General features: G+C 50.6%; 1 protein-coding gene across 4 annotated transcripts; it reads left to right on the plus strand.

Moving 5' to 3' along the window:
- Positions 1–16745: 16745 nt before the first annotated feature.
- Positions 16746–60486, plus strand: FLT4 (fms related receptor tyrosine kinase 4). Of its 4 annotated transcripts, none has more exons than XM_042981820.1 (31): positions 16746–16848; positions 31648–31744; positions 32361–32605; positions 32802–32914; positions 33033–33195; positions 33412–33551; positions 33861–34029; positions 34308–34425; positions 37011–37165; positions 37332–37494; positions 38916–39042; positions 40147–40255; positions 41238–41600; positions 41882–42028; positions 42131–42262; positions 42425–42531; positions 42827–42962; positions 43411–43515; positions 43873–43986; positions 44163–44251; positions 44385–44532; positions 45039–45133; positions 45716–45838; positions 46956–47067; positions 48864–48963; positions 49272–49377; positions 49886–50031; positions 51288–51408; positions 52520–52605; positions 58154–58253; positions 59486–60486. In XM_042981820.1, exons 1-31 carry the CDS (start codon positions 16782–16784, stop codon positions 59618–59620), a joined length of 4131 nt encoding a protein of 1376 aa, XP_042837754.1. In that variant the 5' UTR covers positions 16746–16781; the 3' UTR covers positions 59621–60486. The 4 variants fall into 4 exon arrangements, with proteins under 4 accessions (XP_042837754.1, XP_042837759.1, XP_042837767.1 ...); XM_042981825.1 differs by having other exon boundaries at positions 58157–58253; XM_042981833.1 differs by having other exon boundaries at positions 58154–59575.
- Positions 60487–70919: the final 10433 nt, after the last annotated feature.

The following is a 70919-nucleotide window of genomic DNA, read 5'->3' on the forward strand; positions in this document are numbered from 1 at the left end:
ATGGGACAGGTTGAGCTTAGCGTTCTCCTACTCTGCCATCTTCCCCAACACTTACCTCTGTTCTGAGCTTTAAAACATTTAATTTCAAAGTCAGACCAGAGTTATTATTTGGTGATTCCTCTGCTTTCTATAATCCAGCAGACTATCCTTAACATGTACATGCCACAGTGGTGGTAGGTTCTAAGAGTGTAAAGAGAAATTCTCTTGGCTAAAATCAAGGAGATAAGAAATCAACGTCAACTTTTGATGGAAGGAGCTTCAAAGTCACATAGCAAAAGTGCATGGACATAGGAACAAGTAAGAGATGGTGGCCATCTTTGCAATCTACCTGCCACATTAATAGAAGAGAAAATATGTAATAATAAAAAACACTTAACCCAACTTGAGCTACGACTCAATGCAATCCAATTCAAACTCCCAACAAGTTATTTTGTGGATATGGATAAGCTGGTGTTAAAGTTTAAGTGGAGAGGCAAAAGACCCAGAATAGCCAACTGGATTTTGAAGAAGAACAAAGCCAGACATCTGACATTACCTAACTTCAAGACTTATTATAAAGCTACAGTAATCCAGACAGTGTGTATTAGCAAAAGAATAGATAAATAGAGCCATGGAACCTAAATTGAGTCAACTGATCTTTGACAAAGGAGCCAAGGCAGTACAATGGAAAAGAGTCTTTTCAACAAAAGGCGTTGGAACAATTAGGCATCCACATGCATAAAAATAAATCCAAACATAGACCTTACACTCTTCACAAAAATTAACTCAAAATGGAGCATTGGCCTAAATGTAAAATGCAAAACTATAAAACTACTAGAAGATAACATACGAGAAAACCTAGATGGCCCCAGGAATAGTGGTTACTTTTTAGATGCAACACCAAAAGCATGGTCCATAAAGGAAAAAACCAGATTTCATTAAACCTAAAATTTTCTGCTTTGTGAAAGGCAATTGTGAAGAGAACAGTAAGACAAGTCACAGACTGGCAGAAAATATTTGCAAAAGACACATCTGATAAAGAACTGTCAACCAAAATATAAAAAGAACACTTAAAACTCAATAATAAAAACAACCAAATTTAAAAAGGAGCCAAAAACTTGAACAGATATATGGATGGCAAGTAAACACATGAAAAGATGATCCACATTGTATGTCATCAAGGAATTGCAAATTAAAACAACAATGAAATACCACTACACACCTATCAGAATGGTCAAAATTCAGAATACTGATAACACCAAATGCTGGGGATGACATGGAACAATAGGAACTCTCATTGATTGTTGATGGGAATGCAAGATAGTATAGCCAATTTTGAAAGGAAGTTTGGTGGGTTTTTTCAAACTAAACATACACTTACCACATGATTCAACAAGGAGTTGAAAACTTATGCCCACACAAAAACTTGCACACATATGTTTATAGCAGTTTTATTCATCATTGCCCAAACCCAAAAGCAACCAAGATGTCCTTCAGCAGGTGAATGGATAAATAAACTGTGGTACTTTCAGACAATGGAATATTATTCAGCACTAAAAAGAAATGAGCTATCAAGCCATTAAAAGATACAGAGAAATCTGAAATGCATATCACTAAGTGAAAGAAGCCAATCTGAAAAGGCTACACACTGTATGATTCTAACTATGTGGCATTCTGGAAAAGGTAAAACTATTGAGACAATGCAAAGATCAGTTGTTGCCAGGGGTTAGGGGGTAGGGAAGGTTGAACAGGCAGACCACAGAGGATTTGTAGAGCAAACTAATCTGTCATAGTGGATATTTGTCTAAACCCATAGAATGTACAAATCGTTAAACCCTAGTAACAACTATTGTCACTTTGGGTGACAATGTGTCAATGTATGTTCACCAATTGTAACAAATGTACTGACCTGGTGAAGGATGTTGATAATGGGAAAGGCTACACATGTGTGGAAGCAGGAAGTATATGGGAAATCTCTAGAGCTTCTGCTCAATTTTGCTATGAACCTAAAATTACTCTAAAAAATAAAATCTATTTAAAGCGTTCAATTGGTCCATAAAAAATAAGAAAGAAGAAATAAATTAACAACAAAAAGATAGGACAAATAGGAAATGAATGACAAGATGATAGACATAAACCCAAATATCTTAGTCATTACATTAAATGTAAAGGCACTAATGTCAGGTTGTCAGCCTAGTTTCTTTTTTAAGTCAACTGAATGGTGTTTATCAAATATTTTAAACATAAGGGAATAGTTACAGTCAGTTATGCTATAAAAGACTTATTTTGAATATTTGAATTTTATTCAACACAATTGACATATTAGGAAACAATTTGACCATAGCACACATTTTGCATTTGCTCTTGTGTGATTTCATTTTCAAGAAATATTAGTAAATGTAGAAAATGTACCCACTCCCAACTGACTCAGCCATATAGAAGTGCAGAAAAGCACAAAGAAACATACCTCCAACACCTAGCATCCACCTTACCTCACCATGTGTTTTATGAGCCATATCCATTCATATGTGGTGTAACAACTTCCAATTCCATCTGATTTCAGATAATCTCCCTTCCATCACTTCACACCGACTCATAAACTGCAACGCTTCCAACAACCATTTCCACAAGCAACCTTGAATTTTATTCAGGGTAAAATGCCATATTTACTGAAGTATTTATCTACTCCTTAACCATTTAATGTGTATAAAACTGTGCTACTAATTCACATGCTATACAATTCATCCATTTAAAGTATATAATTCAATGTCTCTTTGCATATTCAGACAGTTGTGCATCCAACACCAGAATCAATTTTAGGTTTTATAACATTAAAAAGAAACCTAGTAGGGAATACAGGTATGCTGTTTCAAAGGGGCACATGCACCCCAATGTTTATAGTAGCACTATCAACAATAGCCAAAGTATGGAAAGAGCCCAAATGTCCATCGATGGACGAATTGATAAAGAAGATGTAAAAAAGATAAAGAAGATATATATATATATATATATATATATATATTATATACATATATATATAACTATAGATAGATAGATAGATAGATAGATAGATAGATATAGATATATACAATGGAGTATTGCTTGGCAACCAAAAAGAATGAAATCTGGCCATTTGCAATTATGTGGATGGAACTAGAGGGTATTAGGTTAAGTGAAATTAGTCAGTCAGAGAAAGACAAATATCATATCACTTCACTCATATGAAGACTTTAAGATACACAACAGATGCACCTAAGGGAAGGGAAGCAAATTTAATATAAAAACAGGGAGGGGGACAAAACTTAAGAGACTTTTAAATATAGAGAACAAACAGAGGGTTGCTGGAGGGGGAATAGGCCAAATGGGTAAGGGGCATTAAGGAATCTACTCCTGAAATCATTGTTGCACTATACACTAACTAACTTGGATGTAAATTAAAAAATAAATAAATTATTAAAAAAAGAAAAAAAGAAACCTAGTAGGGAGTGCCTGGGTGGCCCAGTTAGTTAAGCATCCAACTTCAGCTCAGGTCATGATCTCACGGTTCATTGGTTCAAGTCCCAGGTCAGGTTCTGTGTTGACAGGCTCAAAGCCTGGAGCCTGCTTTAGATTCTGTGTCCCCCTCTCTCTCTGACCCCTCCCCCACTCGTGCTCTATCTCTCTCTCTAAAAAATCAATAAACATTAAAAAAACAAGAAAACTAGTACTCTTTCACTATCATTCTCCTATGCTCCCTTGCACCAGCCTTAAGCAACTACTATCATATTGTAGTATGTATCATTACTTCATTCCTTTTCATAGCAGAACAATATTCCACCGTATGGATATAACCCCATTTAACTTCCCCATTCATCAGTTGGTAGAAATGAGTTGTTTCACCTTTGGGTTATTCTGAATAATGCTGCTATGAACATTTGTTTACATATTTTTGTGGACATATATTTTCATTTCTCTTGAATATATACACACCAGTGAAATTCTTGGGTCATATGGTAACTCTGTTTAACTTTTTGAGGAACTGCTGAATAGTTTCCAAAGTAGTTCCCACCAGAAGTATGTGGGAATTCCAGTTTCTTCCCTTCCTCACCAAAACTTGTTATTGTTCATTATTTTGATCATGGCCATCCTAGTAGGTGTGAAGTAGCTTCTCATGGTGGTTTTGATTTGCATTACCTTGATGACTAATGACGTTGAGCATCTTTCGTGTTATTATTGGCCACTTGTAGCTCTTCTTTGGAGAAGTGTCTATTTAGATCTTTTGCCCACGTTTAATTGAATTGTCTTGTTATTACTGAGCTGTAAGAATTATTTTTTGAGAGAGAGAGAGAGCATGAGTGGGGGTGGGCGGGATGGAGAGAGAGAGGGAGGCAGAGAATCCCAAGCAGGCTCCACACTGTAAGCACAGAGCTCAATACGGGGCTCAAACCAATGAACCCATGAGAGTATGACCTGAGCCAAAATCAAGATTGGATGTTTAACTGAATGAGCCACTCAGATGCCCCAAAGAGTTCTTTATAGATTCTAGATACAAGTGCTTTATCAGGTATATGATTTGAAAATATTTTCTCCCATTCTATAATCTGTTTTTTCATGCTTTTGCTCATGCCTTTTGGTGTACAAAATTTCTTAATTTTAATAAATCCCAGTTTATCCATGTTTTTCTTCTGTTGCTTGTGCATTTGGTGTCAGATCTAAGAATCATTTACCAAATCAAAAGTCACAAAGATTTACCCCTAAGTTTTCTTTCAAGAATTTTACAGTTCTGGTTCTCAGTTAATTTTTGAGTTAATTTTTGTATATGGTGTAAGGAAAAGGTCCAACTTCATTCTTTTGCATGTAGCTGTCCAATTGTCTGAGCACTGTTTGCTGAAGAGACTATTCCTTTCCCATGGAATGATCTTGGCACCCATGCCAAAAATCAGTGGGTCCCTCTCAAAAATCAATTGACCATATACAAATAAGTTTATTGCTAAACTTTTAATTCTACCCTATTGATCTTTATGTCTACATTATGCCACTGCTATGCTGTCTGGATTATTGTTGCTTTATGGAAAATTTTGAAGACAAAAAGTCGTGAGTCCTCCATCTTTTTTTTTCTTTTTCAAGATTGTTTGCAATTCTGGGTACCTTGGGTTTTAGAACCAGCCTGTCAACATCTGTAAAAAGGAATTTTATGGGAATTACCTTGAATCTATAGGTCAGTCCGGGAAGTATTGTTATTTTCACAATATTAATTAATATTAATGTCATCGTCACAATTCCAATCCTAAAACATGAACTATCATTCCATTTATTTAAATCTTAAAAGTTTCAGTAATATCTTGTAGTTTTCAGGGTATAATTTTTTAACTTCTTTTGTTAAATTTATTCCTAAGCATTTTGTTTATATGTACATACAATTGTTTTCTTAATTTCATTTTCAAATGGTCACATGTGTGGTTCAGGTGAACCTATTGCTATTCTTTTAGTGCTTTTATCACAAAAAGGTACTGAATTTTGTCAAATGCATTTTCTGCATCAATTGATATAATGTTGTGGATTATTTTTTTTAGCCTCTTGAAATGTGCACTACACTAATTGATTGTCAAATGTTAAACTAACCTTGCAATACTGGAATGAATCCCTCTTGGTCATAATGTATAGTTACTTTTACATGTTGATAGATATTAGTTGTTAGTATTTTGTTGAGGATTATTGCATCTATATTCATAGAAAATATTAAGGTGTGGTTTTCTTTCCTTATGATGTTTTTGTTTTGTTTTGTTTTGGTATCAAGGTAATAATGGCTTCATAGAATGAGTTAGGATGTGTCTTAGGAGGGTTTGTGAACAATTGGTATTAATTCTTTAAATGTTTCATTGAATATACCACTGAAGCTATCTGGGCCTAGGCATTTTCCTTGTGGGTAGTTTATTTGGTTCCTAATTCAATCTCTTTACTTACTCCAGGTATATTCAGATTATCTATTCTTTCTTGAAGTCAATTTTGGTAGTTTGTATATTTCTAGGAATTTGTACATTTCACTTCAGTTATGTAATTTACTGGCATACAATTGTTCATACTATTCCTTCATACTCCTTTTTCTTCTTGTAAGGTCACTGGTAATGTCTCATATTTCATTTTTTTATTCTACTAATTTGCATTGTCTCCTTTTAGTCTAGCTAAAGGTTTGTCAGTATTGTCAATTTTCCTCATAAAATTAACTTTTTGCTTCATTAATTTTCTATATTGTTTTTCTATTCTCAATTTCATTAATTTCCCCCTGGATCTTATTATTTCCTTTCATCTTCTTTCATAAGGCTTAGTGTATTCTTCTTTTTCTAGGGTCTTAGGGCAGAAGGTTAGGTTACTAGTGAGATCTTTGTTCTTTTCTAATATAGGCATTTACAGCTATTACCTTAGCTGCATCCCATACGTTTTGTATGTTGTGTCTTTATGTCATTGACCTCAAAGTATTTGCTAATTTCCTTTTTGATTTCTTCTTGGACCATTGGGTATTTAGAAATGTGTTGTTTAATTTCCACATGTGTGTGAGTTTCCCAAATTTCTCTCTGTGGTTGATTTTTCATTTCAATCTATTATAGTTAGCATGCTTTGTCTAATTTCAATTCTTTTACATTTATTGAAATTTCCTTTATAGCCTAGCATATGGCTTCCTCGGGGACTCTCACTTGTGCACTTGAGAAGAATGTATGTTTCTGCTATTGAAAGTTTGAGTGTTCTATAGATCCTATGGATCCAACTGGTTTTAGTGTCATTCAAGTCTTCGATTTCCTTGTCGATCTTGTGTCTAGTTGTTCTATCCATTATTAAAAGTAGGGTTTAAAGTATCCAACCCTGCAGTTAATAGACTATTTCTTCCTTTATTGTGTCAGGTTTTGATTCATATATTTTAATGCTCTGTTGTTAGGTGCATATTTTTTTATAATTACTATATCTTCATGATGGATTGACCCTTTTATCATAATAAAATGTTCCTGTTTATCTCTAGTAACATCATTTGTTTTAAAGATTATTTTGACTGATATTAGCCCAGCCACACCAGGTTTTGTATGGCTGCTGTTTGCATGATGTATCTTTTTCTAGCCTTTTACATTCAATCCATTTGTATCTTTTAATCTAAAGTGTGTATCCTATAGACAGCATATTGTTGGGTCTTATTTTTGTACAGTCTGATCATCTCTATCTTTTGAATAGATTATTCAATCCATTCACATTTATTATTATTGATATAGATGGGTTTGTTTACCATCTCATTTTTCCTGTTTTCTATATGTCTCATGTATTTTTTGTTCTTCTATTTTCTTCTTCTATTGCTATTCTATTCTCTTTTGCAATAATATCTTCTTATGTAACTTTAATTTATTTAATGATTTTTTTAAACTTTTTTTGTTGTTATTTCCTTAGTGATTGCTCTTGGGCTTACACATACATCTTAACCAATCACAATCTACTCATATTTGTACTGACTCAATCCCAGTAAGATATAGGATATACCCTTTTTTTGTGGTATTATAGTTGGACATATTCCATCCCTGTTACAAATAGAATACACTGTTAAAAATTTAAGGTTTTAATTAGAACTTTACATAATTTTATGTCTTTAATTTAATTTTTTAATTAAATGTCTATTTTAATTCCAGTATGGCTAACATACAACTAACATATTATGTTAGTTTCAGGTGGACAATCTAGCGATTCAACAACTCTATACATTACTCAGTGCTCATTATGATAAGTGTATTCTTTAATCCCCATCACCTATTTCACTCATCCCCCCACCCACATCCCCTCTCATAACTATCAGTTTGCTCTGTAAGAGTCTGTCTCTTGGTTTGTCTCTCTCCTTTTTTGTCCTTTGTTCATTTGTTTTCTTTCTTAAATTCCACATATGAGTGAAATCATATGGTATTTGTCTTTCTCTGCCTGGCATATTTCACTTAGCATTTTGCCCTCTGGCTCTATCCATGTTGTTTCAAAAGGCAAGATTTCATTCTTTTTTGATTCTTTTTTATGGTTGAATATATTCCATTGTGTATATATGCCACATCTTCTTGTTAATTTTATCTTTTATTTTTATTTTTATTTTTTTTAATATATGAAATTTACTGTCAAATTGGTTTCCATACAACACCCAGTGCTCATCCCAAAAGGTGCCCTCCTCAATACCCATCACCCACCCTGCCCTCCCTCCCACCCTGCCCTCCCTCCCACCCCCCATCAACCCTCAGTTTGTTCTCAGTTTTTAACAGTCTCTAATGCTTTGGCTCTCTCCCACTCTAACCTCTTTTTTTTTTTTTTTTTCCTTCCCCTCCCCCAAAGCTATCTACACATTCAATGCAATCCCAATCAAAATTGCACCAGCATTCTTCTCGAAACTAGAACAAGCAATCCTAAAATTCATATGGAACCACAAAAGGCCCCGAATAGCCAAAGTAATTTTGAAGAAGAAGACCAAAGCAGGAGGCATCACAATCCCAGACTTTAGCCTCTACTACAAAGCTGTCATCATCAAGACAGCATGGTATTGGCATAAAAACAGACACATAGACCAATGGAATAGAATAGAAACCCCAGAACTAGACCCACAAACGTATGGCCAACTCATCTTTGACAAAGCAGGAAAGAACATCCAATGGAAAAAAGACAGTCTCTTTAACAAATGGTGCTGGGAGAACTGGACAGCAACATGCAGAAGGCTGAAACTAGACCACTTTCTCACACCATTCACAAAAATAAACTCAAAATGGATAAAGGACCTGAATGTGAGACAGGAAACCATCAAAACCTTAGAGGAGAAAGCAGGAAAAGACCTCTCTGACCTCAGCCGTAGCAATCTCTTACTCGGCACATCCCCAAAGGCAAGGGAATTAAAAGCAAAAGTGAATTACTGGGACCTTATGAAGATAAAAAGCTTCTGCACAGCAAAGGAAACAACCAACAAAACTAAAAGGCAACCAACGGAATGGGAAAAGATATTTGCAAATGACACATCGGACAAAGGGCTAGTATCCAAAATCTATAAAGAGCTAATTTTATCTTTTAAAGAAGCTGAGAGGCACCTGGGTGGCTTAGTCAGTTAAGCATCCAACTCTTGATTTCTGCTTAGGTTGTGATTTCATAGTTCATGGGACCAAGCCCACATCAGGTTCTTCACTGACAGCATAGAGTCTGCTTGGGATTCTCTCTTCCCCTCTCTCTATGCCCCTTCCCCACCACTGCTTGCTCACATGTGCTCTCTCCCTCTCTCTCTCAAAATAAACTTTTAAAAAATATAAAGAAGCTGAGATAAGAAAGGGGATCAAGTATACAGTTATAGCTTCTGTCACTTTAGCCTTTTCATTTACCATTTCTGGATTTCTTTATATGTTACTGTGGCTTCAAGTTACTACCCAGAGTTATGTCTTCAACTCAGTACAGCTTTGCTCACACTCTCCTCCCTTATGTTATTATTGCAAATATGTTACATTTCTATATTTTAAAGGATCAACAAGATATTACATACATATTATTTTATATAATTGTTTTTAAATCTGTTAGGAGTAGAAAGGAAAGGAAATATTCATTTGAACTGTCTTTTATAATTACTGTTATTGGTGTTCTTTGTTTTTTCACATGAAATTGAATTATTATCTGTGATCACTTACTTCCAGCCTGGAGAAATTCTGCAGTATTTTTTGTAAGGTGAATTTTCTGGCAGCAAATTCTCTCAGATTTTATTTATCAGGAATGTCTTTATTATGTCTTCATTTTGAAAGGGAGTTATATTATCTATGGGATTCTTGGTTGACAGGGTTTTTTTTTCTTTGAACACTTTGAATATGTCATCCGAGTGTCTTCTGGCATCCATTGTTTCTGCTGAGAAGTCAACTGTTAATCTTACAGGGAATTCCTATAGGTGATGATTCATTTTTCTCTGGCTGCTTTAAAGATTTTTCTCTTTGGGGCGCCTGGGTGGCTCAGTTGGTTGAGTGTCTGACTTTGCCTCAGGTCATGATCTCACGGTTCATGGGTTCGAGCCCTGCATCAAGCTCTGTGCTGACAGCTCAGAACCTGAAGCCTGTTTCAGATTCTGTGTCTCCCTCTCTCTCTGCCCCTCCCCAGCTTGCACTCTGTCTCTCTCTGTCTCAAAATAAATAAACATTAAAAAAATTTTTTTTCAAGATTGCTTTGGCTATTCAGGAGGCATCACAACCCCAGACTTCAAGCTATACTACAAAGCTGTAATCATCAAGACAGTATGGTACTGGCACAAGAACAGACACTCAGATCAATGGAACAGAATAGAGAACCCAGAAATGGACCCACAAACGTATGGCCAACTAATCTTTGACAAAGCAGGAAAGAATATCCAATGGAATAAAGACAGTCTCTTCAGCAAGTGGTGCTGGGAAAACTGGACAGCAACCTGCAGAAAAATGAACCTGGACCACTTTCTTACACCATACACAAAAATAAACTCAAAATGGATGAAAGACCTCAATGTAAGACAGGAAGCCATCAAATCCTCAAGGAGAAAGCAGGCAAAAGCCTCTTTGACCTTGGCCACAGCAACTTCTTAGTCAACACGTCTCTGGAAGCAAGGGAAACAAAAGCAAAAATGAACTACTGGGACCTCATAAAAATAAAATCTTCTGCACAGCGAAAGAAACAATCAGCAAAACTAAAAGGCAACCAACAGAATGGGATAAGATATTTGCAAACGACGTATCAGATAAAGGGTTAGTATCCAAAATCTATAAAGAACTTATCAAACTCAACACCCAAAAAACAAATAATCCAGTGAAGAAATGGGCAAAAGACATGAATAGACACTTCTCCAAGGAAGACATCCAGATGGCCAACCGACACATGAAAAAGTGTTCAACATCACTCATCATCAAGGAAATACAAATCAAAAACCACAATGAGATACCGCCTTACACCTGTCAGAATGGCTAACATTAACAACTCAGCCAACAACAGATATTGGTGAGGATGAGGAAAAAGAGGATCTCTTTTGCATTTTTGGTGGGAATGCAAGCTGGTGCAGCCACTCTGGAAAACAGTATGGAGGTTCCTCAAAAAACTAAAAATAGAACTACCCTACGACCCAGCAATTGCACTACTAGGCATTTATCTATGGGATACAGGTGTGCTGTTTCGAAGGGACACATGCATCCCCATGTTTATAGCAACACTATCAACAATAGCCAAAGTATGGAAAGAGCCCAAATGTCCATTGATGGATGAATGGATAAAGATTGGTATATATATATAATGGAGTATTTCTCAGCAATCAAAAAGAATGAAATCTTGCCATTTGCAACTACGTGGATGGAACTGGAGGGTATTACGCTAAGTGAAATTAGTCAGAGAAAGACAAAAATCATATGACTTCACTCATGAGGACTTTAAGAGACAAAACAGATGAACATAAGGGAAGGGAATCAAAAATAATATAAAAACAGGGAGGGGGACAAAACAGAAGAGACTCATAAATATGGAGAACAAACTGAGGGTTACTGGCGGGGGGAGGGGGGTTGTGGGAGGGGGATGGGCTAAATGGGTAAGGGGCAGTAAGGAATCTACTCCTGAAATCATTGTTGCACTATATGCTAACTAATTTGGATGTAAATTTAAAAAAATAAAAAATAAAACAAGTTAATATATATAAAAAAAAAAGAAATGAAAATACCTAATAGAAGATTAGCAGAAAAAAGAAACCAGGGAACTTGAAAAATCAGTAAAAACCATCAAACTGAAATACACTAGAAAAATAGGCTAAAAGAAAAAAATTTTTAATGGCAAAGGACTTAAATAGACATTCCTCCAAAGAAGATGTACAAATGGCCAATAAAGACATGAAAAGATGCTCAACACCATTAACCAATAGGAAAATACAAATTAAAATCATAATAAGATACCACCTCACAACCATTAGATGGCTACTACTGAAGGAAAAACACAGAAAATCACAAGTGTTGGTGAGAATATGGAGAAATTGGAATCTGTGTGTACTGTTGATAGGAGACTAAAATTATGTAGCTGCTGTAAAACAGTATGGAAGTTCCTTAAAAAATTAAAAATAAAGTTATCATATGAGCCGGTAATTCCCTTAGGTGTATACCCAAAGCAATGTACATATATCAGGGACTCAAAAAGGTATTTTCACACTCATTCATAACAGCATTATTCACAATAGCCAAAAGGTAGAAGCAACCCATGTGTACATCGACAGATGAATGGATAAGCAAAATGTTGTATACACACAATAGAATGATATTCAGCCTTAGGAAGGAATGAAATTCTGACACATGCTACAAACAACATAGATGAACATTGAGAAAATTATGCTGAGTGAAATAAGGACAAATAAGTTACAAAAGGACAAATACTGTATGATTCCAATTATAAGAAGTACCTAGAGTCATCAAATTTATACAGATGGAAAATACATCTGTGATGGTTTCCAGAGGTTGAGGGGAAGATGAGAGGGGAGTTATTGTTTATGGACAATGGGGATGATGGCACAACAATGTGAGTGTTAATGCTGCTGGACTTAAAAATAGTTAAGATAGTAAAGCTTCTATTATGTGCATTTTACCCCAATTTTTTAAAAATAAAAAGGCTAGGGTCGCCTGGGTGGCTCAGTCGGTTGAGCGTCCGACTTCAGCTCAGGTCACAATCTTGCGGTCCGTGAGTTCGAGCCCCACTTCGGGCTCTGGGCTGATGGTTCAGAGCCTGGAGCCTGCTTCCGATTCTGTGTCTCCCTCTCTCTCTGCCCCTCCCCCGTTCATGCTGTGTCTCTCTCTGTCTCAAAAATAAATAAACGTTAAAAAAAAATTTTAAGTAAAAAGGCTAAAAAATAAGTCTTGGAAAACTATGGGACAATATCAAATGATCTGGTATTCTTGTAATTAGAGTCCCAGAAGAAGATAGAAGTAATAAAGACTTTTCAGACCTACAAAACCTGAGAGAATTCATCACTAGCAGACTCACACTGAAAGAAATGTTAAAAAAAAAAAAAAGGTCCTATGGGCAGAAAGAAAATGATACCTAATGTTGACAGATCAGAAATGATAAATATACAACATTTTTTCTTATTATTTAAATGTCTTTGAAAGATAAGTGACTAGACAAAAGGAATGATCAGGTGTTGTGGGGCTTATGATAGGAGCAAGTGAAATGAATGACAACAATTGCATCAAAGCTGAGAGAGGAGAATGGAGGTAAACTATTGCAAAAAAATAGCTGTTACTGTCCAGCAAAGTTGAAGAATATACTCTCTGACCTAGCAGTTTCACTCCTAGCCACATGTTTAGAGAACAGGCACATGTACACCAAAAAACATATACAAGCATGTTCCTAGCAGCAAAAATTGGAAACCGGTAACAATTCAAACTTCCATCAACAATGTGAAGCAGTATATTATCACTTGAAGGTAGACTAATATGAGTTAAAGATATATACCATAAACCCTAACGCAACCTCTAAAGTCAGAAAACAAAGAGTTATGGCTAATAAGCCAACAAGAGAGATAAAATGAAACCATAGAAGTACTCAGTCCAAAAAAGAGAAAGACAAAACAAGAAACAAAAGACAGATGCGATGAATAGGAAACCAAAGCATGATATAAAGGTGGCAAATTTAAACTTGGCCACATCAACAATCACTTTGAATGTAAGAGGACTAACCACCCTGGGGGCACCTGGGTGGCTCAGTTAGTTGAGTCTTTGACTCTTGATTTCGGCTCAGGTCATGATCTCATGGGTTCGTGAGATCGAGCCTCTCATTGGGCTCTGTACTGACAATGCGGAGCCTGCTTGGGATTCTCTCTGTCCGTCTCTTTCTCTCTCTCTCTCTCTCTCTCTCTCTCTCTCTCTCTCAAAATAAATAAATAAACTTAAAAAAATAAATGTGAAAGACAAAACAATTAAAATTTTTAAATGATAGGGGAACCTGGGTGGCTAAGTTGGTTAAGCATCAGATGTTGGCTCAGGTCATGATCTCGAGGTTCATGAGTTCGAGCCCCACATATGGCTCTGTGCTGACAGCTCAGAGCCTGGAGCCTGCTTCGGATTCTGTGTCTCCCTCTCTCTCTGCCCCTCCCCCACTCATGCTCTGTCTCTCTCTCTCTCCCTCTCTCTCTCTCTCTCTGCCCCTCCCCCGATGGCATTCTGTCTCTCTCTCTTTCTGCCTCTCTCTCTCTCTCTCTCAAAAATAAACATTAAAAATTTTTTTTCAATTTTTTAAAAAAATTTGTAAATGATAAAAAAATAGTAAATATCTTCATGCAAGAAAGAGATTTCTTTAAAAGGATACAAATAGCACAACCATAAGGAAAATAAGGGTTCTGCATTAAATTTAAATTTAAGATCCTTTGTCTCACATCCTTCCCACTCTCCCCCCAAAAAAGACACCATTAAGAGGGTGAAAAGATACTGAATGGGAGAGAGGATTCCAGCAGCACATTGTGGCCAAGTGTATTTTCCAAAGATGGCTCAACAGTATCTCCCTTCCCACATGCTCTTCGTCAGTGTGACCTTGCCTCTCCCTATCTAAAAGCTGGATAGTATGTCTCCCCAGGAGGCTGTAACTACCACTTTGAGACCATGTAGCTTCCAGCTGGTTCTCTTGGGGTACTTATCTGGGGAAGCCAGCTCTACTATTCTGAGGTCGCCATGCTGGAATGGCCATGGATGCTGGTTGACAGCCCCAGGTGAGTTCCCAGGCAACAACCAGCATCACCTGCCAACTGTCCAACCCAATCAAGCCTTTGGATAGCTTTTAGCAATTTCATGAGAGACCCCAGGTAAGAATTACCCAGCCAACTCCTCAAATTTCTGCCTTTCAAAAGCCTGAGCAAAATAAAATGGTTGCTGTTTTATATCACTACACTTTGGAGTAATCTGTTGCACAGCAATAATATCCAAAACTGGCAAAGGGCTCATATCCAGAATATATAAAGAACTTCTACAAATCAGTAAGAAAAAGACAACAGACAGTGGTAAAGAGCAAACAACTTAAAATTTAAATGGTCAATTATAAAAATGTGTTCAGCTTCAACAGTAATAAGGGGAAAGCTAATGAAAACCATAATGAGATTGCCCCTATAAGCCAACCAGAATGGCTAAATTTAAGAAATCAAAACTGACAATACTGTGCCAGTGAAGATACAGAGTACAGGGAACTAATTACACTGCTGTGGAGTGCAAAATAGTACAAATAACAACAACAACAACAACAACAAAAATAGCTGTTACTGTCCAGCAAAGTTGAAGATACACACTCTCTAACCTAGCAGTTTCACTCCTAGCCACATGCTTAGAGAACAGCGCACATGTACACCAAGAAACATACACAAGTATGTTCCTAGCAGCAAAAGTTGGGAACTGGTAACAACTCAAACTCAACTCAATAGTAAAGGGACAGATTAATTGTGGTTATCACACAGCTATGAAAATGAGTGATGATGTATCATCATCGTGATACATGTATCACACAAAAGATGCTGAACAAAAGAATATATGGGATGAATCAATTTAAATAAAGTTTTAAAACAGCCAAAACATTTTTTTGGGTAATAACAAGATAAACAGAAGCAGGGAAATGATAAGGCCAGGACTGGTGGGTCATGGAGGATGGATGGGAGGGATTTGTGATGGGAAAGGGTGGGGACTTCTGGAATGCTCCTGCCATTCTATATGCTCTGATCCGGGTGGTGTAGGCATATTTTAAATTAACACTTATAATACACTGATATATACTTTTTATGTGTGCTATATCTTACAACAAGTTTTTATTTTCAAACTAAAAATATTGTAATAAAATCAATATATAGTTGAGGAAAAGTCTAACTTCATTTATTTGGTGGCGGGGTTCCTCCAACATAATTTTTTAAATCATCTGAATTATCACACATTTCTAACATTTAATTCTTACTCTCAGCTGAGAGTTGGTTATGGTTGTTATCAACAATCTGGTCTTGGTTTTTGGCCAGGATGAATGGACTTTTGCGTGGGGGCGGGGGGACTGAAGTGTGAATAAAAGCGGGGGAGGGAGGCTGCGATAGTCATCATCATGGGATTTATTTTTAAATAGGAAAATTCTAGAGACAGAACTGAAAAGAGAAAGGAAGTCTGTGAGAGGGTTGCCAAGTCAGAGAGTAAAGCGTCACCTGATACAAGGACTTATGAATGAGCTCAGAGTAAAACTATTTGGGGAAGATCTAAAGAGGAGGCGGTGCCTGCAGGGTGGAGGTTTGTTAACACTGGATGTCTCGCCCAAGGGTACAGCCTCCAGCCACACAAAGCTTACCGAATGTTCTCGAAGATTTGACATACTGTATTCATTGCTTTTTATTTTTATTACTTTAAACACTGAATTTACTGATTAAAGGAAATTACAGAAAAATTTTACACCCCGTTACATTTTGTCTAACCTTGACCGCTGGGGGGTTCATTCCCTTTTCAGCGCGCAGTGAAGGACTGGTGCATTACTTGCATTCTCTGTCCGCCCGCAGGGGTCCCGCGGGGCTGTAGGGCGGCCACGGACTCCGAAGGAGGACACTAACCAGCCTCCAAGCCGCTGAGCAACACGGGTACCTCGGATCTAGCGGGCAAGCTCCACCCGGCCAGGGGGCGGGACTGATAGGTGCGAGGGGCGGTCCGACGGGCCTGGCCCCACCCCCTGGGGTGTCCGCCGGGACCCCGCCCCGCCCGCGGCCTGGCCCCAGCCCCGCCCGCGCTCTGGCCGCGCGCTCACACACCGAGCCCGAAGCGGCGGCCGCGCAGGTCGGACCCGCGCCGCAGCGGCCGGAGATGCAGCGGGAAGCCGCGCTGTGCCTGCGCCTGTGGCTCTGCCTCGGACTGCTCGACGGCGAGCGCGGTGAGCCCGCCGCCCGCGCGAGTGCGCGGCTGGCCGCGAGGGGGGATACTTCCCCGGGGCGACGAGGGATGGGGTGGGGGGGCACTGGACCCCCGGGAGCCTGGGGCAGCAGGGGAGACGGGGCTGGGAGCCCGGGGATACGGACGCCGATGGAGCACGGCAGTTAGGGCCTGGGCCCTCCGGGATCAGGAAAGGGCGGGCGGAGACCAGCCGGGTCAGGGACCGGGCACCGTCTGCACCACAGCGGAGGGACTGTGCTCGGGGTCCTCGACCACCTTCCACTGTCTGTGGCTCAGCTCCCTTGGAGCCTGGCCCCATCGCACGGCATTCTCAGATAGGATCCTTCGCTTGCTTACTAGCTCCCCGGCGGAGTCCCGGCGCTGCACGGCTCTGCCCTCAGACCCTCGCGCAACGGGGACAGTATCCCGGTGACCGAGGCGGCAATCCCCGCGGGGCCGCAGACCTGGGTGCGCACTTCCCGACTCCTCCTAGCTGCACTCGAGGTCGGTCCCCCAGAGGGCGCTCCGGGCAGGTGTCCACCTTCCCCAGGCCAGAGATTGCCGGGACAGCGGTTCGGGGACCGCCAGAGACAGAAGCCGTCAGGCGGATTGGGCGCAGGTGCACGTGGGAACTTGAGGGGAGTCTTGAGTTGGCAATTCAGGAGAGATCAGCGTGGCAAGAGGCAGGATTCCAGCGCTCCCTGTATTTAATGGGTCAGGAGCCTTGAAGGCCAAATTCAAGAGCCTGGACTATATATAAGGCAGCAGCAGCCACGGAAGGATCTTAAGCGCAAGACAGACAGGGTCCGGTCTGTGAAAGGAATATAACCAGAAGTTGCCCCTGTGGGGTTGGAGAAAAGGGAGTGTGGAAGATGAGGGAGGGAACAGAGGGGTATGTTTGAATCGAGATGTCAGGGATAACCCCTCAGTGGTTTGGTGATGATGTGCTAGAAGTCCATGCATGATCTGGTGACCCAGGGAATCAGAGGGTGGAAGGAGGGTCATGGGTCCCCAGTGGTTGGGAGCAAAGTGCTGGAACGGCTGGAGAAGGGGGTGGGGGGCTTACTATTTTTGAACACTGCCCATATTGAGTACTGGCTTTACATGTTTTAACTGTTTTAACTCACAAGGAAGTGTTAGACCCATTTTATAGATGGGGGGCACAGAATAAAGACATATGTAACTTCTTCAAGGTTCTCAGAGGTCAGCAGTAAGGGAAATGGTCAACCCAGATCTATAGGATAACAAAGCCCTCTTCTCTATGCCTTGGCAAGGTGAAGGGCAGAGGACAGGGGAGATGAAGTAGGTGTGGATGAATCTAGAGGCAGGTTGGAGGAGGACATCTGAGTTGGGGCAGGTCAGAGAAGAGGGGCTGTCCTTTAGTCCTTCCTTGCTCTCCTGCATCCAGCTGAGGTCAGGCTCCCACAGATATTTGGTGAGCTTGTTGAGTGACTGAATGAACATGGAGAGAAGTGAAGGTGGTCAGGCTGATAATGGGAGACCCCACCTTGAGGAGATACCCAGCAGGCAGTTGCATGTAGTGTATGAGGCTCAAGAGAGAGGCTGGGCTGGGGAGCTGGAGTGGGAGCAGAGCAAAGGTTCGAGGACGGGATTCCCCCACCCCAGGGAGGAAGCTAGAACAGGAAAAGGCTTCCCGGGAGACAGGGAACATACCACAAGGTGTAAGAACTGGGAGAGCCTGCTGTAGGGTACCCAGGGGGTGGAAGAGTGAAGACAGATGAGGCCAGTCCTACAGGGAGTGCGGGTGGCTCTTACCAAAGTCAGGCAGTGAAGAGGAGAGAGGATGTTAGCTGAAGGGGTCCGTGGAGCAAGAGAGCCCAGGCTGGATCAGTGCATGGCTGGTAGGAAATGAGCCCTGCATTTGCCCTGAGGAGCTCCCAGCCTGGTAGGTGATGCTGGAGCAGACGCATAAACACTTAAATGTAACCAAGTGTCAGGGCACCCAGGGTGGGTGGCCAAGTACTGGTAGGTGAGAATCTTGGGAACCCTGAAGCTGACCCCTCAAAGGTGTGCAGTTAGTCCTAGAACCAGATTTTTGTCCCAGCTCTGCCCCTAAATTCCTGGCTTTGTGGCCTGGGACTCTATCTTCCTCTCCCTGCACCTCAGTTTCCCCATGCATAGCAGTGCAGTGGGCAAGCACTTGAGGGCTGTGCTTGGGCCCAACTTTATGGCTTGGGGTCCCAGTCCAGTTCCAAAAAGCTTTGCCTTGGCAGTGTCCCTGTGGAGAGGGCAAGTGGCAGAAGATGGGCCCAAGAGGGAGGAGAGTCCCTCTAGAGAAAGGCTGTTTGTGCCATTGGACAGTAGGAAATCAGCTCAGGGACAGGTAGGGGAAGCAAGTGACTGCTCAGGACTGCCTTGGCCTAAGGACAGTGGCCCCTGCCAGCCAATCAGCTCTCTGCTGTCCCTGTTACTCAGCCCTGAGCCAGACCCAAGTCTGGACAAAGGTGTGGGGGTGGGATGGGGGATGCAAGTCAGCGCAGGCAGGATGTGGGGGCTGGGCCACCTTACTCAGTCCTGTGGACCACTGGCCCCGGCTCAGTCACTGTGGCTGAAAGGCTCTCTTCCTTCACAAAGCACAGTGCCCACACTACCAGGCACCGCACTGAGAATGAGGCATAACAAGAGGATGATCTGGCCAGCTCCCCACCCTGCCCCAGGCAGTGGGACCCTGATCCAGGGAAGGAGACTGCAGTTCTGTGCACGTCGCAAGCTAGGGTGCCTGCTCAGGGTAGCTCAGGGAGGATTTGGACCAGCCCCATCCTGCAGGGGTTTCCTGAGTGCCAGACTGGCAGGGACACAGGCGTGGTATCTGTATCATAGGGATGCAGGTGCTCAGTGACCCCCATGAGGTCCAGCTGGGAGCTGTGGGCTGCTCAGGAAGGTGGCATCATTTCCAGCTCAGGGCTTCTTGAAAGGGTCTGCAGACTCCAGGGAAGGGAATTCCAAGTAGGGCAAAGAACCCCTGAAAGGTTCAGAGGCAGGAAAGTGCAGATGGCCTATGGGGACTCAGGGGTAGTCAGATGACACTAGTCTTGGGTGGGGTGGGGGAGGTGAGGCTGTTGGAGGTGGCAGGAGCCAGCAGCACACCTGGAAAGGGGACGTTCTGGACAGAGAGCCACCTAGTCAGGTTCCCTGAAAGCATTGCCAGAGGGGCAAAACAAGATGGGAGCCCATGGCAAGGACAATACACCAGAGGAGGAGACAGCAGGAGATGGTGGGGTGAGAGGGATGTATGCTAGTCTTTGGCTTAAGCCACAGAGTGGGTCGTGAAGACTGTTGACCAGATGGGAGGAGGGGTGCATGTAGGGAAAGAGGAAGTGCTGCCCTGGGAGGCAGGTCCTCCAGGTGGAGGTGCCCAGCAGGACTTCCTGGGAGACCCCAGTTGATGCAACCGGGCCAGATAAGGAAGGAGGAAATTTGGGAGTGCTTGAGTGTAAAAGGGCAGAGAGGAGTCAGGGAACCCAGGGAAATTAAGTGGGAAGTTCTTCTCTGCATCTAGCTTATACTCCTACTGCTGTCATTTGGGTGTTTTCCTCCATATGGCAGATTTCAACCCCCCTAGGGCCTGGCGTGGCCCCCATGGCTCTCTGAGATGCCTCTCAGAGAGGGAGGTGGGCAGAGGGAGGGGTCCGGAGAGTCCCTCACACTCCCTGCACTGACTTCAGAGCCAGAGGCAGCCGACGTGTCCAGCTGGAGCCAGGGATTCCTGAGTTTCGATCCTTTTCAGACACTGGCTTCCTCTGGGATCTCAGTTTTCCGGTCACGCCAAAGGGAGAAGTCTGGGAGCAGGAAGGTGCGGGCATTCAGTGCTGGCAGGGGCTGGGCCTGGGTGGGGCAGCAGCAGGCACGCCCCGGCCAGGACCCGAGCCTCAGGCCACCTCCACCCTCCCACCAGGCCAGGCCAGGGTGGGGGTGGCTCCACGAGCAGGCGCAGGTCTGGGTGGCGAGTGGGGGAGCCCCGCCACGTGTCCAGCGAGGTCAGCAGGGGTTCATGGGAAAGGACTTGTCGGCCACAGGAGAGGACATCCTGCCTGCATTTCCCTCTTCCTGTGGCAGGAGCCCACGGCCCCGATTTAGAAGTGCTGGGGGGCCACCTCTGAGCCAGCTGGGCTGTCCGATAACACCGCCCGTCCTGCCGCCAGGGAGCAGAGCCCTGACCCCAGGCAGGCCAGGCAACTGCCTGGCACAGCTGCCCTGCACCAGGAGCCCAACATCTGCCAGCGTGCCCCTCCCCCCCCCCCATATCACCCTCAGGGGGACTCAGGCAGCCCACCCTCCCTGAAATCACCTCCATGCTGCCCCCGTGGGACCTCTAGAAAACAGATCTGATCTGACCTTTCAGTGGCACTGCCAATGATAAGCACCAAGTTCTTGACCCTTCCCACTGGGGTCCCAAGGGCATCCCTAACCCTATGTCTGCCTAGCCCACACCCACAACACACCCCAGCTCTCAGCACATGACCTTTCTCCTACTCTAGATACACCTTGTCTTTCACCCAGCCTTTGGGAGATTGCCAGGAGCTCTAGGCTGGTGGAGGGAGGATGGTGTTGTTCCAAGTGGGTGGGTGGGAGGGGGCTTCATTCCCACTCGCTGTGTGCCTCAGAGGCACAAATGCATGCTTTCAGGCAGTTCCAGGGGGAGCTCTTATCGTCACCCAACCTAAAGCCCCATTCTCAAAGCCACCCTAAATTCTACCAAATGGAGATTCCTCAGTATTAAGCAGCACACAGGCACGCACACACACACATGCACATTTGGAGTGTCCAGCAGCGGGGCCTCACCTCAGTATAAAATGGTAAATCAAATTGCTTTACCCTAGGGTGTGTGAAAGTTTTAGCTTTGTGTCATAGGCTTATTGTGCCCATTTTGGAGATGAGGAAATTAAGGCCAGAGGGGTGAAATGGCTCACAAGTTGCTAGAGTGTTAAGTGCTAGAGTATCTGGTCTCAGATGGCATAGGGCCAAGGGGTTAGAAGGGGCAGGTGGCTGTCCACGTTCCCCAAGGAAGGATCTAGAGGGGGGACCATGGGGGAAACTAAATTTCTGACCACCTCTGGACATTTTTACCTTGATTGTCCCAGAGACCTTTCAAAAGCCACATGCCCCACAGACACGTTGCCTTTCTCCCAAGTCTGCCCCTGGCCAACATGCCTACCTCAATGCAGGACATCTCCATGTCCATCCCTCACCTCCACAGCTGCCCACACACTGTGTGCTGCCCCTTTGCCCCCTAGATCCTTGGGGGAGTGGGCAGCAATCCCAGGCCAAGTCTCATACTGGGGATGCCACCATTAAAGGCGAGCATTAGCTCCCTCATCCTTGCACAAAGCAACTGTCAAATGTAATGAGCTGACCACTGCATGGAGCTGCAGAAACATGCAATGGGGTCCCCGGTGAGGGGGGAGGGGCCTCAGCATGTACCTCTAGGGAGTGGGCACTAGATAAGGCCATGCAAAGAGCTCAGCTTCTGCTGCCAAGCAGCAGAATGGTTTTAGGCAGGAAAGCAACTTGTGTTCTAGAAAAATAATCTAACCACTGGGTAAGATCTGGACCAGTGGGAAGACACTGGTGTGGTGGGCCACACCAGACAGTAGAGGACTGGAGGGCTAGACAGCAGGGGACTGGAGGAGGGCAGACCTAAGATGTGGCTATCCGAGCAGAAGGCATCCACTGCTAGATGTCTGCGTGCTGGAAGTGCAAAGCCCTCTGCCAGGGGGGCAGGGAGAGAAGAGGGACAGGCCAAGAGCTCCCAGCCACCCTGCCTTTGGTGCTGCCTCTGAGAATGGACAGACTTTATGACTAATGGGCTGTGGGGGGTGGGCAGAGTCAGGAATGCCTGACAGGTGACCGTCCCTAGGATGGCAAACCTAGTGGAAGGGAGAGCAATGCTTCTGGGCTGAAGGAAGGAAGATGGTCAGATCAGCTGAAGGCCTTTACATTTCATAAACTGCAGAAATGCAAATAATGCGATCCTGTATAGAGTAAGTGGTAACTTCCCATAATCCTGTCCCCCAGAGATCATCTCTGAGCAACAAGTTAACTTCTGTGCCTTAGTTTTCTCACCCGCGAAATGCCAAGAATAGTACCCACCTCAGTGGGGCGTTAGAGGGGTGTGGTGTGCATAGGCCTGGGCAGGCACACAGAAAAGTGTTAAATCCATGTTTGCTACATTATCCTAAATAGTATGTATGGGGTAAGCAGAATTTGGGGATCAAAGCATGTGAATATTCTTTTATTACGATGAGTGCTTGTGTGCCCACATCCTTGCCAACACTGGGAATTCTCTATCCTTTAGACACTTGCTCATCCACAGCTGTGTGCCCTGTGGCTCCAGCTATCCTGCCCAGTGGTGAGTGTGGTTTGGTAGGAGGGCTGGGGGTGCCCTGCCAGAGACATCTTGGAAGCAAGCCCCACCCCCAACCAGGGCTGGAGCTCAAGAGAGCTGCCAGGGAGAGTGGGGGAGCTCAAAGGTGGGCTCAGAGCCCTGCCATCACCAGAAGGCATCACCCCAGGGAGCAAGGCCAAAAGTCTGAGGCTGACCTGTGACCTGGGACCCTTTTCTGTGGCCTCATTGACCCACATCAGTTCTGTCTCTGTGACAATCCAAGGTCAGCCATACTCTGGTCTTGCACTTCCCTCTGCCATGTGTGTTCTCCTGGAAGAAACTCCTACTCAGTCTACAAAGCCCATTTCAGCTCACCCCCTCCTGCCAGCATGGCTTTCTCTGACACCCCCCACCACCACCACAACTGTGACATACAAAGCACTCAGCAGACAGTGACAGCCAAGGGCTCAGTGTGCATGAGCCAGCAACAGTTTGTTCTTGCTATGATTCTTATGTGGTATTGTTATTTGTGGTTCCCTGTAATCCTGGGAACAATTCTCATTTCTCAAGTAGGAAAACTGGGGCTTGGAAAGAGCAAGGAACTTACCCAAGGCCATACAGCCAGAGAGTGGCATTGTGGAGCACACAGCCAGGCTCAAGGGGCTCCAAGCACGTTCTGGGAACTGCCCCTCTCATCCCAGCCATCTCAGCCCTGTATGGTCAGGGAACTGTGGCCTCTTGACCCTACCCTTGACCTCTGGAGGCACAGAGGTTACTGGCCAGGTGTGGGGGGACTCTAGGACTGAACACCCCTGTGCCTTCTGGCCAAGAGTGAAAGAGAGAGACCTGGAGCAGGTCTCCCCAGATCTACTCAGCTCTAGGACAGATGCATAGAGACCCCAAACCCAGCCTCAACTGGCCAGCTGTCTCCCATGTTTCTCCCTCAGCTTGCCTCCAGTTTGCAGCCATAGCTGCCTCTGTCCTTCTGGACACAGCTGCTAAGGAATGTGTGGATCAGACTGGCATTATTGCCATATAATCTCCATCACCCACAGGGTGACCATGACAGTGTCTGCAGGAAGAAATTATCAAATGCAATAACCACTACCACTATATTCTGGCAGTGTGTGGGGGCACCCCTGAGCTCACAGACAATCCTGACATCATCCCCAGGTTGGCCATACTGGACTTGAGGACAGAGCCATGACCCCCAGGAGCTGCCTGATGATACAAATCCTCCCCATGTAGAGCATCAGGGCCAGGGTAAGGACAATGTGCTCAGCCTAGTGTCTTGGAGCAGGAGCAGTGATTCTCTAGCCACAGAGAGCAGGGAAGGACAAAGTGTACAACCTGAAGCAAGCAGGGAGGTGGGCAAGGACCTAGTAGATGCTGGCTGTGGCAGGAGCATTGGGAGGTGAAGCCAGCCAGGAGGGCAGGGCCTGTTAGGATGGGCATCACCCTGGAGGCCAGGCCAAGGGCATGCACAGCTCCAGAGGGCCTTGAGGGTCCAGTGCAGGTTTCCTCAGGTCACGACACCCCTCTGGGCTGAGGGACAGATTGGAGGCCAAAAAGGAGGCTGCTGGGGAGCAGGGAGGAGGAGAGGCCAGCACTCAGGTTAGTGGTGGGAGAGAAGGGGACCGAGAGATGTGAGGGCTAGGACTGGGCAGGGATGGGCCTGGACTTTTCCAGACCTGGGCTCCTGCACAGCTGTTAGCCTGCTGCTGCTATGGGGCTGGGAGACTCAGTTTCCTCATTGCCGACTAGATTCATGATTCTTCCCTTCCTCCCAGGCTGTGTGAGGATCAAATGAGACAGTGACTACAAGGTCATGGCCAGTGCCTAATGCACAGAATTTCCCACACCCCCGCCCCCTGCGACTCACCCCTCACCCAGGATCCCAGTGTGCTGCTCCCACAGCCGGCTGCCTGTGGCTGACTCCAGGGTCCCCACTGTCCAAGGCTGCTGACAGCACACAGAAGAGGAGGTGTGCACTCTGGCCTCCCTGACCTCGGCCCAGCGCCTGCCCTGACTGCTCTGTTGCAAGCTGGGGGGCCAGGGACGCCAGCCAGGGGAAGGAAGAAGCCAGTTCCTGGGCCAGGAACAGGAAGGCAGGGGGAGTGCAGCAGAGGCCAGGATGACAGCGCTTCCTGCTGCGGGAAGGGAAGGACAGTGGGGACAGACAACAACCAGGCAGGAAGGATGCATCTTCTTTGGGGTTGCAGGTGGGGGTTGGGCAGCATGGAGCCTCTGGACAAGGCAGTCATTGGACCAAATCTGCCTTAGCTACTGAGCATTCTGGGGTACACATGGTCACCAGGGAGCTTGGTCTTTAAAATTGGAAACATTTTCCAGAGGAATGACAGGGTCTGACATAGTTCCAACCTAAAGGAAAACCTGAGGTTTGTTTAGCCAGCCAGTCAGCCATCCACCTATCCTTCTATCCACCCATCCATCCATGCAACCACCCATCCTTGCTTCCTTCCTTCCATCCATCCATCCATTCATCCATCCTTGCTTCCTTCCATCCATCCACCCATTCTTTCATCTACCCATCCTTCTATCCATCTGTCCATCTATCCTTCTATTTATCCATCCCTCCTTCCACCCTTTCATCCATCACCCATCACCCATCCATCCATCCATCCACCCATCCTTCCATATATCCATCCTTCTATCCACTATCTGTCCATTTATCTTCCTAACTAGCCATCCTCCCTTCCATCCTTTCATCCATCTTTCCATCCACCCATCCTTCCATTCATCGACCCTTCCATCCATCCATCCATCCATCCATCCATCCATCCATCTGTCCGTCCTTCTATCCATTTGTCTGTACATCTGTCCTTCCACATAGCCATACTTCCTTTCATCCATCCATTTACCCATCCTTCTTTCCATCTATTTGTACTTCTATTTATCCATCCATCCTTCTATTCATCTGTCTGTCCATCTGACAGTCCAGCTAGCCATCTTTTCTTTCATTCATCCATCCACCCATATTTCCATCCATTCACTCATTCATCCATCAGTCTATCTGGTCATCCATTTATTCATTCAACAAGTATTTATGGAATCTTGATTCTGTGCCAGATGCTGTGCTAGACATGGGGTGGGGTAGAAAAGGAAACTGTCCTGGTTCTTACCCCATTGAAATTTACTGTCTAGTAGAGGAAATGGAAAAATGTAACTTAAACAAATAAGTAAATAAGATAATTACAAGTTGTGACAAGAAGGATTAAGGAAGCAACCAGAAAGTTAAGATGAATATTAAAGGGGGATTTAGGTTTTAGAAGGGGTTAGAAGGTCATGGCTAAGCTAAGGCTTTAAGGTGAGAAGAAGCCAGCCTGTGCAGGGCATGTGAGAGGATGCAAATCAGGAGGAGTGTGTTCAAAGCCCCGGGACAGGAAGGAGCATGCACATTATGGAAGAGCCTGAAGGGCATGATGGCTGGAGAACACGAACACAAGGTGAGGGTGGCCCAAGAGGGAATGGAAAGGGATCAGGGGTCTAGCCATGGAGTTTGGATTTTCCTGAAAATGCAGGGGAAATCACTGAAGGGATTTAACCATGAGCATGATATGGCCCCTTTCTCTTCCCTATGTATCACTTACAACTATGTGGGGGACTGAAGGAGGGCAAGAATAGGCCCAGAAGCCCACTTTCGGGGAAAGTGCAGTTGGGCAGGCCCCAATGAGACAGCAGGGGCTGGCTCTGAGATGCTTTGGTGGTCGGTGATTGGCCAGGGTGAGGAGAAGCGTGTCCACAGCTGCTCCCGTATGGAGAGGTGGGAACTATCAAGGAGAAACCTTGGGCAGAGGTGAAGAGGGTGTGAGTCTGGAGTTCAGTATCAGAAATGTCGGACTTGGGGTGTCTGTAAGGTGGCTAAGTGCAGCAGCAGCTGGATACATCAGGCTGGAGTTGAGAGAAGGACAGGAGGTAGAGACTCTGGAAGTATCCAGACACTTAGGGAAGAGACCTACAGAGAAGAGAGTGAGAGGGAGTACATGTGGTGCTGGGCAGAGGGGAAGGAGGAAGATAAGAGTACAGTGAGCTCACAGCAGGTGGCAGAAGAGGAAGCAGCCTTGCTCTCTGCCTGGAGCACCCACTGGTCCTATAACATGGAGGTCATGGGATGCCTTGACCAATGGCTCCCTGAAGCAGGGGGTTGGAGGAGAAGGAGATCTGCACCCCACAGGAAGGATGGATGAACTTGAGAGGAGAAGGCAGCAAGCAGAGCTTTTGCGGTGAAGGGGAATAGGAAAGGGGAAAGGGGACAGGCACAGGAAGCGAATAGAGGATCAAGGAATGGGTGGTGGCGGGTGGGGCGAGACTTTTTTATAGGATGGGAGATGGAGGTCTTGGCCTTGGGAGTGCGAGTGTCAGGGGGTTCCAGGGCCCAGGTAGGGGGTGTAGAGTTCGGATGGGGAAAGATGATCTCCATATGATGGTTTTACTTCATTAATGCTGAGAGTGAGGGAGGAAAGAACACCTTGAACTTCAGTCTGAGGGCTCATTTAGGATCCATCTACAGGAAAAGAAGGGGGTGGGGCAACAGCACAGGGCTCTGGCTTTGCACTGCGTGCTGAGCCACTGAGGGCCATGGTGGCGCTGCAGGGATGGGGTGGAAGGTGAGAGGCAAGGAAAGAATCAGGATGATGGGCTGAAGGCCGCACTATGCCCAGTAGACAAGGGCAAGGCCAGGGAGGGGGTTGCCTATGGGGAGGGGTCCCTGGACTAGGAGTTTTCATGAGGCTGAAGGACTTAGCAGAGGTGGCATAAGGGCACCTAGCAAGAGGAGATGGGGAGAGCAGGGCAAGGCAGGCACTTGGTAATGGTGTAGTTCTCATGAGGACCAGATCCAGGGTGTGCCCAGGAAGTGAGTGGCTGAGAGGAGGAGGAAGGACAGTAGGGATGAAGACCACAAAGGCCAGGACGCTGGTGAGTCATCCACGTGGATTCTGAAGTCATGGGGAATGGTGGGAGTTGTGGTTGCAGGAGCTGGAAAGCTAGGAGCAGAGAATGAAGGGAAGTCACCATGACGGCAGCTGATGACAGCTTTAGTGGGGAGTAGGTGGTACCATAAGAGAACTGAGGTGACCACAAGGAGCCCTTCATTGCCAGGTATGTGCAGTGGAGAGCAGTACTGCCCCAATGAGAGGGGTGGCTTCAGAAAGTCATATTTCAGTTAAGGCTGAGGATGGTGAGGTCTACAGCAAAGTCTGCTGAGCATGCAGAGCCTGGTGGAAGTGAGTGAAGACAGGGGCACTGGAGACAAAGGAGAGGCTTGCACAGATGATAAAAGGGTTGGCAAGGAAAATGGATGGCTTGTCTGTTCAGTACAGTGATATGGATGCTTCCTTTGGTGGTACGGTGCCCTCTATGGAGGAAGATCCTACAGGCCTCATTCCTCATCCATCAATCCACTCCAACATCCACCTTTCCACCCACAATCTACCCACCCATTGACTCATCTACCCCCCAATCCACTCATCTACTCCCATCTACCTATCCACCCATATCCACCCATCCACCCTCCATTCACCAACCCTCTCATCCATTCATCCTCCCACAGTCCACCCATCCATTCCACATCCACCCATCAAGCCCCACCCATTCATCCACCCATCCACTCCTATCCACCCATCCACCCATCCACCCACAATCCACCCACCCATCTACCCATCTACCCCTCATCCATGCCCCATTCACCAATCCACCCTCCATCCATCAATCCACCCACCACTCATTCATCATTCCATCCATCCACTATCCATCTACCCACCATCAATCCATCCAACTATTCAGCCACCCATCCACCCTCCCACCTATCCACCCACACCCATCCATTTATTCACCTGATCATTCATCATCCATCTTACCATTCTTGAATCAATCCCCTCAATCTTCGGTGTACATCTCCTCTGAACTGAGCTTAGGAAGATCAATAAAATACAGCCTCTCTTCAGATGTGACCAGAAAACCACAAATCAGTCTGATAAACGTTCTAACAGCAGGAGCCCAGGAGGCAGAAGCTGCCTGAATAATGATGATTGCCCCACCATAGGGAAGGGACATGTGAACTAGGCCCTGAAGAGGGGGCTCTGCAGAAGGGAAGGAAGTACAAATGTCCAGGGTGAAAAGACAGGTGAAAGCAAAGACTTCAGGATATGAAAAGCCCGCCCCTTTGCGACAACGGTGAGCACTCTGTGCCTCTCAGAGATGTGTCAGGGGATGAAGCTGGAGAGAAGGGCACTGGGCAGAAAGTCCTGGCATGCCCCTACTTTATCTTAGAAGCAAAAGCTTGCTGCCAAAGAAGCTGGGCTGACATCTGCCACAGCTCCTAGCCAGGGGTGCCAGGGGTGTGCCCTGGATGTGTACCCCAGAAAATGGGACCCTGGGGGTCCCAAGGCAATGCTGCAGGCCTCACCACAGGGCATGCGCAAGCCTGGGGCAGGTGAGTGCTGGCTGCCATACTTCTCCTCTGGTGCCCACACACCAGCCTCAGGCCTCACCCCTAACTGATCCACTGGGAGGACCCATCCTTTCTTCCCTCACAGGTCCAAACCCAAGCCCACTGACCTCCCTCTACCGTAGCTCAGAGGCCAGCCATCTGCTTGGTGTGGCTTTATTCACTTTCCGCTACCTGGAAAATCCCATTTCTCCTTCAACACCCACCTCTCCTGGGATTTCTTCCTAGCCCCTAACCACCTGAGGGGAGGCTCCCTTCTGCAGGACACCCCCTTCCCACACCAGCCCTGGAGGTGTGCAATGGGGGCTGGTGTGCAGGGAGTGCTAACACTTGTCCTGGGGAGGGTGGAACTGGTGGCAGAGCCCACTGGTCTGAGTATCAGGAGGGGGTACACCTTCAGGCTAAGGAGGGACTTTGCAGTGGTCACAGTGGCCAGACGGGGAGTTGCTTTCTGAGAGCAATGGTGCAGTCCAACTGGAGGTCCTCAGTTTCCCTGTCAGTACAATGAGACTAGATGCTCAGTAAGGGCCTTCTGCCTTTGCCCCACTGTGGTGTGGTGCCTAGAAGGTTTTGGCCAACAGGAGGCACGGAAGGGAAGGGGAGAGCCAGGCTCTGGCTAGTGGCCTTCTTGTCCACATGAGGCTTAAATGAGATCTGAGTGTACAGAGTGTGCTGTCCTACACCCTAGGGTGGGTCGGGGGTCAAGGGTTCAGGGTGGTGTAGAGCCAACTATAGTGGGGGTCCTCTAGGATCCGCATCCCACAATAAGCTGCCAGGGCGGGACACCTGGTATCAGGGAGGTGGGCAGGGAAGGACAGAGGAGCTGGACCTGTGGGTCAGTAGTGAGCTGTGCCCCTCAGAAGGACAGGGACATGGGACACGGTGGGTTGGGGGGAGGGGGGACAGGACACAGCCCTGGGCCTCCAGCCACGCAGTCCTCTCTTCCTGTTGTCTCACGATGGTCCTGGCAGGATGCATCTGCCAGAGTTCCAGGTCCAGACCTCCCCCAAGGCCTGTTCCCACCCCTACCGGGATCTCACACACACACTCACACACGCCCATGGGCATGCACACATGGACATGTCAGACACACACATACACATCCACACACAAAGCCACACACACCACTTATACACCAGCCTCACAAACACGCAGATCCACGCCACACACACACACACACACACACACACACACACACCTATGGGCATGTGCACACATAAGCACATGCTGTCCTGCTGAAAGGAGAATGGGGGCAAGAAGCTGCATGAGCAGCAGAGCAGCAGGAGGGTTTTCAAAGCAGAGTTATTTGTGTGTTTGGGGTCAAGCCCTGTGGGAAGGATGGAGGAACGAGGCGAGGGGTGTCAGGGGATGCTGGGGCAGCCAGAAGGGTGCGAGGGTGGACAGAAGCAGATGGAGCCAAGGACACAGGAGGCGAACTCCATGGGACCTGGGAGAGGGTGAGGTCACGGGCAGAATTTGCAGCAGGGGCAGTGGAGGCCCTTGGTTCTGGGCATTTGGGAAGGGTCTACACTGTGCATGTAAGGACCCCCTTACAAGCAGTGGCTGTGTGTCTGGGGTTTAGGAGGGAAAGCCCTTCATATAGTCATGTGGGGGTCACCATGCCAAGGTGACACACTCCAGGCCTTCCCCAATTTAGAGTAAAGCCGGTGGTCTCTCCCATCAACTTCATGTCGGCAGCCCAGCTTATGTGAGCTTATGGGGCCAGAGACTGGGATTCAGTCAGGTCACAGCTCACTGGGGGCTGGGCCCAGTCTGTTGCCAGGGACAAGGGCAAGGGGCAGCCTGAGGTAGAGATCCCTGGTTGTCTTGGGGCCTGGAAGGTGCTGCCCGGGGCCAAGAGCTGGGGCAGCCCTGCCGTAGAGAGGGGTATGCTCTTGTGGGCAGGGAAGGCCCATCAGTCCCAGACTGACATCACCATGTGAACTCATGATCCAGCACCATACTAACCCTGTCTCCCACCCCAGGTCTGGCAAGTGGCTACTCCATGACCCCTCCAACCCTAAACATCACGGAGGAGACATACATCATTGACTCCAGTGACAGCCTGTCCATCTCCTGCAGGTACTCATACCTCAGCCAAGGGATCAGGGGCCCGGGTCCCTCCTACAGAAAGCCAAGGCAGGAGATGGTAGAGGAGAACCTGGAAGGCAGTCCCTCCCAAGGGCAAAGGGACCTCAAGGCTTCGTGGGGCTCCCTGGTTGCCTGGGTGTGGGTTCCTGGAGGCATAGACCATCCCCTGCCCTGCAGACACGCTATACCTGCTCTCGCCACAGATCGATTACCCTGCATCCACCCTTGGGTCACTCCTCACTGACCCCAGGCCACTCCATGCCCCAAGTTACCCTGCATGGACCCCAGGTTCCCTACACCCACCCCCAGCCACCCTCCATTGGCTCCAGGCCCACCCACACAGACCTCAGACCTCCTATCCTCCCTGCAGCCCTAGGAATGACTTGCAGGCTTCTTTGCAAGCCAGCCTGCAATATGTGGGCCCAGGAGCCATGCAAAGGCCCCCAAGGGCCTCGAGGAGCACCCTGCCCCGGGCTGGGTCCATGGGCTGTTCCAACCTCTGGGTGAGACAAGCTATAGGCAAGGCTTGACTTCTGGGAAGGCTCTGCAGGGATTGTGCCCTAGAGTTGCAGCAGGAACCCCCTTGTCCTTTCATGTCCTCTGTCAGGGGGCAGCACCCCCTCGAGTGGGCCTGGCCAGGGGCTCACGAGACACCAGCCACGGGGGAGAAGGACGGTGAGGACACAGGGGTTGTTCGGGACTGCGAGGGCACGGACACCAGGCCCTACTGCAAGGTGCTGCTGCTGCCCGAGGCCCACGCCAACAACACGGGCAGCTACCGTTGCTACTACAAGTACATCAAAGCCCGCATAGAGGGTACCACCGCGGCCAGCACCTACGTGTTCGTGAGAGGTGAGGGCACCCAGAGCAGCCGGCCCCGCGGCTGCCCAGGAGGCATGGGCAGTGTGCTGGATCCTGGAGAGGCATCCAGCAGCTGCACCCCCAGCCCCAACCTGCGCACCCTGTGGGCGCCACCCAGGGCCCCTTGCCTGGGTAGAAAACCCCTAAGCCCTGCCTTCCCCGCCCACAACCTGCCCCCTCTCCTCAGACTTGGAGCAGCCGTTCATCAACAAGCCAGACACGCTTCTAGTCAACAGGAAGGATTCCATGTGGGTGCCCTGCCTGGTGTCCATCCCTGGCCTCAACGTCACTCTGCGATCGGTACAGCCCCCATCCCCAACCCCACCCCAGGATCTGGCCCTCCTGTCTCTGTCACTGGAAAAAGAGTTCCCCGGTCTGGCCAGGAGGAAGTGAGCTGACAGCCACCATGTCTCTGCAGCAAAACTCAGCACTGCGGCCTGATGGGCAGGAGGTGGTGTGGGACGACCGCCGGGGTATGCGGGTGCCCACACCACTGCTGCGCGACGCCCTGTACCTGCAGTGTGAGACCACCTGGGGTGGCCAGGCCTTCCTGTCCAACCCGTTCCTCGTGCACATCACAGGTAGGGGCTGCCCTGCGCTGCAGGCCCTCCTCCTGCCCCACCTGGGAACCCCTGCCCATATCCTGGGGGGACCGCAGGAAGAGGATGGGGGGTCCCCCAATTCCTGCTAATGGGGCTATAGGTGCCACAGCTGGTCTCATCGGGCACCCTGTGCCCTACACCCTGTGTGTGCCATCCTGTGAAGGGTGTGGGGGTCACTGTGCATGTGTCCACCAGGCAACGAGCTCTATGACATCCAGCTGTTCCCCAAGAAGTCGCTGGAGCTGCTGGTTGGGGAGAAGCTGGTCCTGAACTGCACTGTGTGGGCCGAGTTCAACTCGGGTGTCACCTTTGACTGGGACTATCCAGGGAAGCAGGTGAAGCCAGCAGCCCAGCCAGGGTCATACTGGAACCATCCCCCGGAGTCCCCATTCACTGCCCACACTGTCCCCAGGAGTGTCCATCACTGCCCACCCCCACCCTGGCCTGGTGCACACTGGCCTCTGAATAGAGGGCCCTGCCCCAAGAGCCCCTGTCTGATAGCAAAGTTTTCCTACCCCAAGGAAAACTCTGGGTCTGGGTCCAAGGCTTCCAGAGTCCCTGCTAGGCTGGGGTATGTGCCTTTGGTGCTCAGTTCTGCCAGAACCCACCTGCTCTGACCCTGGGCTTCCCCTGGGCGTGGGCAGGCAGAGCGGGGTAAGTGGGTGCCAGAGCGGCGCTCCCAGCAGACTCACACAGAGCTCTCCAGCATCCTGACCATCCACAACGTCAGCCAGCATGACCTGGGCCCGTATGTGTGCGAGGCCAACAACGGCATCCAGCGATTCCGAGAGAGCACTGAGGTCATTGTGCATGGTATGGCGTGGGGCTGAGTCGGGTGTCAGTCATCAAGCCTGAGGAACAAGGGTCCATGTGCAGTGTGGGCGGAGGTCAGAGGTCAGGGTGCACCTGAGCAGTGTAGAGTCCAGCCAGAAGGAAGGGAGGGTAATGAGTGGACCCCAGAGGGCAGGGTGAGCCCCAGTCTACAGGCATCTGTCCTCTGGGGGGTGCCAGACCACAGCTGGGAGTCCCTGGGCAGGGCTGGGTCAGTGACTCCAGGCTCCGGCTTTACACTGATGCCTCCCATCTGGCAGAAAAGCCCTTCATCAGCGTCGAGTGGCTCAAGGGTCCTGTCCTGGAGGCCACCGCAGGAGATGAGTTGGTGAAGCTGCCTGTGAAGCTAGCAGCGTACCCCCCGCCGGAGTTCCAATGGTACCAACCCTGGCCCCTGCCTCTTGCTACCCACCAGGTCCAACAAGGCGGGAAGGGCAGCATCCTCCCCATCAAGGGTCTGTGCCCTGAGACCCCTATGGGGACTCTCCTCTGAAGACACTCTAAGGAACATGCACCTAAGGCAATATTTAAGCCAGAGGGAAAGTTATCTCTGGTTGCTTCTAAGCTACGAAAGCTTGCAAACACCAGCCTCCTGTTATCAGTGGGTGTGGTGGGCACAATGTAGGGCTTTATCCAACTGATTCCTGCAACTGCTCAGTGTCCCTGAGGGCCCTACCAGCTGAAGGATGTCACAGAGCTTGGGCCTGCCCTACAGCAGTGGCTTTGGGTTTCTTAGGCCTCCCTCTGAACAGGTTACCACCGCCAGGACCCTCCTATCCATGAGTTCAGAGATGCCACACAATTTCCACAGACTGTTGTAGAGCCAGGCTCTGGGCTGGGCCTGAGCTGTGTGGCAGAAAGCAAGAGTTTCCAGGAGGCCCACAGACTCCAGAGCCCCAGCTCTGGTCTGTGACCCAAGAAGGCCTCCCCTTCAGGATGTATTAAGGGTCAGTGAGGGGGAGGGTCCCTCAGTGGTGGCTCCGCCCTTGCTATGTGCTCCCAGAGAGCTCCCTAGGAGCTCAGGTTGGCACAGCATTCCCCCCCCACACACACCCTTGGGTCATCTGAGCAATCAGTGCAGTCCAACCCTGGGATGTCACACTCTAGCCTGACCCCCATTGTACACATGGAAACAGAGGTGGGGGAAGGGGAAGGGCATTCCTACCTGATCACTAAGCCTCCAGGGAGAACTCTGCTTCATCCTTTCCCAGCTGGCCAGAGAAACCCTGCCCTTCCCAGACCAGGGCACCTCCCTCCAAGCAGGATGACCTTTTCTGAAAGCCTGGAGCTGGGCAAGCAGGGGCCCCAGACATTCTCACTGGGATGTCACTGTGCTGGCTGTCCCAGGCTGGAAGCAGGCTTCTCCTGGGAGGGCCTCAGGATGCTGTGGGCCTGGGCCTTGTATAACCCTACCTCTAACGCCATAGGCTTTGTGGTCCATTAGCAGTACCTGGTAGAAGGCACTGATGCAGCCTGGAGCCTCCCTTACATATCAGCCTCCTGGAGATACCTGGGGCTCTGTCCCCTGCTCTCCAAGGCCAGCAAGACTGACCCATCCAGGGTCTGGCCCAGACCTGAGGCTCAGGCAGCTGGCTGCCTCTCATCATTCCCACTACATCTAGTTTTTCTCCTCTCACCTGGCCAACACCTGCCTCCAAGAAGTGCTCAGCTGGGCCCATTGTCCATTGAGACACCTGCCCCCAGGCACAGTAGCCACCACAGCCCCACAAGGGTCTACTCTTCTAGGCTGTCATGTGATGGCCATGAGTAAGTGAATGGATAGAGATCTAGTGGACAGACAGGCTGGCCCTCAGCTCCTGAAGCACCCTTTGTGTCCAGCACAGTGCTGACACCACAGGCTGTAACTCAGTTCAACCTCATGACCCCTGCAAAAAAGTGCATTTTGTTTCCCCGGTTTTCAGATGATGACATTGGGGGCTTGGGGCCATGAAGTGGGTTGCCGAAGATCACAGACGCAGCAGGAGGCAGACTCAGAATTTTGCACCAGAGCCTGGCAGGCCACATGGCCTCAGGTCTGCCCTGCCCTGTCCTGCTGTGTGACCCTGGATGACTCATGCTCCTCCCCTACGTCCCCCCTCACTGTTGGTCTCTGACCAAGGGTGTGCCTCTCCCACACCACTCTGGCTGAATACCAGGGGAAGGCACCTGCGTGAGGGAGGACCATTTCCAGGTAGAGTCTGGGTTGCAGAGGCAGCTGCCAGCAGCACTCCCAGGTCAGGCCTGGGGAGGAACCACATCTATTTGCATATACACTGAACACCGATGTGTATTTCTCTAAGTGTAGGGACATAGCAGTAAAGGGGACAGTGTGAGGAGAAGCAGGCAGGAAGAAGCAGGGCAGAGGGCAAGAGCCGGCTCATAGGACAGTAGGCAAAGTTTTCTCTAATGAGTATTTGAATGTAGGAGAGAGGGAGCCATACAGGTGTCTAGGGGACCGAGCATCCAAGCAAGGAGAGGGACAGCAAATACAAAGGTCCCAGGTGGGAGTGTGGGGGCAGCAAGAAGACCCAGCATGTGAAAAGCTCCAGGAAGGGCAGAGCTGGGGTCAGAGAGTGAGGCAGAGCCCCCATGCAGTAAGGGTCTGGTCTGTGCTACTGGAGGACTGCACTTCCGGTCCTTCCCAGTACATACCATTGAAGTCTGTGAGAGACAGTGTGGCCTGGAGACCATCCCCATAGCCTCCAGGTCATCTGCTCTCCATGCAGAGTCAGCAGCTGCCCCAGCCTGAAGCCCTGCCGCCCTTCCCAGCAGCCTCCTGGTCTGGTCCAGGAGGGGTCTCTCACTCCAGCCTGGCCCATCAGGACTCTGGCACCAGCCTCTTCCTGCCTCCCCTGACAGTCTACTGCAGTTATCCTGTAGGGGCCTGGCTGTGGCAGGGAAGGGATGCTAGGACAGGGCAGGCGTTGGTGCACGTGAGCCCCTGAACTCCCTTCTCGGGCCAGGTACAAGGACAGAAAGTCAGTGTCCGGGCGCCATAGTCCACATGCCCTGGTGCTCAAGGAGGTGACGGAAGCCAGTGCAGGCATCTACACCCTCGCCCTGTGGAACTCTGCGGCCGGCCTGTGGCGCAACATCAGCCTGGAGCTGGTGGTGAACGGTAACAGGGGCGACACGGGAGAAGGGACGGTGCAGGGTGGGCTTCCTAGAACAAGACAGGGGACTCTGCTGTCCCTGGGTGGACTCTACAGGAAGGGGCACATCTTGAGTAGAGAATGGTGGGCACGGCAGGGACCTGCTGACCAGCTGTCTGCTTGTGTCCCCAGTGCCCCCCCACATCCACGAGAAGGAGGCCTCCTCCCCCAGCACCTACTCCCGCCACAGCCGCCAGGCCCTCACCTGCACTGCCTATGGGGTGCCCCCTCCTCTCAGCGTCCAGTGGCACTGGAGGCCATGGACCCCCTGCAAGACCTTCACCCAGCGCAGCCTGTGAGTGTGGCTCCAGCCTGTCCTTCCCTGTTTCCCAGCCCCATCCTCAACCTGGGCTGTGTACCCCTCTTGCTGCCCGCACTCCTCCCCAGAGTCCTGCTCTAAACTCGAACCCTACCGCCATTCCCTGACCTTACCTCACCTGAGCAAGGCTCAGAGCCTCCCTAGTATCCATCAGGCTGGGCTGCACATGGGATGGTGCAGCTGCCACCCATCGCCTTGAAATGAAAGCCCCCAAGACACATAACTGCATCATCCAGGAGGACAAAGGGAACTGGGCACCAAGTGGGCAGACGTGAGCTAGTTTTATGAGACTTGTATTGAGCACTGGGGCACACCAATCATGCCCAGTTAACTTTTCCTGAGCAGTGTTCACGATGACCCCTTATAGAGGAAGAAACTGAGGATCAGAGAAGGGCCCTGACTTTCCCAAGGTCACGGCTGTAAGCAGCAGAGCCTGCCCGCCTGACTGAGGAGCCATGCGCCCCTACACGGAGCTGGGTACCAGCAGGACAGACAGACCAAGGAGTCTGCTGAGAGCAGGGACAAATTGGACAAGCAGGGGATGGGAGAAGAGGGTGCCAAGGTAGCCAGCGGTCTGGAAGGCACTAGGGAGCAGTGAAGGGCACGGAGTAGGGGGGCTCACAGGTCACATTTGCCATTGAGCAAGAGATCCTTGTGGGCAGGGTGGAAGGGCACAGGCTGGGGAAGGATGGAGGCTGGGAACCCAAGGAAGTGACAGAGAAGCCGCACCAGGAGAGGGGCTATAGCAACAGGACCATCAATGGTGGAGGCTCGGTAGGGGTGGCCTGCTGCATCCAAGGCTCATAAGAGATTCTTCTAGACCACAAGGCCCTTCCAAGTTTGCTTCCCTCTGATGCTTCTACCTTTTTGCTCTAGGCCAACTGACAGAACCCTAGGTTCCCACTCTGCTCTGCTGGGGGTAGACAAGAGCCTCCCTTGGGACCCCAGACCCATATCCCAACAAGGGACCAAAGGTGCTGGGGTCACACCCAGCCCAGGAAGGGGCCACAGCTCTGGAAGGAGGAGGGGGCTTCCTAGAACAAAAGTGTTGACTCTGCTACCCCTGGGAGATCTAAGAATGGGATGCCGAAGGGACACATCTTGAGTAGGGGATGGTGGGCACAGCAGGATAGAGGGGGCCGTGAGGCCACAGGTATGTGCTGCTCCGCAGGCAGCAGGCCTCGGCCTTTGGGGAAGGCTGTGTCTGGCAGCCTTCACAGGATAGGTTGTTACGGGACCATAAGCATAAAGAGTGGAAGATAGTGTTCCAGAAACAAAGCCCCAATCCCCACACGTGTGAGCCGATGACTCTGAGTATGACAAAGTCTCGACCCCCACCCTCTGTGGGGCCTTCCCTGCCCATATCCTGACCTGACCTGGCCCCCTCTTGCTCCCAGCAGCCGGCGGCAGCAGAGAGACCACATGCCACAGTGCCGTGACTGGAGAGAGGTGACCACACAGGATGCGGTAAACCCCATTGAAAGTCTGGACACCTGGACCGAATTTGTAGAGGGGAAGAATAAGGTATGCGTCAGCCGTGCTACTGATAGGGGAGGAGAAGGCAGGCAGAGAGGAGCCCTCTCCTGGCCTCCTCCATTTCCCCTAGGCCTGCTGAGCTCTGACAGTTGGTGGTCTTTCTGCAGTGTCTCTGGGCTTCAGCTCCCCTTCTTGCACGTGGATGGGGGGTGGGACCTCCAGCTGCTTCCTAGACAGAGAAGCTTAGATTCAAGGCAGCCCATCCAGGCTCTGGGCCCCAGCCACCCACAGGCTCCAGAGCTAGGAGGGTTATGCCTGGGGCTAGCTAGGTCTCCACCGAAGGCAACTGAGCCTCTGGCCCAGCCTGGGGGCAATGCCTAGAAGAGGCGGGGGGGGGGGGGGGGGGGGGGGGGGGGGGGGGGGGGGGGGGGGGGGGAAGGGACTGAACAAAGGCACCCACTTCCTACAGTCACTTCCTGTTTTCCTACACACCTCCAGAGCCTCTTCCTGTTCCAGGCCTGGCCAGGAAGTGCCCAGCTTGGAATGGGGGGTGGTGGTGTTTGGATGGTAGGCAGGGCCTATTGCCCTCTCCTCCCCCAGCCTCCAAGCTTCCTATTCCCCAGGCCAGAGTCCTTCAGGCCACTCCTATTCCAGACCTGGGACCCATTCCCTCCCCTTGCCACCATCCAGGGCCCAGAGAGAGGTGCTGTGAGCAGCCCTGGGGTGAATGTGACACATCGCAAGGGTCCCACACAGTGACCAGCTGCTGGCCTTGCTCCACACCATGAATCCTAGCCCTGGCTTGGACCGCCCCAGTGTCAGACTGAGTCTGTCCCCTCCTCCTCAACATGGCCACAGCCTCAGCCTATCCACACCCAGAGGTCTCTGTAGCCCTGCCTAATGCTGCCCTCTGACCTCAGCCACAGCTGATGCTGTTCATAGCTTCGTCCTTGACTTTTCCAGAGAGCCACTTCTGCTGTGCAAAGGCTTCACCTTCTGCTCCCCACCTGGTCCTGTCTCTGAGCTTGGTCCCCTCCAGCTCCAGGCCTCAGTGATCCCCACTACTCTGCTGGGCACAGCTGCCTTCTTGCAGAAAGGGAGGAAGGTCAGGGTGGGATGAACTTGGGCAGGAAATGCTTGTGTTCTGCTTAGACGGTGAGCAAGCTGGTGATCCAGGATGCCAACGTGTCTGCCATGTACAAGTGCATGGTCTTCAACAAAGTGGGCCAGGACGAGCGGCTCATCTACTTCTACGTGACCAGTGAGTGACTTGCACAGGCCTGGGTGGAGTCAGGAACCAGCGGGCACAGGAGGAAGGAGACAAGGCCTGGAAGAGGATAAGGAACCCAAGTTGGGCCCATTGAGTTTCTGATGATGTCAGGCACCCAGGAGAGACATCAGGGGCCCAGTGGGCCCCTGGGTCTGGGTGGGAGGGATAGATTTGGAGGTCATCAGCATATGAACTGGGGTGCCGGTCCACTGGGATGGAGTGGCACCCTTTGCCCCCAGCCCTGGAGGCACCTCCCCACTGGTGCTCCTCCCACCCCCTTCCCACACCGCAGCTGGCTCACATGTACATGTTTCCTGGGGGGAAAAGGTCTGTAGTTTCCTCAGATTTTCAGATGTTTTAGTGCCCCCAATTATGCTCAGAAGCGTATTAAAGGACAGTCACTGTGCCCAGGCATGTAGATAAGGGCACCTCGAAGAGAGATGGGGCCAGAGAGGACACCCTCCCCCAGGGAGGGAGGGGGGAGAGGAGCCCACAGGAGCCGGACAAGGAGTGTGACCAAGGGACAAAAGGAAATCAGGAGCGAGGCATCGCCACAAGCTAATGAAACAATGAGATTGTTTCAAGGAGGGGATAGTGATGGAGTGTGATCAGCAGCGAGGGAGGATGGGACAGGACGGCACCAAGTGTGCAGACAAGGACCCCACTGATGGTCAGGGCTCCCAGGAGCAGTAGGGACAGCAGCGGGGCTGGGGTTTATCCAATAGAGAGCTAGAAGGATGACAGGCAGGAAATGGTGGGGCTGACTTCAGGGAGCCAGTCCCACTGGTCAGTGTTGGGGAGAAGGGGGCTCTCCCTGGTGGTGCACCCGGCCCAAATACACGTGATGCACCCTCTTGATCGAGAGCTGAGTGAGTCCAAAGAGAGCTGGGAAAGGAAGAGCGAGCACCGGGACAGGCAGGTAGGTGCGCCAACTCTGGGTGCAGTGTCACAGAGGTTCCTCCTCCCTCTCCAGACATCCCTGACGGCTTCAGCATAGTATCCGAGCCATCCGAAGAACCCCTAGAGGGCCAAGACGTGCGCCTGAGCTGCCGGGCGGACAACTACACCTACGAGCATCTGCGTTGGTACCGCCTCAACCTGTCCACGCTGCACGATGCGCACGGGAACCCACTGCTGCTCGACTGCAAGAACGTGCACCTCTTCGCTACGCCGCTGGCAGCCAGCCTGGAGGAGGCGGAGCCAGGGGCGCGCCACGCCACACTCAGCCTGACCATCCCCCGCGTGGCTCCAGAGCACGAAGGCGACTACGTATGCGAGGTGCAGGACCGTCGCAGCCACGACAAGCACTGCCACAAGAAGTACCTGTCAGTGCAGGGTGAGGCGGGCAGGACTGCAGGAGAGGGCTGGCGGTGTTTCCCCAAGAGCCTTTCTCCCCTCCCAGAACGCGCCTGAGCCGCCACTGAGGTTCCTCCTCCCCACCCCACCCCCCTGCTGTGGAGGTCCACAGCCCTCCCACTCTGTGCTCAAACCCGATCCTTCCTTGAGCTTCGCACAATCCGTCCCCACTCTCTGCTCCCAGCCCTGCGAGACCCTTTCCCGGAATGCCCTGAGGCTTTCTGCAGCGCTACTTAGCTCGCTCTCGACCCCCACCCTCAGCCCTGGAAGCCCCGCGGCTCACACAGAACTTGACCGATCTCCTGGTGAATGTGAGCGACTCTCTGGAGATGCGGTGCCCCGTGGCAGGGGCGCATGTGCCCAGCATCTTGTGGTACAAAGACGAGAGGCTACTGGAGGAAGAGTCCGGTAGGTGGTGGATCCAGGCGAAGGGCTGGGTGCAGAGAGAGGCTATCCAGGTCAAGGGCCCAGACCCAAAATGAACTCGAACCTCCACCCCACCCCAAACAGGAATCTACCTGGCAGACTCCAACCAGAAACTGAGCATACAGCGCGTGCGTGAGGAAGACGCGGGACGCTATCTGTGCAGCGTGTGCAACGCCAAGGGCTGCGTCAATTCCTCCGCCAGCGTGGCCGTGGAAGGTCCAACCTCCCCATTGCACCCTCCCGCCCACCTGCCACCCGCACTTGACGCCTTCTCATAGTCACCTCCCTCAAGTCGTGCCCGCCAGACAGGGCGCTTCTCGCAGGGTGCATCCCCCTCCCAAAACACACACACAGAGTAGCCCCTTTCTGCCCACTCAGGCTCCGAAGATAAAGGCAGCATGGAGATCGTGATCCTTGTCGGCACCGGGGTCATCGCTGTCTTCTTCTGGGTCCTCCTCCTCCTCATCTTCTGTAACATGAGGAGGGTGAGCGTTTCTCCCCCAACTGAGCCTCTCCACCGCTCCTTGTGGGGTCTCTCTACAACATGCACCGCGTGTAAGATAAGAAATAAAATCCTCATCCGTCCTGGCTCACCTGGAAGCCTCACCTCCTAGGAAGCCTCTCAGACCCCTCCATGCTGGGCTCTTACACCACCAGAGGTTGTCAGTCTGTCCCCTCCTTGCCTGAGAGTCCCAAAGGAGATCCCATCTGTCCTGGGGAAAGTTTTACCCAAGACCATGGTGTGGCCAAATCAGTGAGTCGTCCCCACCCCCACCCCAGCCAGCCCATGCAGACATCAAGACAGGCTACCTGTCCATCATCATGGACCCTGGGGAGGTGCCTCTGGAGGAGCAGTGTGAATACCTGTCCTATGATGCCAGCCAATGGGAGTTCCCCCGGGAGCGGCTGCACCTCGGTGAGGCGATCGCCCAGCCTGCCCCACCCACCCTATCCTGCCTGCACAGATGGGCTTCAGCCTCTGAAGTGCTGAAATCCCTCCATTCTCAGGCCAGAAAGTCATGCCTGGCCCCCACCTGGCCCAACCTGCCCATCTGGGCGTGCATCCCAAGAACTTTGGCCAGGGCTCTCAGTTCTCAGGCCCCCCGGGGTCACTTCCTGCAGCTCTGAGCTGGGTGGGCCCATCGCACCTGCTGGGAGAGGATGCAGGGCCTTCCTGTCAGCTTCTCCTCTCCCTCTCTTCCCGCTCCTGGTCTCAGTGCTCTTCCTGTTTGGCAGAGAGGCGCCCTCTCCTCCCCCTCCTGGGCCTTCCTTCCTGGCCCCTCACAAGGGTTGCCCCTGCTGCCCATCCTTCTTCACCCTCGCCCTCATACAGCTCACCTGGAGCCGGCTCCCTGCCCCCACAGGGAGAGTTCTTGGCCATGGGGCCTTCGGGAAGGTGGTGGAAGCCTCGGCTTTTGGAATCAACAAGGGCAGCAGCTGTGACACTGTGGCAGTGAAAATGCTGAAAGGTGTGGAGTCTGCGGGTCAGGAGGTGGTGGGAACGGTGAGGGGCAGCAGCTCTGGGTGGGCTGGCAGAGCTGTGGTGCAGAAGGGGAAACTGAGGTTCAGAGCCAGAGCCTGACCCAGGGTTCTTCATGGAGGCCTGAGGCTTGGATCCGAGTCATGCTTCCCAATCCCACCCGAAACTCCAGCCTCAAAGAGGCGAGCAGGACCAGCTGGTCACTCTACGCCCTCACGCGCGAGAGCTCTAGCTGCACTTTAGCTAAGCCGGTGGTGGGGAAGAGGGACGCGCACGGACTAGGGGCCGGGGCCGGGGAGGGAGGCGGCAGGCCGGACACCCCGCGAAGCCCCCATATCCCCTCCAGAGGGCGCCACAGCTAGCGAGCACCGAGCCTTGATGTCGGAGCTCAAGATCCTAATCCACATTGGCAACCACCTCAACGTGGTCAACCTCCTGGGGGCGTGCACCAAGCCCAATGGTGAGGAGCTCGTGCCCCACCCCTCCCCTTCCCCTGAGAGGAGGGGCCTGCTGGGCTTGGTATGGGCGGGGCCGGTCCGGGGCGGGGCAGGAGGACTGAGGAGTGGGGCATTGCTGTGGTGCCCGCCCTCCACCCTGCCGTTGGTCCCCGAGCGCCGCGCTCTCGCCCTGCTCTAGGCCCCCTCATGGTTATCGTGGAGTTCTGCAAGTACGGCAATCTCTCCAACTTCTTGCGTGCCAAGCGGGAGGCCTTCAACCCCTATGCTGTAAGTGGGCGCCCTACCAGTGGCCCGAGCTCTGCCGGGGACCCGAAGGATGCCAAGGTGGGCTAGAGGGTGGGGGAGCGCCACTGCCGCGGGTGGCGGAGCCCCCCCTGAGACCCACTTTGTTCATACCTAGGAGAAGTCCCCTGAGCAGCGAAGGCGCTTCCGCGCCATGGTGGAAGGCGCCAAGGCTGACCGGAGGCCAGGAAGCAGCGACAGGGCCCTCCTCTCCAGGCTCCTGATGGGCAAGGGCGGGGCAGGACGGGCCCCTCCGGTCCAAGAACGTAAGAGCCTGGCTTCCCCTTGCCCAGAGAAGTCTGGCTGGCATGATGATACCCATGATCAGGGGACTGTGAGACAAACTGGCCTCACTTGGGCCCTCCTGGAGGGGCTTACATGGGAGAGTGTGTAATGGGCTTTTCCTTTGGAAGGGAAGACACCACAGGGGCAGTTTCCAGAGACTTGACATTTGATTTGTGCATCATTGGATGTACAGACATTTGCCTTCCAGACAAGGGTGGGAACAAACAGGAAGAAGTAGCAGGTGCAAAAGCCTGTGATGCAACAACATTCACTGCTCTGGGAGTAGATAGTGGGTGTCACAGAGAGAGTGGATGCTGAGGGGCAGGAGAAGGGGCCCACACGCCAGTGAGCTAGTGCCAGGGGCTTCAGGGGCCCAACCAGGAGGGATACAGCCAGGGTTGGTGAACAAATGCTCCCTTTGGGGAGGGGTGGAAGATAGGAGTTGTGGAAGGGGCCCCTCATGAGCCCGCCTCACTCCATTGTGCAGCCCGGGACCTGTGGCTGAGCCCACTGACCATGGAAGACCTTGTCTGCTACAGCTTCCAGGTGGCCCGAGGGATGGAGTTCCTCGCTTCACGCAAGGTGACTGTCCCAGCAGGCCCCTCAGAAGGGAGAAAGGTGCAGACCTACCAGCACACCAAGACACACACTGTCCTAGCTCACCCCACAGTGATGCTATGGTCAGGGGATGTTTCTCCCACTTTGCAGAGGAGGAAACTGACACCAGAGTGTGACAGTGATTTCCCAAGATCTCTAGCTATCAGCAGTGGAACTGGATGTGGAATCTGTCCCACTCCACAGCCTCTTCTGCTGCCCCCAAAGTTCCATGAGCCCCTGGAGAGTCTCAGGGGAGCAAGAAATCTATCCCCAAGGGGTACCTGAATGGTTCAGCTGGTTAAGCATCTGACTTCAGCTCAGATCATGATCTCATGGTTTGTGGGTTCGAGCCCCACATCAGGCTCTGCACTGGCAAGGAAGCTGCTTGGGATTCTTGCTCTCTCCTCTCTCTCTGCCCCATCCCTCTCTCTCTCTCCCTTCTCTCTCTCTCAAGATAAATAAATAAAATTTGAAAGATTAAAAAAAAAGAAAGAGCAGGACTTGGGCATGGGTGGGCCCCGGGGACCTGTGCTGACCACCCCCCCTCACACCTCCTCGTGCCCCTAGTGTATTCACAGAGACCTGGCTGCTCGGAACATCTTGCTGTCAGAAAGTGATGTGGTGAAGATCTGTGACTTTGGCCTGGCCCGCGACATCTACAAAGACCCTGACTACGTGCGCAAGGGCAGCGTGAGTGCAGGCCACAGAGGGAGGGCAGACGATGGGGGCATGGAGCTCCTATCCAGGAGCCAGGTGGGGGACTCACAGCCATCTACATGGCAGGCCTGAGAGCCTATAGGGACCTTAGAGGCCCCACCAGGGCACGTGGGGCAGGGGAGTAGAGACAGGAGCTGAAGAGCAGGGACCGTGGTGTTCCAACTAGAGCTTGTGTTTGGCCCCATGTCCTTGTCCAGTAGGTGGACACTGACTGACTCCACATGCTTGCCCTGCAGAGGTGGACCCTGAATGGTGCAGGGTGGTCACAGAAAAGTTTGTGTGTGCTGGGTGCAGTGTGTGTCTCATTGGTGGCACTCAGAGGCAGCCAGGTAGGCACTAATTTAGGGGTTTGTCCCCCGGAGGAGAAAGGAAGATGCTTGGAGAGGGAGCAGTGGGCGAGATGGGTCTAGGCTGTGATGGGCCACCCTGATAGCATAGCCACCATGCAGAAAGCTTTTGCCCTTCATTCTCACTCACGGGTGAGTAGAGGGGGCTGGAGGGGAGAGTCCAGTGTGCCTTCCAGAAGCCCCCTCTGCAGGCCGTGAGGAAAGGGGAGCAGAGGTGCTGAGGTGGAGGCAGAGGTCAGTCAGAAGGAGCTGTGGCCCTCAGGGCTCCCAGGTAGAGGCCACAAGAGGTTAGAGAGACAGATGATGGGGAAGGCACATCAGGAGCTACAAGAGGAGTGGTCAGAATGATGCCAGGCGTCCAGTGGCTACCCAGTGATCAGAAGAGGAGATGAGGTGGGGATGGTGAGGGGGTGCAGGGTCCCGGTTCCGCTAGAGGCTGGGTCTGGGGTCCAGAGGAGGAGGGGTTCCAAGTGCCCCCCTAAGAGTGCTCAGGGGCAGAAAGGGGCCCAGACAGACCTGGGAGAACAGCAGCAGGGCAGAAGACTTCAAGGAAGACACTAGGCACCTATAGGGTGTGAGAGTCTTCTGAACACAGAAGGGGTGGGAAGGGCCAAAGGCCTTTCTTGGGGTGTGGCTCCAGAGTTCTGGGGAGACTGGGGGTGAGAGAGGGGCTGCCCAAGTGTTTGGCTTTCTCCCTCTCTTCCCTCCCTCCATGGGGACAAGCTTCCTCCCGCCTCCCCCAGGCCCGGCTGCCTCTGAAGTGGATGGCCCCTGAGAGCATCTTTGACAAAGTGTACACCACGCAGAGTGACGTGTGGTCCTTTGGGGTGCTGCTCTGGGAGATCTTCTCCTTGGGTAAGTGCATGGCAGGGTGTGGGGGAGGGGAGAGGCAGGATGGTAGGCTCCAGGTCACACCACCCTAGCCCTTGTGAAGCAGGGGGCTGGGCGGCTCAGACGTGTGCACCTGGAGCAAGCAGCAGCCCTCCACCTCTCCCCTCTGCCTCCAGCGTGGGCCACCCTGGCACCAGCTCTAGCAGGTAGAGGGTGGTGTGCTCCAGTCTCTGTGAGCACAGAGCCTGTGTTTACTAGGCAGTCCCCGGGGCTACTGCAGGTCCCAGAGGAGAGGCCTCACAGGTCCCCCCAGATCGTCCCCTCCCTGGATGAGCCCCTTCCTCACCTGTCACTGGGGATGCCGCTCCTGCCTTCAAGGGCTGAGGTGTGTCCTGGAGGAGACTGGGTGCTGACTCAAGGATTGTACCTACTTAGGAGAGTTCCACGTGGGTCCCTGGGTGGGCCCCCTGGGACCAAGATGAACCCCCACACACACACTACGGTGGAGCTGGGCAGTGAACAAATGGAGAAGTAAAAGAACTAAAGAGCAACTACCATGAATACTATTACTAAAAATCCAAGGGCCTGGAGAGCACAGGAGGACAGACAGGGGCTGTGTGTGAGCTGGAGGGGAGGGCCTGGCTGATGAAGGGGCTGGGGGAGGGCAGGCAGGCCTGGGAAGACAGCACTCCAGGACTAGGGGGCAACCAGGCCCATCATCCCGGAGTGTCGGAGGTGGGCAGGGGATGAGGAAGGGGCGTCAGGAAATGCAGCAAGAAGTAGGAGAGGTGGTCCATGCCCTGCACGAGCTGACCAGGGTGAGGACCTGGAATTTAAGTCTCATGGAAGCCATTCAGAGCTTTGAGTGAGGGAGAGAGCAGTCTGGGTTTTGTCTTAAAAGAATCACTCTTGGGGCGCCTGCATGTCTCAGTCAGTAAAGCATCTGACTTTGGCTCAGATCATGATCTCACGATCCTTGAGTTCGAGCCTCTGCTACCAGCTCAGAGCCTGCTTCGGATCTTCTGTTGTCCTCTCTCTGCCCCTCCCCTGCTCGCATGCAGGCACACATGCGCGTGCATGCTCTCTCTCTCTCTCTCTCTCTCTTCCTCAAATATAAATGAAAAAAAAAGTTTAAAGGATTGCCCTACTGGGGCTCCTGGGTGGCTCAGTGGGTTGAGCGTCCAACTTCAGCTAAGGTCATGATCTCACAGTTCGTGAGTTCAAACCCCATGTAGGGCTCTGTGTTGACAACTTGGAGCCTGGAGCCTGCTTTGGATTCTGTGTCTCCCTCTCCTTTGCCCCTCCCCCACTTGCACTTGGTCTCTCTCTCTCTCTCTCTCTCTCAAAAATAAATAAACATTAAAAAAATAAAAAGGATCGCCCTGCTGTTGTGTGGCTTGCCCTCAGGGGCAGAGGGAGACCAAGAGGCTCTTTAGGGCCATCTTTTCTGTGGTCAGGAGAGGCAAGGTGCTGCAGGCAAAGCCACAGGATTTAGGAAGGGACTGGATTGGATGCCTGGGGAGGGTGTCTCTGAAGAGGGGTCACTGTGCCAAACCTGGCTTAATTGGCTCAGTGTGGCTCCCTGACCCTGGGGATCCCTGCAACCGTGTTTTCATCCATCATTCTTTTTTAACCTAATGAAGAACTATAATAGGAGGACAGGAGTGCTGGCCAGCCCCCACCCCCACCCCAGGCCTGGAAGCAGCAGGATGAGCCCTCTGCCATAAAGGGCCAGGACAGAGCCAATCTGAGGGGGCTGGACTGAGCACCGGCTGCCTGCTCCCCACCCACCCTCTGCCTCACCCTGTTCCTGCCATCAGGGGCCTCCCCCTACCCTGGGGTGCAGATCAACGAGGAGTTCTGTCAGCGGCTAAAAGAGGGCACGCGGATGAGAGCCCCAGAGCTGGCCACTCCCGCCATGTGAGTTTCCCCACTGACTCTGTAGGTGTTGGGGGGTTGGTGGGGTTGGGGGTGTTGCATGCAAAAGGAGCAGAACTGGGGAGGTGGCACAGGCCTGAGGCTGGGGTAGAGGCCTGCAGATGGAGTTCATTGCTCCACCCCTGATCCACCCACTGGCCCCTGGACAGCTCTCCCCCACCCGCCCCAGGCAGAAAAGACAGGGTAGGCAGTGAGGGTGTGAGGGGCCAAGGTTAGGGGAGCTGGGCAGTCTGCTGGTGGATGGTGCGGGTGCACTCAGACCACAGGCCAGCAGCCGGCTTTACCCACAGACGTGGCATCATGCTGAGCTGCTGGTCAGGAGACCCCAAAGAGAGGCCTGCGTTCTCGGAGCTGGTGGAGATCCTGGGGGACCTGCTCCAGGGCAGGGGCCGACAAGTAAGTCTTCTCTGTCCACTCTGTCCTGCTGTAGCAACCTCTGACCCCCAACCCCAGGACCATCGGGCAGATGGTCAGAGCCTGTCTTTGGCCATGCAGAGCCCTCGACTGGCCTTCAGGGGGTCTGCAAGCCCTGCCCCCTGCACCCACCTTTCACTTCTGTCTCCCTCCCACAATGTGCCTGGGGGTGCAGAGAGCAAAGCCAGCTCAAGCCCACCCTAGTGCTCTGGGGTCCAGAGGCGTGAGCAAGGGCTGTGCCCACAACACCAACTGTGCCCCAAAGGAGGGGACCCTGGGTTGAGATTGCCCATGTTGTGTCTTCCTCCTTATAAGTGGGGCACCTGGGAAGGCTGTTGGGAGAATTCGGCAGGCAGGCTCACTTAAACCTCAGAGCACCTTGCTGCACAGAGCTTCACTGGTCAGGAACCCCAGCAGTCCTGAGCATGAGGGTGGGGGCTAAGGGGACACAGTGATGTCTGACCCTGGTGGGCTCTGCCATTCCCACCAGGAGGAGGAGGACTGCATGGCTCCCTGCAGCTCTCAGAGCTTGGAAGAAGGAAGTTTCTTGCAGGCGTCCACCACGGCCCTGCACATCACCGAGGCCGACACCGAGGACAGCCCGCCAAGCCTGCACCGGCACAGCCTGGCGGCCAGGTCAGCCACACTGCCTCAGGTCCAGGTATCCCCTGGGCAGGGAGAAAGCAGTTCCGACATGGTATATTTTATTCTCGTTAGTCATCAAGAAAAAGCAAACCACAAGGACTTGAGAGACCAACTCAGAGAGCACAGTGATTTTATTTTTTTAATTTTTTTTTAATGTTTGCTTGTTTATTTTGAGAGAGAAAGAGTGAAAAGAAGAGGGGCAGAGGAGAGAGGGAGACAGAATCCCAAGCAGGCTCTGCACCGTCAGCCTGGAACCCAATGCAGGGCTTGATCCCACGACCTGTGAGATCATGACCTGAGCCAAAATCAAGAGTTGGATGCTTAACCAACTGAGCCACCCAGGCACCCCAAGAGCACAGTGATTTTAAAAGACAGTACTGGGGGCTGTGTCTCCCTGGAGGGCCTGGTTAGCTTTGGGGCCCCTCCAAGGCCATATAGACTGCCACTTTGCTTTTCTCTGCACCCCTTCAGTCCTTCTCTCTACCCTCCAGCCTCCTCTGCTTCTGGCACTCATAGCCCCTAAAGGCACTTCCCCTTAGTCTGAAATTTGGGGTCCTGGGAGCAGAGTAGGCCTGTCACTAATCTGTATTCAGGATTCAGACGGTAGCCTAAGTTCCCAGAGTTCTGGATCAGATGTCTCTTGCCGATGGCTGTTTATACTCCAGGAAGGCTTTTTATGTTTCTCTGAAACCCACCACCCCCTGCACCCCAGCATAGAGCAGGGTCAGGCCTGGGAGACAGGAACAGCCAGCTGGTGCCCACGAGGCTCCTTCCACCAGTCATCCCCACGCACACACGGACATGCACATGGGCACACATGTGTACACACACCCACACACACAGGCCAGGTGGCAGCTTGCTGCACCAGACTGCTTGCCTTGCACAGAGAGGCCCGTTCTGGGGTGAAGCCCTCCCTACATCTCTCGCCAGCTCCATGCCAACCACCCGCCTCTGCCCCCCGGGGCTGGGCGCTCTGCACTCACATCCCATGCCCTTCCCAGCAGTGGCCTCAGGAGGTTTTCTCCTCCCGCACACACAGGAGAGGAGACACCGCTCAGCATGGGGAGGGGGGTCGCATGGTAGATGGCTGCAGGGGGCACCCGAGGGGGACCCAGCCCAGCACCGCACCCAGGGCCCATACTCTCATCCCAGGACTGGGTCCTCCTGGGGAGACATGGGGCAGATGGAGAGGTGGAGAGAGCTTTCTGGGGCACATTTCTTCAGCACTCCCTGCTTTCTCCCCACAGATACTACAACTGTGTGTCCTTTCCTGGGTGCCTGGCCAGAGGGACTCAGACCCAGGGCTCCTCCAGGATGAAAACATTCGAAGAATTTCCCATGACCCCAACAACCTACAAGGCCTCCGTGGTAAGTGGGGCCAGTGGGCCCGGGCACCCCAGATCAGGGTGGCTGGTCTCTGTCTGCTGGGAGAAGGTGCCGGGAACTCCTGAGGCTGGCAGGGGAAAGTCGCTGAGGAAAGGGTGCCGACTGTCCCTTGAAATGTCAAGTCCTCTATTGCACCTCAGGCATGTTGGGGTCTGTGTGCCTCTGCGATGCCACCATCCCTCAGCCGCTCCCCACTGTGCCCTCATCACTCACACAGGGTCTCCTTCCGCACAGCATAGAAACCCAGTGGAAAGACAGCTTCTCCTCCCAGATGGTTATTATTGGATTAGTCTGGGTCAGGGCTTCCCTTTGGTGGCCCCCCAGCCATGTGGCCAGAGAGAAGGGGATGGTGTCCCCAGAGAAGGAGGCCTGGGAACAGGGCACAGGACATAGCTGTGTCCTCGGATTCAGTCAAGCAGAGTGGACCCACCATGCCACTAAGCCGGAGCCCACGTGTCCACTTTGTAAAAGCACAAACTCACCCTCTTAGCCTATTTCCAAGACACATAGCCAGGAACCTTCCCATTCCAGCCTCGCTCTGGATGGGCCTGGTCAGTGAGTGCTCATGTCGCCTGGGGCCAGGTGAAGATGTTGGAGGGCCCCCAGCTCTGACGAGAGTGCTATTCCCCTCCATGCAATTCAAAACGAAAGTCACGCCCGATCTAAGGGTGACAGAACCCCGCCAAATCTGGAATGTGTCTCCGTGAAGACCATTTTTATCCACTACAAGCTGCCAGATTCTTTCAATGTTCTCCCAGTTTCTCCTTGTGTTCCTGCTCTCCCTGCACCCTGAGCGCTTGCATGGCCACTCTGTAGGACCCCCCAGCATGCAGTATCCCAGCTTTGCCAACTCCTGAGTGCCGGCCAAGCACGGCCCCTCTGGGCCTCAGTTTCTCCCTCCATGCCAGGGGCATGTGACCCTCCCCCGCATGCTCCAGTGAGGGGCGGACACCTGTTTTCTGCTCACTTTTCACAGGACAGGTGTTAGGTCTGCAGCAGTGCAGGTCTGTGCCATGCTGTTCTGGCCGGGGGGCAGCTGCCTGCAGATGGGCTTCAGGGGGGCCTACAGCCTCGGCTTCTTCTCTGCACACAGGATAACCAAACGGACAGTGGGATGGTGCTAGCCTCCGAGGAGTTTGAGCAGCTGGAGAGCAGGTACAGACAAGAAAGCGGGCTCAGGTAGGGCTTTCAGAACCTCTTTCCCTGCAAAGGGCCAGGAAGGGAAGCTGGGCCTGGGTATGCCCATCACTGTCTTACCTGAAACCTTTCATGGTTGCCTATTGCCTTTTTGTGTGTTCAAAGCAAACTACTCTGGAACTCAAGGCCTTTGGCCACCAGTCCTCCCGAAATAGCACCCACCCCCATCACCATCCTGGCTCAGCATACCTGGTGCTGGTCCCTTACACCTTCCTTCCATATGACGGATGCTCTAGCTGAATCGAGTATGAGCCACCATGCCCACTGTACATACGCACCCGTAGCCAGGGGACTCCACCACCATCCCAGGACCCCAGTATTTAAGCTCAGTGGCAGCAGGAGACAGAGAGATCATGTGACTTGGAGCTGGCTGCTGTCCTATTTTGATAAGAATACCGTTACAGAGAAATCCTTGTGTGCCTGCACAGAAAGTGACCCAGATAGATGACCTCCCTTTGTCCAAGGTGATAGCACCCTACCCACCCCCCAAAAAAACTTGAATGTTTAATCTTTTAAGAGTATAGATGAAATAGTTACATGTCTACCTATTCATTCTCCTACTTGACTTGTACATTACTGGGTTTATTTAAGTTCATTTATATATTTGAGAGAGACAGAGGCAGCACAACTAGGGGAGGGACAGAGAGGGGGGGGGAGAGAGAGAGAATCCCAAGCAGGCTCCACAATGCCAGCCCAGAGCCTGACTCAGGGATCCAGTTCATGAAATCAAGAGATTATGACCTGACCTGAAACCAAGAGTCAGATGCTTAACCAACTGAGCCACCCAGGTGCCCTGTACATAGCTGTTTAAATGACAAGACTTGGGGGTGCCTACCTGGCTCAGTTGGTGGAGCGTGCAACTCTTTTTTTTTTTTTTTTTTAATTTGCATCCAAGTTAGTGAGCATACAGTGCAACAGTGATTTCAGGAGTAGATTCCTTAATGCCCCTTACTCATTCAGCCCATCCCCCCTCCCACAACCCCTCCAGTAACCGTCTGGTTGTTCTCCATATTTAAAAGTCTCTTATGTTTTGTCCCCCTCCTTGTTTTTATATTATTTTTGCTTCCCTTCCCCTGTGTTCATCAGTTTCGTATCTTAAAGTCCTCATATGAGTGAGGTCATATGATATTTGTCTTTCTCTGACTGACTAATTTCACTTAGCATAATACCCTCCAGTTCCATCCATGTAGTTGCAAATGGCAAGATTTCATTCTTTTTGATTGCCAAGTAATACTCCATTGTATATGTATACCACATCTTCTTTATCCATTCATCCATCGATGAACATTTGGGCTCTTTCCATACTTCGGCTATTGTTGATAGTGCTGCTAGAAACATTGGGGTGCATGTGCCCCTTCGAAACAGCATACCCTTTGGATAAATACCTAGTAGTGCTATTGCTGGGTCGCAAGGTAGTTCTATTTTTAGTTTTTTGAGGAAACTTCATACTGTTTTCCATAGTGGCTGCACCAGTTTGCATTCCCACCAGCAGTGCAAAAGAGATCCTGTCTCTCCACATCCTCGTCAACATCTGTTGTTGCCTGAGTTGTTAATGTTAGCCATTCTGACAAGTGTAAGGTGGTATCTCATTGTGGTTTTGATTTGTATTTCCCTGATGATGAGTGATGTGGAGCCTTTTTTCATGTGTCGATTGGCCATCTGGATGTCTTCTTTGGAGAAGTGTCTGTTCATGTCTTTTGCCCATCTCTTCACTGGATTATTTGTTTTTTTGGGTGTTGAGTTTGATAAGTTCTTTATAGATTTTGGATACTAACCCTTTATCTGATATGTCGTTGCAAATATCTTCTCCCATTCCGTTGGTTGCCTTTTCATTTTACTGATTGTTTCCTTCGCTGTGCAAAAGCTTTTTATTTTAATGAGGTCCCAATAGTTCATTTTTTGGAGTGTGCAACTCTTGATCTTGGGGCCGCAAGTTCAAACCCCACATTGAAATGAACGAATGAACAAATGAATGAATGGATGAATAGATGACAGGAACTACAATACTGTAAGACATTGCCCTTTTCCACTTTCTTCAGACCATTCACTTCTACCTTTGATGTCTGTGTCTGTCTCAGGAGTCCCTTTTTAGGTCATCTGACACAATTTTCCAGAACAAACCATGGCTCCTGCCTCTGCTGTTTTTTAATTACTAAATGAGGTTGTCACTGAATATTTTACACTAAACCACAAGTATTTATTTGTATCACGTTAAGATAGTTGATGCTATTGTTCACCTTTCTGGTAGGTGTATTTATGACATCTACAACTCAACCAACTATTGGATATTTTCCCAGCAGCCTGCAAAGGGTGTGTTTGCAGCGCTGTGAATGCTGGTGGTTGTGGGATCACACACCCAGCCATGACTACTTGCATCTATACCATGCATCTTGGCCTCTTTTTTTGTTTTTCTTGATTCCATCAGGTGGTCTCTATTGGTAACCTAGTTTCAGAAAATTAATGCTAACTGCATTGTTGTAAATAGTTTTTGGCTAATGTCCCTTTACCAAACAGTATTTTCTATCTCAAAAAAAGATAATTCAGTAAGAGGGTGAGTCATAGGGTGATTGTTAAATTCTAATCTCCACCTATCTTCGTAAAAACAACACCCAAAATAAGGCCACTCAGAGCCCATACCTGTGATGTAACCAAGAGAAACAGACTCAAGTTTACCTGTGAGTAGGGAACTCAGCACTAGGGCCAGCAGAGCCATACCTGAGTCCTGGTGGAGGGAGAGTAAATAGGGACTGTCCCGTGAGAGAGGAGTGTGATAAGGTCCTCCAGACAAACTGGGGAGATAATGGAGGAGCCAGAGGTCTGGTGGAGGAGAGCAGGGCTCCAGGGCAAGTCTGAGGCACCAGGGGCAGCCGTCTTGGGAAGGAGCTGCTTGTGAAAGGGAGTGCTTCATAGTGAAGGAGGAAGAAAGTTGCAGAAGATAAGAGTCCTCCAGAAGCAAGAATCCAGAAGACAGATACACACCCAAGGAAACCATTTATTACAGCACTGCACCTCACAATAGAAGTGACAGCACTATTCTTCTCACGGGGTTCCCTGGGAAGCACAGCATGACCAGCCACCGAGAGGTACAGCAGGTCACCTGGTGGGTGCATTCACTTGGTACATGGAACATTCTCCAAACAGGTGCAAAGATAGAATGCACCTTGAAGGGCTCTGTGCAGGGAGAAGGAGGGAGCTTATCTGTCTGGTCCTTTCCTGTCTCCTGTGAACCACCAATCACACTTACCACATAGGGTCCTCACTTCTAGGTCACTCACCTGGCCCTTAGAGGGGCCACTTAGGATGACAGATCCACCCCCTGAAGTGTGGCATTTCATCCAAGTGTGTAGGCAAAAGGAAGATATGGAAGCCCTGGGCTTGTGGTAGGTCAGCATGGCTGTGTGGCAGCAACCACAAGGGGGCCCAGGACTCCCAGCAAAGTCACTGGTTGGTTCCAGGTGACAATACAATGCAGGACAAGAATGGAGCCTTTGCAGAGGATGCAGTTGAAAGAATTCAATGTGACACCACAGACACAGGTCTAGTGCAGCACTCCTAAATTAAGCAACCTCAGAAGCCACCCATATCCCAAGCCCCTTCCATAGGATAACCAGATACTTCTAGCTGAGGAAATCCCAGCATGAATAATCATGAACAGAAAAAAATAATCACTATCCATACAGAATTATTATAAGAATAAAACAATTAGAATGTAGATGTAAATACTCAAAACAAAAAAAAAAAAAAAAAGGAAGCAAGGAAAAGCTGATACATACTCCAGTGTATTCAATACATAATTAAACAAAGGAGCCACACCAGGAATCAGAAACTCAAACACTCAGATGGAAATAGGTAGTGTGACAGTATTAAATGGTGGTTGACTACATTTCAGGAAAGAAATTGAAATAAAAGAGAAATCCCCTCAAAAATGAAGACTGGAGAGGGGGTGCCCAAGGATCAGTAGATATGATAATTCTTCCTTGCAGAGAAAGACACCGAAGATGGACATGAAAAGACAAAAGAAAATAAAACCAAAACAAAGAGGTAAAAAAGATGAGAAAGAAAGTTGGTGGTGTAGTAGTTGAGTAGAAAAGATCCAATCTATGTAAAATTGGAGTCTCTGAGGAAGCCTATGCTGACAGTAAAACAAACCTAGTATTTTAAACTTGGAATTCAAGGGGCGCCTGGGTGGCTCAGTTGGTTAAGCGTCCGACTTTGGCTCAGGTCATGATCTCGCGGTCCGTGAGTTCGAGCCCCGCGTCGGGCTCTGTGCTGACAGCTCAGAGCCTGGAGCCTGTTTCAGATTCTGTGTCTCCCTCTCTCTCTGACCCTCCCCTGTTCATGCTCTGTCTCTCTCTGTCTCAAAAATAAATAAAAGATTAAAAAAAATTAACAAAATAAACTTGGAATTCAAGATAACCCTCTTAGAAAAGAATAACTAAATCTACATCTCCAAAGATGGACTAGGAAAACTGACCCAGAACAGTAGGCTTGGACTCAAAGCTTAGTTGAACTGTTAGACTTTCAAGGTAAACATTCTGTAAATTCAGGCAAAAAGGCTGAGTCATTTATTTATTTATTTTTAATATTTATTTATTTTTCGGAGAATGCAAGCCGGGAGGGGCAGAGAGAGGAGGACAGAGGATCTGTGCTGACAGCAGCGAGCCCGATGTGGGGCTCAAACTCATGAACCTTGAGATCATGAAGTCAGCCACTCAACTGACTGAGCCACCTAGGTGCCCCAGACAGAGTCATTTATGAAGGAAAAAAAAAGTCAGGCTGGCATCAGGCTTAGCACCATGCAAAGCAAAATTAAAATCAGAAGCAATGAAGCAACATTTGCAAACTCTCAAAGAAAGTGAGAGCTTAGTGGGGAGTGTCATCTGACCATCACTGAGGACGCAGGGGTTGGGGCTGGTACCTTCAAGGCCTCCCAGGCCAGGGAGAGGAGCTTGGCGTTCATCCTGAGAGTGACAAAACGCCATTGGAGGGTCTGTCAGGAGAAGGACATTCTCCAGCTGAAAGGATCCCTGAAGACAAGGCCCTAGGGAGGCAGGGTTGGGAGGAGGAGAGGTGTGCCAAGTTAGTGCAGAGCATCTGAGGTGGCCACTGGCTCTGGAGCAGGACAGGGCATGCAGAGAGGGACATGGATGCATTCTGCAGTTAAAATGTACAGGCGTCTGGGTGGATTGGATGTGAGGGGCTCAGGAAAGGATGTCACCCAGGGGCTTGAGCCACTGAGTCAGCATTGGTGCGTTCACAGAGATGGGCAGGTCTGGGAGAGAAATAGGTCTGGAGGCATGGAGCAGGCATTCTCCATCATCCCACACCCAGGCTTGGGACAGAGAAAGCTCCAGTGTTTGCCAACACTCACATCAGCCTGCTTTGCTGTGTGCATCAAGCCTGTGTTCCTGATGGCTCTGGACTTGTTTGATGCTCTGGTCATGTCTCTGGTGATTCCAACCAGACCCCCTACTAGGGTCCTGTCCCTCTTGTCTTCTTGTCTTACTGACCATCTCCTTCCCTGTCTCAGCAGCTGTAAAGGACCTGGCCGGAATGTGGACGTGACCAGGGCGCACCCTGACACCCAAGGGCGGCGGCGGAGGCCGGACCGCGGGGCACGGGGAGGCCAGGTGTTCTACAACAGCGAGTATGGGGAGCTGGTGGGGCCACACGATGTGGGGGACTGCCCACCGTCTGCCCGTGCACCCTTCTTTGCAGACGACTGTTACTGAGGGCGGCCCCCAGGCAAGGCCCCCAAGACCCTGGGCTCTGACCCTTGGCACGGGTGGAGGGACGTGTCTGGATGGTGAGCAGAGGGTAGGGGGCCCAGGCTGGGAACTCCTCTCCTTCAGCTTGGGCCAGGAGGCATTTCCTCCTCCCTGGTTAGAAAGAATAAAACCCAGGCTCCAAGGCTCCCCAAACTCCATCACCACGCCTGCCCTAGGCCACCCCTTGGATCTCCCAGGGCCTTCTTCCCTTCAGACTCAGATTCCATGTAGCCCAACACCCATGGGGCCAGCCCTGATTGCCCTGCCCACCATGCTGGGTGGTGGCACGGTCCCCAATTTCTGACAAGGACTCCGTAGGTCTGAGAGTCACAGGGACAGAGGTGGAGCCAGACTTGTACTGTGGTCTCCCAGGTCCCGCCCCACCGTCCCCTGCACCTAGTCCCATGAGAATGGCTTTCTTGCCTCTCCAAGGCTGAAGACAGAGCTTTGTACTTCCATCTCAAACAACAAATGAGGAATTGGGGGGTGGGGTGTCCTCTCCTGAGCTTGCTGAACAGCTCACCCTTCCAGGGACAGGGGTCTCTGCAGCACCAAGTGTCAGGGTCACAGGGTACCTTCCCCTGGGTGTTGAGAACTACCCAACAGAACTTTTTTGTTAGAACTTCAGACTATTTGCGCTGCTGTGAAGAATTTACTTTTCAAATCTTTAGTCCCAGGGGAGCCCAGGGAAGGTCTTTCTGAATCTAGACGACTCTTGTCTCTGACCCCTAGTCAGGTGCCACACCAACATAGCACAGGCCACCATGGCCACCTTTTGCTGGAGGAGGGCTCCAGCCCCACCTGCCTGGCCCAAAAGTGGAAGAACCAGGTGATAGTCCAGAGCTGTCCAGCTTGAGAAATGCCTGGTTCTTCCCTCTGGGTCCTCCATCTGCCACCCAAGGCACCTTCCAAGCTGTGAACGGCCTTATGAGAAGCCAACACCGTGGGACCCACTGAGGAAGGTCTTTGGTGCTGGCCCAGAGGACCCAGCAGCATTGCGCTATGCCGGGAGGCTATCAACAGACTTTTTTGTGGCCCCGGGGAGAACCCTGTGTTCTTCCCCTGGTGTGTGCCTGATGTCGGTGCTCTGGCAGGTCAAGCCTTCACAGGGAAGTGACCAGGACCCTCTGGAGGCTGGAGCTGCTCTGCCCGGGCCCCCGCTCCCCGTTCCAGCACCCACTGCCCAGTCACCCCTACCTCCGGCAGGAGAGAGACCCTTCTCCAATTAGCACCATGGAGATTGACATCCCACCCCCACCCCACGAGACGCTTGCAGGACAGGCGGCCGTGCAGCGAGCAGGGGCTTGCCCGGCAGAACACCTCCCCCACTGCCCATTGTGTATTGTTCTTTTAAAATATATCGAATGCACGTGTATGACTGTAATCCTCACTGTCCCCAACGGCCCTCCTCCTAAGCTGTCACCTGACTGGGAGACGTAAGTCCCAGGTTTACCTGGTGGAAGTCCAGAGGCCATTCTCAGAGGGGCAAGGCTCACGGATGCAGGTGCAGGGGCAGTCCCCCAGTACCCTCCCTACGTGCATATCACCTGATTATGTCACCTCTCCTCCTGTCACATAACTGTACACGCAAAACTGGGAAGACAACCTACCGTGCCCTTATAGACCATGTGTCCTGAAAAGATCTAAAGTATTTAACAAAAGATAATAATAAATTTGATGCCAGTCTTTGAGTTACAATGAATTGGTTCTCAGCTAAGTCCCAGCTGTCTATGAAGATGTGACTCCAGCCTTCTTCTCATGGAGTCATTAGCCCCATGAGACCACAGGACAGGCTACCCAGAGGATCAGGCACCAGAGGCGGCTGAGCCCGGTCCCCTCCCCAGCTGTGCAGTTCCCCAAAGCCACCAGCAGAGGGCACTTGGGAACCACCAGGAGGCCCGGCTGCTCTCCCCAAGCCAGGAAGCACCCAGCCAGGCGTCCTATAAACACGTGGTAATATCTGCTTTATGGGTAAAGTGACACAACTCTCTGTCCCCGACTACTACAGCCAAACGCTGCTTCAGGCCGACCCAGGCTGCCACAAGTCCCTTAGTTTCACTGGGCCTAGCAGGTGCCTTTGACCACCCCCATCACACACAGTGGGGCAGGCCCAGAGGGGTGCAATGCACACTTAGGTCACCTCCCTGGTGTGTGTATCTGGACTCCGAGATCAGGAAGGTCTGAGCTGGGACTCCAGCTTCAATCACCCCCAGATAGATGTGCTCCAGCCAGGGATGTGTGGCAGGGCCCTCCACAGCCCTCCCCTGACATGTTTGTGTGATTTCCCTTCCAGGGTGAGCAGCTGGCATAGAGGTATCTGTGGATTGAGGCGTAACCCTGGCCATATGAATGTGGCCCAGCAGTAGCCTCAGGGGTTCGGGAGGGAGAGCAAGCGATGACCCCTAAACCTGGTTTTGGGCTAGGGCCAGGTATGTGGGGGACAGGCAGGGGACACCTCACCCAGGGGAGCAGATAGGAAGGAGCCCAGCAAAGGTGAGGAGGCTATCCTGTGGCCAGGTCCTATGCCTGCCTTGTCCAGGCCTCTCCCATGCTGGGGAGACTTCTGGTTCCCTACTCCCCTCCTCGGGCTGTGATGCCCACTGTCCTGGCCTCATTTTCAACTCTGGTGGGAAGATCCCCTCCCCACAAAGGCAGTTGGTAATGATGGGCTTGTTGTGGTTTTTCTTCTAAAATAAATCTAATCTGAATGTGAATACAGAAGAGACCCACACTGTCCCCTTCCCCATTGGGTTTGGACATTTTAACTTTATAATGTCATTGGTTGTGTTACGGAACCAGGCTGGAACGCTGGCAGAAAAACCAAGCGACACTCGGAGATCTTGGATCGGAGATTTATTTAACACCAGCAAGCTCAGAGGAGACCGTTTCTCCAAAGATCTGAGCTCCGAATGAAGGGGGGAAGGGTAATTTATATTTGTCAGCTTCCATATCTGTGTCAGGGTTTCGCCTGCATGGCAAACAGGGCAAGAAGAACCCGGAAGAGGGGTCTCTAAGCTAGACACCAGAGCTGCTTGTTTTAGTCCCATTGGCCATCTTATGGTGTAAAACTTTATTCATTTTCCCCAACATTCCCCCCTTTGATGCCTTTTTTAAAATCTTTATTAGACATCACTTTTTAGCTCTAGGAGTTGGTTCCCTCAGAGGGCTAAGATACATGCTGCAGTTTGACAAGCAACAGTGTTTTCAATAAAACGTACCAGAGTAGTTAGTATAGAGGGACCGATGGTCACAAGTAAAATTATGGAAAGGAGGGGCCCTGCCAGGGCAGGGAGCCAGGATGCCCAGTGTGTGAGATCCCATCCTCTCCATTGACCGATATTTTCCTGTTGTCTACGTTGAATTCTTTCCTTGAGGTCCTTAACCTTAGTCCTGACTATTCCTGATTGGTTTACAAAATAGCAACATTCCTCCCCCAGAAAGATACAAGTCCCTCCTTTTTCTGAAGTGAGGAGGTCGAGAGCTGGCCTATTTTGGAGGGACACTGCTGCCAGGGAGTTTATTTGGCTTTGTCAGGTTCCCAGGGAGTCTGCCATCCAGTCCATGTCCAGTTTGTTGATGCAGTCTCTATTAGCCTGACAGCAATAAGCAAGATCGGGGCGATGACACCAGTAAGGGGCAAGGGCTGGCAGAGTTGCATCTGAACCCCTGGGCTTGGTCCACACGTTGATTCCTCAAGCTTCTGCCGTGAGCAGGCCAGCCAGCTTCCAGGGTGTGGCTGGAGCATGGCTGGAGATCTCAGGGGCAGTGCCTTTTTGAGGGTCAGTTTAAGCGGGTTGACTGGATCTGGATCACTTCACCAGGTCGAAGGTTCATCTGAGTTGGCCTTCTCAGCTCTGGAGCGATGGACCCATGGGGTGATACCTGAAACTAAATCCTCTATTTGGTTGTATACCTGTAAAGTCTACCTCCAAGTCTTCAAAAGGGGCAGGTTTCTGGTAACTGTCAGATCAGATTTAGGGAAGATATGGTTTGCATATTTAGAGATCCATCCTGTTTTCCAGTTGTTTAAATAATCTTATGCCCATGGAGTCTTATTATCCCCATAGAATAACAAGCACAAAGATTGTCTATACATGAAATACTGTGACAATTTTTCTGGAGTTTACCTCAAGTTATCTAGTTTAGGCAAACAACAAACATTTAAAGACAATCAGAATAGAATTTAACATCCATAACGGTGCACTGTTGAAATATAGTTTTTCTCTCTAAAACCCCCCTTTCCAGAGATAGCCACATTGAGACCAATGCATTTGTAGAACAAATCCAGTCTTAACAAATCTGGCCTAATTATTTACATAAGCTCAGCAAGAATAGCGATTAATCATGAGGATCTTTTAAAGTTTGCTTTACTGGAACCTTTTATAAGGAATTTCCGGGTTGAACTTTTAGTATCCTCTCCAGACCAGAAGCCAAGCTAAATACTTGCCATCAGACAGGCCTGCAATACCTGCAGAATTGGGCAAATTCCTCTTCATGAGGTCCCCAAGATATCCTGAGGTTCCTGCACCTGCCAGGAAGTGACCTTCTTTACTCACCTGGTAAGGCTGCTGGGAACTCTGTAAGCAAGGTATCAGGCCAACATTTCCAAGGGGCTTTATGGCTCCATGTTTTACAAAGCCAACCTTAGTTTCTTAAAGCTGTCTGGTCATATCTGAGTCTATGAATGTCACTCTCAAATATGACATTCCACTCAAAGCCTTGGTAAAATAACCAGTATTTCCAATGGTGACCTGTTACAAGATGAACAGATTCTTACTGAACTTATACAAACAATTGTAATTGCCATGAAAGAAAGAATACTCACTGAGGGTTTTTGAATTTCAGGGAAGTTACGTAGAGAGAAAAGGTAAATGCTTCAGTTTACACATGAATACTTTATGACATTTCTGTATATCATAGATATCTTAAGAGAAAGTTTCCTTAATCTGGAAGAGCAAACATTAGAGAACCAGCAACATTTTCAACCAGAATCACAAACTATAATCTTCCTCAGTTCATTTAATCCCATGTTCCTAATTCTTGTTCAATTTGAATGCAACTTTTTAGTTCTGGAAATTCTTACCCATTTTAGTATTAATATTAAAGATGTCAAATACCTGTATTTGTCCCCAAAGTCCTTTTTATAAATCTCCTTGAAGAAGAAACATGTTTTGTGAGAGAATAAAAACAATTATAAATGACAAAAATCTCAGAAATAGACATTGTTAAAGATCTGATGAGAGTTCATTATGATGCAATTGACAAAGAAAATCGGTTATTTCTGTGACACATAACACTTCAAATAATCAGAATATTAAGTGATGACCTTATATCAAAACACTAAAACTTTAGGAATTGCATATATATTTGGGCAGTTACGGAATTTACTTGTGCAATACAACCTAAGGTTTACCATTGTATGACAGTGCTTTTCCAAGTAACTTAGCATCCCAAATAAAAGGGCCTAATTAGTCAAAAAGACTTCATTTATCATTTAAATCCTGGGAAGTTTGTTAAAACCTTAGGAAGTTATAAGTACATCCTAAATAGGATTACAGATCATTACAAATCTTAAAACTTTATTTATTCAACCAAGGTGGCAATAAAAGATCCTAAAGGTGATTATATAGCATTATATAGTTGTTACCAAAACCTAGCTCCTTTAACATTGAGAAGTTTTAACCAAGTAATCAAAGAGCTGATAGATGAAACCTAAAACTTTGATTTTCCCAGAAGACAAACCTTGTTTGAATTGTTTTATCAAGAGCAGATCAACAGTCCAAGAAAACTTTGTCTTTGAGCAGAGAGAAAAGCAGAATTCAACCTTATACCAGTGTACTTTTAAAATTTCATTCATCTCAACCTTAGTCCCTCTGAGCACACATAAAATTCTTTTCCAAAGATTTCCCTTCATGAACCTTATAGAACTTTCCTTTGCCTTCAAACTTTGTCCCAAAGCCATTTCTCTCCAAATAACCAGTCTCATTTAGGACAAAATTACTTTCTTCTACCCTCAACAAAAATGTTATTTCCATACCTTATATCTTTCTTACACACCTCTTACTTTCCTACATACAGGGTTGCTTTCCTTATTTCCATCAGTCTTAAATACACTTAGCAGAATTTTAACTCTAAAGCTTAACTTTAACTCTTAGGAAACCCTAGTCTTCAATTGAGGACTTAGTAACCAACTGAGAGGTGTTTACACAAGAATTTTTTTAGATGTTAAATTCACAAACCAATTAAGTACAAAGGATGTTTTCCAATAGGTCCAAATAGCCTTAATTTCTCTGCAATAAGAAGTTAAAAACACAAAGCTATGTTCAGTAATCAAAGCTTTAGCAATTCATTCTATTTGAAAAAGACCTAGATGTCCAAGGGGGTGCAATTTACTCCTTGACCTTAAGGATGGGAGGAAGAGCCAATGGTGGTGAGGCACTGAGGAGGGTATAGGAATCAATTATGGACACCACAACCAAGTTGGTGCAGAAACAGCAGGGGGAGGGGAAGGCAGAAGAGGCAAGGTGCCAGTAGAAGGCAGAGAAGGAAAACCTAATTCAAAACCTTATCTCAGAGGAGCAGACGCCATGTTTTTTCCACCAAAGTGGAAATATGGAGTCCACATCAGGCCAGAGGAGACCAGAAATTTCCCCAAAACAAATGGAGTTTAAGCAACTGCTTGGGAACATTCCTTAAAGTCCCCATCCCGAGGTAGACTAACCACAGTTGGCTCCAATTATAGCTGTTAACCTGGGAAATGAGGGAGAATCCCTCACATCTATTAGGCAGAGGAACAGTGTCCCCTTCAGTCTGATTCTATTTCAGCCAGACCAGTAAGGTCCCCTTCTTGAGGTTCCTCCTGATATTGGTTGGGTTTCTGGGACTTTCCCTGGTTGTGACATTTATTCTTTTAATGTCCTTTCTCCTTGCAGTAGGCTCACTGACCCACTGCTAAGGAGGTTCTGGGCCTCCCCACTTTTGGCAGCTAGACCTTCCCCATCCTTTTGCCGTGGCTCTCTTGTGCCTCTGGAGCAAATGGTATAAGCTTCACATAGCCTTTCAAAATAATCCCTGGGGGAATCCCCTTGCTGCTGGGCATATTTCATGCCCATGGGCTTCTCAGCCCCTGCTCTGATCCCCCCGGGAGGAGAGCCTCTTGGTACCGGTGGATGTGGACCAGCATCTGGAGAGTGTCTGAACCTTGTCGAGGGCACAATCTGGCCACTGGTCCTTGTGGGGGAGGGTTTTCTGGGTCAGGAGGGGAGGAGAGATGGGCCACGGTAGTGGTGGCAGCGGTGGAGGAGGAGGAGAGACAGACGGGGGAGGAGTTTCAAGCTTAGGGACAGGGGGTAGGGAGCCCGGTGAGTCATAAGGTGGCAGAAAGACAGGATCTTCCCCCTGGGTCTCCTGCAAACACTAGGGGAGTGGTGGGTTGCTTCTTTGAGTTTCTGGATAAGGCCACTAAAACCTTTGTCTGACTCTGCTTGTTATGGATGAATCACACCCAAGGCAGAGGATTTCAGGCAATTTCAAGCCAGGAGGATGTATGGAAATTGATCAGGGTGACCTGGGTCTCCGGAGACAACATGCCAGATGCAGCGGACCATTGAGATATCCAAGGTTCCCTCAGAGGGCCCTCCTACCCCAAAAGTGGGCCATTCTAACTCACATAGGGTCCTTAACGTGTCAGGGGTTATCTTAATTCCATAGTCTCCAAGCAACCCCTTTTTTGCTCTGTCCCAACCCCATAATGTTCCCATGAGGTGGAGTTGCAAAGACAGACAGAGGGATGGGGGGGTGCCCCCTCTAATGAGGAGACCAGTCAGATGCCCATCTGGCCATGTCCCAAAGGAACTTAGGTGACAGCCGTAGCAGTCTCAGCTTTGTGACTTATGATCGGAAACTGTTCCGATGCCGCCGTAGACTGTGTGCCATTCACCATGGAATCTCAGATGGGCCCACTCAGACTCCATGGGCTTTTGTGGACCTTAAGGGTGCTTGCCCATGGAGCCACAGAATCGAACTCTATAGGCAAGCTAGACCAAGTCACACATCCACATTCACATACACACCAGAGGTTATTACCTTCCCTCCCATAGAATTCCTACCTGTGAGACCTTTGAGGTCTCCAGGGAGTGATCAGGTCCCTCTTCCACTCTTGCGAGTGGGCCTGACTAGATTGGGCCCCAGCCTTACCGGTTCTGATGTCGGGTCCAGGTCCTCACCTGCCAATTCTCCTCCAGTCTTGCGGGAACAGCAGAGCGGGGCCGGCCTAAGGCGACTGAGCGGGAGACTGCCGAAATTCAGGCAGGGCGCACCTTCTCCCTTGCGATCCCTTGTTCCATCACCACCTAGCCATTCTCCCAAACTGGTGGCAACAACAGGCCAGCACAGTTGGGTTTCCCGGTCAGGGAACCAAATATGTTATGGAACCAAGCTGGAATGCTGGAGGAAAAACCAAGCGACACTTGGAGATCTTGGTGGATCAAAGATTTATTTAACACCAGCGGGCTCAGAGGAGACGTTTCTCCAAAGATCTGAGCCCCAAATGTGAGCGGGAAGGTAATTTATAGTTTTCAGCTTCCATATCTGTGGGGGTTTTCATATGCACAGCAAACAAAGGAAGAAGAACCCGGAGGAGGGGTCTCTAAGCTAGAGACCAAAGCTTGTTTTAGTCCCATTGGCCATCTTATGGCGTAAAACTTTATTCATTTTCCCAACAGGTGGATTTAGCCACTGTTCCCTGGAGAGATGCCTCAACCCAGCTGTCAGCCATCAGGACACCTACCTGGTTGCCCAGCCCCAAGCACACCCACATGTGCTAGAAACCACCACACGCCCAGTTCCCCACAGGATTGTGCTCATTCTCCTGGGCTCCTCTGCTCCTACCTGGGTTGGATGCTCAGGCTGCACTCAGTGTCCCAAGGTCCCAGCCCTGCCCCACTCCCCACAACAGGTCTCCAGGTGTGAATGAGAACTCAGCCACAAGGGAACAGTTGGGGGTGTCCCATCAGTGTGTTCCGCCTTTGGGTCCCTCACCCCACCTCCCCCTCCGTCCCCGCCTCACACTGCTATCAGCCTCGACTCCTCTTCTTTAGGGGGCATCAGGCCAAGGGCACACTGGAGTGTCCCTTGATGATAATGATTCCATTCTGACATGGCCACTGCAGGCCAAGGGACCCACACCCAGGGTGCCACACATCATCATGGGCAACAGGACATGGCAGAGTCCCAGTCCCCACAGAATTCACAGGCCATACTCCCTGCTGTAAGGAGTGACATGTGGGCAGAGCTCTTCACGGGAGGAAGATTGGCAGTGAAGGCTCAGGTCAGAAGAAAGAAGGGTCGAGGGGATGGGAGGAGGAGAGGCCAGCAGGGCCCATCTCAGTGGGCCTGGGAGCCCAAAATTAGGAGGTAGTTTCTTACTTTAAGGCCAGAGGAAAGTTTTGATAAAGGGGTGATGTGCTCTGACTTACCCTTAGCCTCCTTTTTTTTAAGTGTATTTATTTATTTTGAGGGGGACAGAATGTGAGCAGAGGCAGGGCAGAGGGAGAGGAAGAGAGAGAGAATCCCAAGCAGGCTCCATGCTGGACACAGGACTCGAACACACGAACCATGAGATCATGACCTGAGCCGAAATCAAGAGTCACATGTTTAACTGGCTGAGCCACCCAGGTGCCCCTATGCTCCTAAAGGAGCAGAGTGGTGTCTTCTGGGAGCAGGGCAAGGGCTTGGTGGGGGAGGCTGGCACCAGGCTTCACCAGAGGCTAGGCTCTGAGAAGGAAGAGAGAATAGCTCTGGGAGACACAGGAGCAGAAGAGGAGCTCAGCTGTGAGCTAGGTCTTTATCCACATTGGATATGCAGGGGTAAAAAAAACCATTTTCCTACATGATCTTCTACAAAAGTGGGTTCCCAGATCTGCTGCACCCCCATCACCTGAGACCCAAGGCATTCTCAGTCCTGGAGCCAAAGGGCCGGGGCAGGCCTGGAGGACAAGGGCAGGATGGGACACAGACCCTGACCCACACCCCGGGGGTCTTCCTGGCTTCCCCAGGCCTCGCAAAGTGCCAAGGCCCAGAGGGAGAAGGAAAAGTTCAACAGGGCAAGGAGAGCCGGCACTAGAAGCAAGCAGACTTGCAGGTGGGGTGGGCCTTCGGTGAAAAGAACAGGCAGGGGAGGTGGGAAGTCTGTTCTGAGAAGAATTGGGGTCAAAGTGACGTTAATAGGGGAAGATGTGTCTCTTGCACGAAACGGAATTGGGGAGATCTGGAAGTCAGCAGACACCACCTGTGTATCTGCTTTTCCCAAGCTCAGGAGAAACTGACCCAGCAATCAAGTCTGTCCTGTGCTGGGCTAGGCCACAGGGGAGTTCACAGTGGCCCTTATGGAGCCAACATTTGCAGGGAGAGATGGAAACCCCACGATTAGACTCTGGACTGGAGGTAGCAAAGTTTGCCATAAACCAGATGTTGGGGTGGGGGTAATCCTGAAGACGGATGGCTGCAGAGAAAGAACAGAGGGATTTGGAAAATGGGGCAGGATCTCTGAAGGCCTCAACTGCCCTCTGTGGGACACGGGCTCCAGTTAGCCAAGTGGCTATTGCTCCAGGGGTGACATCTCTGCACTGCTCTGGACCCTGCCACAAGTCCATCAGAGCTAGTGCAGTGGGGTGGCTGGGCATGGCCCCCTGGAAGGAGGCAGCTCCTTTTCCCAGCTGCCCTTCCCATGGGCACAGCCAGGTATCCTGGTCCCTCCATGGCCTCTGAGGAGTGGGAGTAGCAGAGGGGATTGCTATTAAACCCTTGGGTCTTAAGCTTGTTGAATCAGCTTCGAGCCAGCCTTACTTTGGGATGGCAGTGAGTACCTCTCCATGTTGGTGGGGTCCTGGTCCAGAGTTTGGGCTGGGACACCCCTTGGGGTCTGATCCAACTCTCACCCCTCACCTGACAGGTGGCTGCTCCGAGGGGCACCTGCTGTGGGAAGGGGTCCAGGAGACCGTGCAGACCCACCAACTGTCCCAGGACCTCAGACAGATGGCTGATGTTCTCAGGGCTACATTTCTTCTGAATCATGAGTGTGGTACTATCTGCGCCCTCACCCCATACCGTTCCATTTAGGGAGCCACCACCAGCAGCCCCTCCGGTGGATGCTTCCCTGATTGCTGAGGCTCACTCTGGCCCGGGCTGAAACAGGAAAATGGGGCCTAGGTATCCAGGGCATGGCTCAGCCACAGCTGCTGTGATCAGCATAGCCGCTCAGAGCAGCAGATCCCAGGGAACCTCACGGGGCTGGTGGCTGCAGGCCTGGGGAAGACAGCTACTTAGAAACTGGAATTTCAGTCTTTGCTTAAGCCATGCAGGCCAGCTTCTCTGTCACTTTTGCTCATGCTTCAAGCCCACACAGCAAAAACCCTGTGGCCGGCTGCCGAACCTGCCCACCCTCCCTGCAGCAGGGCTCTGGGAAGAGGCAGAAGGAAGTACTTGAAGAAGCCAGATCAATATTGACCCAAGCAAAGGCCCCATGGAAGCAGGAACACTGCCCAGAGCCTCAGGGCCCCAGGGCCCCAGATGACCAAGCTGTGAAGAAGAGGAAGGAGCCCGAGGTGGGGTGATAGCATAGATTCGTGGTGTGATTCCTGGGTGGGACACTGCAGCCCTTCTCCCCCACAGGTGAGGCCAGCAGCCCTCCTGTTCTGGCCCTGCCCCCAGCCTGCTTCTGGTAAAGCCACTCTGAGGCCCCAGTGGGTTGGCTGCCTCTCGGTCCCCCGAAAAGCCCTGGCCGTCCCTGCCTGTCCCCTCATGGTGATGTCTCAAGACAGGAAAGTAGGGGATCATCTGTTGTCTGGTGTGGTGGCCCCGGCCCAGGAGGACTCCCTGCAAGGAAAGAGGGAGGCCATGCCCTCTGGGGGGTCTCTGAGACCAGGCTACAGGTGGGATGGGGGGCGGTCCCAGGATCCAGGAACCTCTTAGGAACTTGCCCATTCTTCCATGGGAAAGGAGCTCATGAGGAATGAGGAAGGACACCAAGGGCACTGCTTCCAGGCAGTGTGTGCACAGGCCACAGAGATGGAAACAGAGGCAGTTCAGGCTTGAGGAGCCTCACAGTCACATCCTGAAGCCCAAACTGTCACACTGCACAGTGCTGGCCTCAGCAGCCCCCAAATGTGAGTGGCCCACAAGGGGACCACGTCACAGTGAGTTGTCATAGAGAAAGCAAAAGGTGGGCTTGGAAACCTGGTGAGCTCTGGTGATGCATGGTAATCAAGACACCAGCCAGAACGGGGGGCTCCAGCCACCCACAAGTGTAGGGGGGGCAGGGCTGGGCCCCCTGCTCAGAGTGGCCAACCTCCCAAAAGGTGGAATTGGTATCATGATCCACTCCAAGTTGCTTAATTTACTTAGCCAGGCTATCAGGCAGGACTCGGAAACCTGTTTCTGGACTTAGAGGCAGACAAGGCCAGCAAAGCAAACATGACCAAATGCTGATCTGGCAAAAAGGGGATGGGAAGAGAATATGGGGGCGCTCAG

The sequence above is a fragment of the Panthera tigris genome, chromosome A1 (assembly GCF_018350195.1).
Source record: "Panthera tigris isolate Pti1 chromosome A1, P.tigris_Pti1_mat1.1, whole genome shotgun sequence".
NCBI lineage: Eukaryota > Metazoa > Chordata > Mammalia > Carnivora > Felidae > Panthera > Panthera tigris.

Excerpts from the sequence above, each read along its gene's own strand:
- FLT4 (XM_042981820.1), top strand. The coding sequence starts at position 16,782 with ATGCAGCGGGAAGCCGCGCTGTGCCTGCGCCTGTGGCTCTGCCTCGGA. Across the intron at positions 42,963-43,410 it reads CCGGGAGCGGCTGCACCTCG|GGAGAGTTCTTGGCCATGGG; the intron begins GTGAGGCGATCG and ends CTGCCCCCACAG. Across the intron at positions 43,516-43,872 it reads GGCAGTGAAAATGCTGAAAG|AGGGCGCCACAGCTAGCGAG; the intron begins GTGTGGAGTCTG and ends TATCCCCTCCAG.